Source organism: Gekko japonicus, unplaced genomic scaffold (genome assembly GCF_001447785.1).
Source record: "Gekko japonicus isolate JY-2015 unplaced genomic scaffold, Gekko_japonicus_V1.1 scaffold116, whole genome shotgun sequence".
Classification (NCBI taxonomy): Eukaryota; Metazoa; Chordata; class Lepidosauria; order Squamata; family Gekkonidae; genus Gekko; species Gekko japonicus.
In genome coordinates, this window is record NW_015164669.1 from 1,852,419 (window position 1) to 1,922,380 (window position 69,962).

General features: G+C 42.3%; 1 protein-coding gene across 1 annotated transcript; it reads right to left on the bottom strand.

The window, feature by feature from the left end:
* Positions 1–12,407: 12,407 nt before the first annotated feature.
* Positions 12,408–53,339, bottom strand: SLC35F5 (solute carrier family 35 member F5). The gene is made up of 16 exons (XM_015409156.1): positions 53,269–53,339; positions 46,485–46,568; positions 45,586–45,727; positions 44,038–44,181; positions 42,546–42,608; positions 37,963–38,044; positions 35,934–36,124; positions 33,965–34,046; positions 31,865–31,952; positions 30,708–30,763; positions 30,136–30,240; positions 29,196–29,355; positions 27,721–27,811; positions 14,482–14,636; positions 13,182–13,273; positions 12,408–12,634 (listed from the first exon to the last, which is right to left on the bottom strand). Exons 2-15 carry the CDS (start codon positions 46,538–46,540, stop codon positions 13,189–13,191), a joined length of 1,500 nt encoding a protein of 499 aa, XP_015264642.1. The 5' UTR covers positions 46,541–46,568; positions 53,269–53,339; the 3' UTR covers positions 12,408–12,634; positions 13,182–13,188.
* Positions 53,340–69,962: the final 16,623 nt, after the last annotated feature.

Here is a 69,962-nt window from a genome sequence, read left to right on the forward strand (position 1 = left end):
TTATTAAAACTACATGACATTTTGCAGGGCCAGAAAAAATGCACAACTCATCCATATGACATTCAAAGGGGCTTTGACTGTGATGTCACCAAACAGACGGTCTCAGACCAGCTTTGGGAGAGATCACAGCAAAGTAAGGGTAAAGAAGGAAACAGGACAAATAAATTATATTGTCATATGGATGCCCCCCCCCCCCAAAAAAAACCCCAGTGCTGCAGTAAAAAAGCCAAGGCAGAACAAAATATCCATGTGGAAATAACCCTGGTTGTAATGTGGACATACAAACTGGTTTATTTTATAGAGAGTGTAGTAGAACCTTTATGGTGTGTTAGCTTTCTGTTTGTATGGCATGTCTGTGTATGTATATGTGTATATATATCTGAAGGAACATTCAGAACAAAACATCTCTCACCTGCAGTCAGAAGAGGTGCATTCGTTTCTACCACCTCAACACTACACCATTTCATTCTCCAGCACATATACATCAGGTTTTACAGTAACCACATGAAGAATACCACCGGGAAGGGGGGGTGGGGAGGAACAAGAGACCTACAGTACCTCGTTAAATATTCTCCTTCCTGATGCCACCTCCACAGCGGCATAGCACCTATTGAAAAAACATACATAATTCCAGGTAATTGCCCTTATATATTTCTTTTTTTATTATTTTTTCATAAGACTACATAACTACAACAGAAAATAAAGGGAGGGACTACAACTAGGGATAAAGGAGAAATACCCACACTAAATAAAAACCCAAGAGTAGGAGATCATATCCATGTTAATCTATATGTAAGTTAATATGTGTTAGTATAACAATATATTCGTGAGTTCTTTTTTTTAAAAACTACTGCTTCAATATTAGTAAGTTCGTTATTTTGAGAACACTTCTTGAGCATCTTCTTTACTTCATAGGGCCATTTCAAGAGTCCTTGTGCCCTTACTTCTGCTTTCTCTCTCTAAAATCATACACAGTTTTACTTGCTCCTGCTCCTGCTTCACTCACAGAGTCCTCATCCGTTCCAGAGGTGGCAGAGTCACTTGACTTTGTTTCTTCTTCTTTAAGTTCTTCCCCTGACCCCAGCTGCCGTCTCAGAAATTCCTTCGCTTTAAAGATGGAGTCAATCTTCTCTCTTTTATCGTTGATTTTAAAGATGACACCTTCAGAATTCGCCCACCTGTACTGTATTCCATTTGTCTGAAGGAATGAGATTAATTCCTTGTAGCTCTTTCTCTTCTGACGAATTTCAAAAGGGATATCTTTTAGAGTCTTAACAGTTAAATTCCCACATTTCAGTGGATTTGCCGAAGTTGCCTTTAATATTGCATCTCTGGTTTGTCTTCTTACAAACTTGACCACAATCTCCCCTGGTAGGCTGTTTTTTTAAAATGTAATTGGAGTATGCCCGATAGGCAATCTCCATATCTTTGACTATTTCATCCGCTGGTAAGCCTGTTACTGGGGCGATAATCTCACCCAGAGTCTTCTTCAAATCTTCTTTTCCATTTTCAGGCACTCCCTGAAATCTGAGAATCATGTTGGCTTTATCCATTTGCAGCTGTAACAAACGATTCTCCTGCAGTTTTTGTTTAACTTCCACATCTGTCACTCTTTTCTTCATCTTCTTGTTTGCAGTGTCCATCTCTGTGATTTTTTCAGTTGCATGCTCCACCTTCCTGCCTTTCGGTTTCAGCTTCCCTCGAGAAGCCGCCATGTTCCCACTTTGTTTACAGTTCAAAACCGCTTTGCCAGAGCTCAAAAGACTCGTCGGTTCAGTATCAGTGCTCAAGTAAGTCTCTCAAAACAAATAGCTGTTTCTTTCCCCTCTCCCCCCCTTCGCTTCGTTAATCTGCTCAAGCGCTTAGGAGGCATCCCTCCTTGCCCTCCGTTTTTCCCACGGGGGGGGATCCGTTTTAGAGAAATAGTCCGTTTAATTCAAACTTGTTGGTCATATCTTGACCCCGCTCTCTTCATACACTATTCTGCTCGATCTCCTGTGCTTGTCCCGGTTAGATTGGCTTGTCACCCATCGGCTGGACCATCAGGGCAGAGGGAAGCCTCTATTCTCCTGCATCAAGCCATCGAAGAGGCTAACCCTCAAAAGCCCCCTGGCCTGAAACCCTTCACAAGGGCTCTGTGGGGGTGCCACTTGAGGTGGCACCCCTCCAAGCCGAAGGTGTGCTAGTCACCTCCTCGGGCATCAAGGAGAGTGACAACCATCACCGATTCACCCACCGGAAGCTCCGCTCTTATATATTTCTTATAATGGAGCCACACACAAATAGTACTACTGAAGTGGATGCCTGCATTAGGTAATAAGTAATTATCCCTTGAGGGGGACTGGCCTGAATGCCTGTAAGCTAGATGATGCAATGACCCTGTATGAGATCTGTAGGTCATCCAGTCGAGTCTGTTATCAAGGCAGCTTAACCAGGCCTTCTTCAGGAATGTTGATCTGAAAGAATGTATTTGAAAAGATCTTATCCACTGTTTTTCTGTGTTGAGAAGCAGTTTCATAGGTGTTCTGAAAGGCAGCCCCATTCTTTTATATACTTGGGTTATCTAAGATCTCCATCTTCATTCCGAGGAAGAATTGCCCCCAAGACAATGGCAGGAGTCTGCAACTATGGCAATTTCACCCACTTCCCTCCCTCACATGCACAATTTTTCCAGTTTTTTCTTTTTTCCCTTTCTGGCTCACACACACACACAAAAACCCCTTTATCTATTTTCTTCTTATTTGAATGTTTATGGCTGTCCCACCCTATCACATTAATATATTTTGATGCTGGCTCCAGTATACATTCTTGAGTTTAACTGACTCTTCAGGTTTCAGAAGGCAGGGATACACTACCAAGTACCCAGATTCCTTCTTCAAGCACACCAGGGATCACTCCACTCCTTAGCTCTATCTCCCTTTGAACTGGGCAGGGAATTACTTCTCTAGCCTAGAAGCTTTCTCCCTGTTTCTGGCATGAATGGGGGTCTTCAGCGATCCTTCCACTCCACCTTCCCAGTCCTCAGTCAGAGTTAAACTGAGTTCTCTTCAGCAGTCAGTTCACAACTCTTTTGTCTCAACTGACACTATCCAATGAAATCCATTTGAACAGCCTGTCATTTCACAGTCCATCACATGTTGAGGCAGACTCAGCATGGGTTCTGTAAGGGAAGATCTTGTCTCACTAACCTGTTACTGTTCTTTGAGGGGGTGAACAAACATGTGGACAAGGGGGATCCAATAGATATTGTTTACCTTGACTTCCAGAAAGCTTTTAATAAAGTTCCTCATCAAAGGCTCCTAAGTAAGCTCAAAAATCATGGGATAAAAGGACAAGTCCTTTTATGGATCAAAAACTGGCTAATTAATAGAAAACAGAGAGTGAGTATAAATGGGCAATTCTCTCAGTGGAGGGTGGTAAGCAGTGGGGTACCGCAGGGATCAGTACTCGGTCTACTGCTTTTTAACTTGTTCATTAATGATTTGGAGTTGGGAGTAAGCAGTGAAGTGGCTAAATTTGCGGATGATACAAAGTTGTTCAGGGTGGTGAAAACCAGTGAGGATTGTGAGGCACTCCAAAGGGATCTGTCAAGGATGGGCAAGTGGGCGTCAACATGGCAAATGGGGTTCAATGTGGCCAAGTGCAAGATGATACACATTGGAGCCAAAAATCCTAAATATAAAGACACATTGATGGGGTCTGAACTGGCAGAGACTGATCAAGAGAGAGATCTTGGAGTTGTAGTAGATAACTCACTGAAAATGTCGAGACAGTGTGTGACTGCAATAAAGAAGGCCAATGCTATGCTGGAGATTATTAGGAAGGGTATTGAAAACAGATCAGCCAATATCATAATGCCCCTATATAAATCAATGGTGAGACCTCATTTGGAATACTGTGTGCAGTTCTGGGCACCACACCTTAAAAAGGATATTATAGCTTTGGAAAAAGTGCAGAAAAGGGCAACTCGAATGATAAAAGGGTTGGAACACTTTCCCTATGAGGAAAGGTTAAGGCGCTTAGGGCTCTTTAGCTTGGAGAAAAGACGACTGAGGGGTGACATGATCGAGGTTTATAAGATTATGCATGGGAAAGAGCAGGTAAAGAAAGAGGTACTTTTCTCCCTTTCTCACAATACAAGAACCCGTGGGCACTCCATGAAATTGCTGAGCGGTCAGGTTAGAACGGATAAAAGGAAGTACTTCTTCACCCAAAGAGTGATTAACACATGGAATTCACTGCCACAGGAAGTGGTGGGTGCTACAAGCATGGACGGCTTCAAAAGGGAATTAGATAAGCATATGGAGCAGAGGTCCATCAGTGGCTATTAGCCACAAGGTATAGCTAGGGGCTCTGGGGCAAGTGATGCTCTGTCTTCTTGGTGCTTGGGGGGGGGTCAACAGTGGGAGGGCTTCTAATGTCCTGGCCCCACTGGTGGACCTCCTGATGGCACCTGGTATTTCTGGCCACTGTGTGACACAGAGTGTTGGACTGGATGGGCCTTTGGCCTGATCCAACATTGGCGTCTCTTATGTTCTTATATGTTTATACAGAACGTATGAGCTTTCAAAGCACAGTCTGTCATAGCAACATATCCTAAAGCTCCTCCATTAAGCAAGTTCAGACACTGATGGAGCAGCTGGACCTAAAGGCAATAGACGGATGGTATTTTTTTTAATCCCCACATACCATTTAACAATCTTTCTTTTCAGACAGTTCAGGAAGTGAGAGAGGGCAGGACACAGCTGAGGTTGTGAATAAAGAGCAAGGGTCCAATGTGGGCAATGTATCTGTATTCTTGGAACTTATTTTTGCCACACAGACTGTGGTAGTGGCAGCGGGCTACAAGCACAAAGGCTCAGTGGCTTTTTGCCACATTTATTAAAATATTTTATATCCCACCTTTACTTTCTGGCTCAAGACAGCTTACTATACTGAGATAAAAAGCATACAAAATACACTGCTGCATTAAATCCTCCCCCCAAAATGCTTGCAGCTTAAACCTCATTAAATGCCATCACAAACAAAATGGCCTTACACCTCCTAAAAGCTTCTAAAGATGTTGGTTCCCTCACTTCCTCAAGAAACATGTTCCACAAGGTGGGAATCACTTTAGAAAAGAACAATGTCTAAATTGTTACCCCCCCCCCACCCTTTGCTGGCGTTCCTTTGTGTTCCCTTCCCATTTTCTTGCACAGAGCTTGCAATATCCTCCCCTTCTTGCTTGGATCTGTTGTGACTCTGTGCTTTGAGATAAGTCCTTTAAAGCTTGCAGTTTCCTCTGCTTGCTGATTGACTGACCCATAATTCCTCAGAAAGTTCTATGGCTCAGCATGTTATTTAGGAGTCAAAACAATGATCCACAGGGGAAAACTTGTAAAAACGTGTACAGCAGATCAGTGTGTCATAAGTGGCAGTCAGATCAATGAAAAGTGCTGATGTCTTAAGACACTTCTGATACCCTGCATCAATGAAAGTTGTTAAGCCAAGAGCCTGGTCTGCACAACTATGATGGGGTCTAAATCCTGCTTGTTCTATAGGGACATGTTTGTTAATTCTGTCACTGACTCTGTTCAGGATTAGCCTCTCGAGGAGTTTATAACAGGAGCTCAGAAGGGAAATAGGTCTGTAAATTTCTGCCAGATGTTTTGGTTTTCCAGGTTTCAGAATAGCAACTAACTTTGCTTTCTTGAATTCCCCTGGGAGTCTTCCTGTTCTCATTATATCAGTGAGAAACTTTTCAAGCCACTTCTTAGTGAACGTGCCACTGCTGATCAGGAACTCATTACAGATGCAGTCAAAGCCTGATGCCTTTCCACTCATGATGTCCTTCAATGCCTTGGAAATCTCATCAGCACTGAAATCCTCTGACAGCTCGCAGTCTTCAGGGCAGGTGCATTTCAAACTCTGGAGTTCTTTTTTAATTCTGGATAGCGATACTATTCAGGCATCGACTTGATTTGCTGTTACCTCCAGATTGTCTTAAGAGCACAGGTGGGCTTGCACCTAGTTTTCTCAACAGACTCCAGGCATTCCTACTGGAATGCCTAAAATCCAAATTCATAGGTCTATCCCAGGGCTCGGTCCTTGCTCCATTTCTTTTCAATCTATGCATGTCTGATGTTCCTCAGATGATAGCCAGGAAATTTGCTTATGCCAATGACATCGTGACTGCAGTAAGGCACAAATCGATTGAAAGGACTGAGGAAATACTGACTGGCTGAATACTACCATAAATGGTGGCTTATCCCAAGTCCAGGAAAAACAGAATGCTCTTGTTTCCATCTCAATAATGATCTTGCCAACTGAAAACTGAAAACCTTAATGGCACCCAGCTTACATACAACCATAACCTAAGTACCTTGGCATTACCCTGGACAGGACCTTGAGCTATAAACACCATCTTACCAATGTAGCAGCAAAAATACACACACAAAACAACATTCTTCAAAAATGATGTGGTACTACTTGGAATGCGTCTGCTACAACACTTAGATGCTCAGCTTTGGAGTTGGTGTGTAGTACTGTGGAATATGGTGCTTCAGTGTGGTTCAACTGCCCCCATGTCCACATACTTGATATCCAACTCAACACAACAATGAGAACCATCAGTGGATGTATTAAACCTACTCTAAGCTACTGGCTACCCACATTGTGCCACATTGCTCCCCTGCATCTTCAAAGACAAGATTCTCTTCTTTGTGAATATAGAAAGATCACTGAAAACAGAGAGTTGCCCATCCACAAAGACATGGTTGATGTGGGCCTATCCAGACTAAGATCCCAAAACCCAGCAATAAGATCTGCACAAATCCTGCAAGCATCAAATTTCATTCTAGGGAATGAAGGCATCAAAGGCAAGACTGAGATTTTTTTTTTGGCCTTGCATTTTAAGTTTAATAGAAAGTGCAGCAAAAACCAGGGTATCCTCCTCCACAGAAAGTGCTTCTTAATGTTTTAAAGCTACTTTTTAGATTAACATTTCTCTTGAATGCAACAATGTAGACAAAGAATTATCATCCCACAAAGACAATTTAGTGTAGAAAAGTGTAAAATCACATTTTATTACAGGTTCAATGTCTATTTATAACATATGCTCTGTAATTCATACTGTAATAATGAACATTCTGAAACATGGATGTAATTATTTAAAAAGCTAGAACATGCCAGTGATTTCCTTTTTATATTCCATTCCCAACTGCTAAATAGTGGTAAGAAAAGTAATTTCTAGTTGTTGTTTTGTTTACAGACTGACCAATCTGAGCACATTTAAACAAATTCAGTATAATGAGAGGGTAAAAGTACTGGAACTTTTTACCACTTAGCAGTATTACAGGATATACAAAGGATGTTGAGTAAAATAAAACCTTTCTTTGAATGGTCAACATATCATAATATTGCTATGAATTTTTAAAAAATACTTCTCCATCAGAGTTTTTAAAAACAGATTATGCAGTTTTAGTGTGAGGTAAAACCAAGGATGGGTTTCTTCTTATAATTATAACTGAATACGGTAAATTTTGTCTAATGGATGACTGATTGTAGAATTAGCATTTGTTTTCTCCTTATAAACATTGAAATATTGCTTCTGAGAGCAGAATTGGCCACATGAGGCATATTGTTACAATAATCATTAACATTACTGTTTCAGAGGTGATTTTAATTCAAAAGGCTATCAATAAAAACAGTAAATTTTGATGCAGCAAATAATTGTTCTTGTTTATTTTTCCACTGATGGACTCATTAATAGCGTCTTTTCTTAATTTCAGAGCAATTCAAACTCAGCTCTCTCATAAAGATGAATTTTCTTACTGGAATTTTTTTTTCTCCCGCCAATAGGCAGAAAACAGAAGTGCAAAGATATGTGTACTGTAACAAATCAAGCAAGTAATCAATTGGAAAAGAGGACTCAACCCAAAATATACCTAAAATGCTACAAGGGTCAAGCTACAATTGATAAAATGTAATCAAAATATATATTCATTATGTGGTGTACACAATAGTAAAATTAAAAACACAGGGCCTGAATGTCAGGCTGCATTAAGAGTCAGAGCAAACATTATATAAGCTGTAATATTTTCCAAACAGTCAAATGACCAACACAAGTGCATATGTGTTTTGGTCTCAAGGGTCAATAATATGCACTTTTATACAAAAATGTGAAAAATGGATGTGTGTGTCATCAGCCTATAATTGAAATCAAATGCTGACACACACATCCAGAAATATTGGAAACTTTACACCATATTATAACATAAATGAAGAGTTTTGTGTGAGTGCAGTTACCATGTGAAGGGATCCATAGACTGCTTTATAAACTTACATCATACCACACAATATATGAGACGACAACATCTGGTCAGTAGTAGTTTCTGGATGTGTGGGTATTTTTGTGTAGAAGTGTGTACTATTGATCAGTGAGGAAGGCCCCTGAGGCTGAAATGCGTATGATCTTGTGTTGGTCATTTGACATGTTCATCAACTGTGTCTGGAAAATAATACAGCTTATATAAAGTTTGCTCGGACTCTTAATGCAGCCTGAAATTCAGGCCCTAGGTTTTTAATTTTACTATTGTGGACACCACATAATGAATATTTATTTTGATTATATTTCATCAGTTGTAGCTTGACCCTTGTAGCGTTTTCAGTATATTTTTGGGCTGAGTTTTGTTTCCTCCCCTTTTTTCAGGGTTTATACATATTCATTTTTGGGTTCTAGCCTTGGAAGGCATGTTAACTTCACGTTTTAAAGATTCTTTTACCATTTAGTACTAAATGTAATCTCAAATTCCATAGTAGTGCAACAGAGCAGTGCCAACATTTTACACTAACGGTGTAATCTTATGCTGAGTTACATCAATTCATTTCTATAGATTTCAATGGGTTTAGGCTGGAGTAAGTCTGCATAGAATTGTTCTGTCAGACTTTCCCCTAAGACCCTTGCCTCCTTACTTGATCCATATTCTTTGTATGTAGTAGTATTCACTGTCAACCGTACCTTGAAAACATTCTGCACAGCACGGTATAGAATCAACTGACCTTTAAGAAAAAACACCAATGGTAGCAATACGTTATTTCCATACAGCTATAACCTTGTCTATTACTATGATTTACATCATACAGATGATGTCTATTTCTGATTAAATAACATTCCAAAGTACTCCACAAAAGCTATTCTGGCACATGTAAGGTGCTCATGAAAAGGAGGAAGTTAAGATTTCTCCCCACACCCTTTCAAACAGCGCCCATTGCACTGCAATCTGCTTTAAAAACTTCCTTCTTACAAGATACTCTGAAAATTTAAAGGGCTTTGTTGGGGATGGAAACGGGAAATATGCATCAAAAGCTTTCTTGCACATAAACAACTGTATAGGTGAACCTCTGGGTCACAGAGCCAAAACTACACATCATGGGCAGTTTCATCATTTGGAACATGACTTAAAATAAAAATCAAACGTGCCCATTTCCCCCCATAACAAGTGGGGAAACAGTAGGTACGAAAGTGGATGGTGGGGATTTGGAACAGACAAATTGCAGACAAGAAATGGGTTAAAAGAATCCCCCTCCCTCATGATGGTCTGCCACTTCTGATTTCACCTCCCTGGAGCCAATTTCTTTAAAAGTATAAAGAGTCTGGAGAAACAATCACGGGGCTGCTTGTCATGTGTAACTCGGTTCACAGACCATACATTCCACTGTAGAAGTTTTATTTCCTTCTCCAGCATTGTCACTTGAACCCAAAACATTCTTTACAGTTTTGCGTATGGAATAATTTGGCACATTTTAGAAGGATCAGGGTATCAACTAACTTTGAATTACTCTGAATCTAATGCATGTACCAACTTTGAGGTCAACGTTTTACAATAACAGTTACACTTTATTAGGACCCAGTGCATATTGAAGCTCAAGGCACCAGAACTATTCCAAGGTGACAGAAGGGTATATGTAATGTTGGAAAACAATAATAACTTCCGTAATGAAGACAGATCAAGATGGGTAGCCGTGTTAGTCTATTTGCAGCAGCAGAAAAGAGCGAGAGTCTAGTAGCACCTCAAAGACTAACTACATTTGGGGCAGGGTAGGTGCTTTCATAAGTCACTGCTCACTTCTTCAGATCTTCAGTGAGCAGTGACTCATGAGTTCAACATTTGTATAAATAGGGAATTGGCCAAAAAGACTCACACAACCATTTTTAACTTTAAAAGGGGTAATTTCTCTGATATGAGGGGACATGTGGGGAGGAAACTGAAAGGAAAAGTAGAAAGGGTCAAAACCATTGGGGAAGCTTGAAAACTATTTAAAACTGCGATCCTAGAAGTTAAAAAAAAATATTCCGCAGGTTAGGAAAGGCACAAACAGGTATAGGAAAAAGCCTGCATGGTTAACAAACAAAGTAATGGAAGCTGTAAAAGGCAAAAAGGGAATATGAGGAGCATATAGCAAAAAACGTAAAAACCAACAATAAAACTTTCTTCAAATACATTAGAAGCAGGAAACCAGCCAGGGAGGCAGTGGGGCCCTTGGATGACCAAGGGGTAAAAGGGGTACTGAAGGATGATAGGGAAATGGCTGAGAAGCTAAATGCATTTTTTGCCTCCGTCTTCACTATGGAAGATGAGAAGTGCTTGCCCACTACAGATCCGCTGGTTTCAAGAGGGGAGTTGAAAGACCTGAGTCAGATTGAGGTGACGAGAGAGGAGGTCCTTAAACTGATAGACAACTCAAAAACTGATAAATCACCAGGCCCAGATGGCATACATCCAAGAGTTCTGAAAAAACTCAAATGTGAACTTGTGGATCTCCTGACAAAAATATGTAATCTTTCCTTAAAATCTGCCTCCATTCCTGAGGATTGGAAGTTAGCTAATGTCACTCCCATCTTTAAAAAGGGTTCCAGAGGAGATCCGGGAAATTACAGGCCAGTCAGTCTGACGTCGATACCGGGTAAATTGGTGGAAACCATTATTAAGGAAAGAATTAGTAGGCACATAGATGAACAAAACCTATTGAGGCAGACTCAACATGGGTTCTGTAAGGGAAGATCTTGTCTCACTAACCTATTAGTGTTCTTTGAGGGGGTGAACAAACATGTGGACAAGGGGGATCCAATAGATATTATTTACCTTGACTTCCAGAAAGCTTTTGATAAAGTTCCTCATCAAAGGCTCCTAAGTAAGCTCAAAAATCATGGGATAGAAGGACAAGTCCTTTTATGGATCAAAAACTGGCTAGTTCATAGAAAACAGAGAGTGAGTGTAGGTGGGCAATTTTCTCAGTGGAGGGTGGTAAGCAGTGGGGTACCACAGGGATCAGTACTTGGTCCACTGCTTTTTAACTTGTTCATTAATGATTTGGAGATGGGAGTAAGCAGTGAAGTGGCTAAATTTGCGGATGATACAAAGTTGTTCAAGGTGGTGAAAACCAGTGAGGATTGTGAGGCACTCCAAAGGGATCTGTCAAAGATGGGCGAGTGGGCGTCAACATGAATGATAAAAGGGTTGGAAAACTTTCCCTATGAGGAAAGGTTAAAGCACTTAGGGCACTTTAGCTTGGACAAACGACGACTGAGGGGTGACATGATTAAGGTTTATAAGATTATGCATCGGAAAGAGCAGGTAGAGAAAGAGGTACTTTTCTCCCTTTCTCACAACACAAGAACTCGTGGGCACTCAATGAAATTGCTGAGCGGTCGGGTTAGAACGGATAAAAGGAAGTACTTCTTCACCCAAAGAGTGATTAACACATGGAATTCACTGCCACAGGAAGTGGCGGCGGCTACAAGCATGGACGGCTTCAAAAGGGAATTAGATAAGCATATGGAGCAGAGGTCCATCAGTGGCTATTAGCCACAAGGTATAGATAGGGACTCTGGGGCAAGTGATGCTCTGTCTTCTTGGTGCTTGGGGGGGTCAACAGTGGGAGGGCTTCTAATGTCCTGGCCCCACTGGTGGACCTCCTGATGGCACTGGTATTTCTGGCCACTGTGTGACACAGAGTGTTGGACTGGATGGGCCTTTGGCCTGATCCAACATTGACGTCTCTTACGTTCTTATGAAAGCTCAAAACCTGCCCCAAATGTTGTTAGTCTTTAAGGTGCTACTGGACTCTTGCTCTTTTCTTCTGTAATGAAGGTATTCAGTTAAGTAAAATGATTTCCTTCCTTTTCTATTATTCAAGTAGAGATTATACATCAGAAAATGGTTACTCGTACCTATTATAGTTTTCTGGTGTATTTTAGGTTTTTCCATTTGAAAGCTTATACAAAGTTATGATCCACAGACTTTTTAAAGAATCTGAAAAGTATTTGTAAAAATATTGTCCAGCATTTTAACATATGAAAGCTTAAAAAAAATCACTAGAACAGCATTCACTTTCTTGATTATGTCAAGTAATGCCACCGACTGAGTTCTATAAGGCAGGTTGGTTTCTTAAAAGGACTGGAATTTCCTGTAGTAAAGTCATTCAATAATAAAAATGATTCGAGATTGGAAATTAAGATGGGGTGGGAAGAATTGTATTTTTTAAGTTTCACATGAATTGAAACATTTAAAGATTCAGAAGAGGCACTGAAACATGATTCCATGGGCACTTTCCAGAAGATTGTCTCTTCGCTGAGTTATCATTTCGTCCTACACTATGAAGAAACAAACACACACAGAAAATTAGCAGTAATACCAAACTACAATCTGCAGACTTTTGACTTTATAATGTAAATTTTCTAATCACATTACTGAGGAATAATAAGAAAATTTTTCAGGGCACAAACACATGGTAGCTTGCTTAGAATGTTAGTGTATTAAGGAAGTTCAAAGCAACATGCCTGGAAAAGGTATTTTTTTTCCTGCTCAGGATATTCATGCAGTAATACCTGAGCAAGCCTACCTGGCAGTGTTACCAGGAATCACACTTGGAAGCAGTTATTAGCAAATATTTGCCGTTATAACTCAGATTACCATGAGGATGCTTCTCATAATTAATGATGAAACCTTAAAAATGTTAAAAGTGAACTAAGCTGACTGAAGGTGATTCCTGAAGTGGGTTTTCATAAATACTGGACATCAACATCTGTAAGCTAGATATCAAGTACAGACATGCAGAAGATAGAAATCACTATATTTTGATATCCCAATTTTTTATTTTATGACTTTTTACGGACAAAAATATTTCAATATTATACAAACTTGTGGCCTAAGAACTGTCATTGTCTCCGTCTTCTTGAGAAACACTGTGCATTGCAATGAGACTTTCGCACTGCTCGCTTTCTTCTGGTGTTCTATAAAATGATTAAAAAGTTGTGAAGTTATTTTGTTTAATCTACACAGAAGAGCTACCTCAATGGTCCCCAACCTTTTACAGCACAGGGGCACTTTTGGAATTCTGACACAGTATGGTGGGCACAGTCACATAATGGCTGCTATAAAATGTCTGCTGCAGGAGGCTGAGTCCACCACAAAATGTGTACTAAAGTCACACAGTGAAGATCCTTGTGCTGTGATGGCTGCCGCCGCCAAAGAAACATTTTTTTAAAAAATCTGCTCAGCCAATCAAGTCACCAATGGCCAATCAGAAGCCCTGCTGGTCAAAAGCCACACCTGGCCCCATCCACTTTCTAAAAACACTTGGCAGGCACCAGGAAAAGTGTTGGTGGGCCAGGGCTCTTTTTGTAGAAAAAGCCCAGCAGGAACTCATTAGCATAACAGGCCACACCCAACAGCAGAAACTCATTAGCATATTAGGCCACACCCCTGACATCACAGCTCATTAGCACATTAGGCTGCACCCCCATGTTGCCAGAAGTGTGGTCATCCAGCCACACCCACCTTTCGCTTCTTATTCTGTTTACCTTGTTTGTTGTCAAAACCCAGGGCTTTTTTTGTAGCAGGAACTCCTTTGCATGTTAGGCCACACACCCCTAATGTAACCAATCCTAATGAGTTTCTGCTGTTGGGTGTGGCCTGTTGTGCTAATGAGTTCCTGCTGGGCGTGGCCAACTCGGGAGCCAGACGGGACTCCGTTCCTGTGCGTTCCTGCCCAAAAATAGCCCTGGTGGGCACCATGGCACCCAGAGGCACCACGCTTGGGTCCCCAGAGATACATGAACATACCCTACAGTTCTGTAGGGGCAGAATGGAAACAATCTTGAGTGCTAAAATGTTTAAGAGTTCAAAGCAATTCTGTCCATACCCATTTTCTATTCTAAAGTCTAAGGCAATGATTAAAACTAGCACTATCTAGAATAATCTGAAGGAGACAACATTTACCTACACAGTCGCATTACAGCTCTGTTGAAAAGGTTGAGAAAATAGGAGAGAACCTTTTATTTGAGAGAAACAATCAAAATGCAAGGAATCTTAAGATTTGAAGTTAAACTGTTTCAGACTGTAAGAGATCCTGCCTAAATCTTGAGCTACTTGAGTTGTGAATTAGGATTACTGATTTCAGAAGCGAAGGTTGAGGGAAGCTGCAATGAGGTTATCCTACCTCTGAATACGGTGCTTCCTGCAGAAAAATACAAAGACTCTTCTGATTCCCACCATTACAGGATCCCAGTTGTTGTAGTGACACAAAAGAGTTGCAATGAAAAATGAAAAAAATACAGGGATTGCCCCTGCAAAAAATAACCAAGAAAATGTAACCTGAAATTAGAACAAGAATAATATTTTGGATAAAAGTAGATCACTGCATTGTTTCACCTGCAGAAAAAGCAGGCTAAAGAAGGGATAGACATATGTAGACTGGACAGAAAACTTACTGCACACCATCCATGATAATCATCAATACTTTATTACATCTATATACTAATAGCAAAGTCGGGAAATTTTCAGGTACTTAAATCTGGTGAATGGAGCTGCGAACAGGCAAGACAGATCTTACTACAAGCCTGAAAAGGGCCCCAGGTTTTGCAGGAAAAAGTGAAATCTAAAAACAACAACAATCGGGGGGGAGGGGCTTAAAATGTGAAAGTGATAATAGGAGCGCCTGTAGCTTTAGGCAAGGGCTCTGTGGCTGTTCTTAGGCAAAAATAGTATTCCAGGCTGGGTTTTAGTAAGTAAAAAGCATGGGGAGAGGGCAGGATTCTTGGAGCCAGGGGAGAGGCTCTTCAGTTGGATAGACAAAGGCTCTTTTTGTAGCAGGTACTCATTTGCATATTAAGCAACACACCCCTAATGTAGCCAATCCTCCAAGAGCTTACAGTAGCTCCTGTAAGAAGAGCTCTGTAAGCTCTTGGAGGATTGGCTACATTAGGGGGTGTGTGGCCTAATATGCAAAGGAGTTCCTGCTACAAAAAGAGCCCTCCACCCTCCAAAGCACCCATTTTCTCCAGAGGGACAGATCTCTGTCAAATGGAGTTCAGCTGTAACTGTGGGAGATCTCCAGGTCCCACCTGGAGACTGGCAAGCTTAGGTCTGGCAGCAACCTCTGAGTGATCTGATACCACTCGACTTGCATGACTCAACTAGGCCTGGCTGCTTGCTAATGTTCAACAGCAGCCACACTATGAAAGCCAGTGTGGCTAGAGCTTCAGCATAGGGCTGACAGATCCAGGCTCAAATCCCCATCTTGTTGTAGAAGCTCACTGGGTGATTTTAGATCGGTCACATACTGTCAGCCTAATCTACCTCACAGGGTTGTTGTGCAATTAAAAAGTAGGAGAGGAGAATAATGTATGCTGCTTTGGTCCACACGGTGGAGAAAGGCAGAGTATAAATGAAGGAAGTAAATAAATAATAAATAGAGCTGAAGGTGGGAGGCAGATAAAAGGTACATTGGTGAATGGCTGAGAAAGAGAGAAGGAGGCAAGGGACGGTGGCACCACACAACTGGGCCACAGTTTTCCTAGGTAGAGGCTGCTGTGGGGGGAGAGGAATAGCCTAAGACAGAAGGGCAGATAAAGGTAGGCTGGGTGTTTGGTGGGATGGAGATAGGGTTGCCAACTCCAGCTTATGACATTCTTGGACATTTACGGGCGGGGCCTGGGGACAGTGGGGTTTGTGGAGGGGTGGGACCTCAGAAAGGTATAATGCCAAAGACCTCACCCTCCAAAGCCACTATTTTCTCCAAGGGAACTAGGGTCACTAACCTCCACCCCCCTGCTTTAGCTAATAGAAAAATCCCACCTTTGCTATTCGCTGACGATAGTTTTACTGTCCAGAACCCCAGTGGGCTTGAAAAGAGCACTTAAGGTGTTCAGTTGCTATTGCCATGAGACCCTATTAGAGATTAACTATCAAAAAACTAAAATCGTTGCATTCGGCAAAGGTCAGAAAAGAAGGTCTTGGAACATCCATGGCCATAAGCTGAAACAAGTATCTTATTTCAGATACTTAGGCGTGGTGATTCACTACTCAGGGAGCAGAATTACTCACCATGACTATGCTGCAGCAATTGGTCAAACATCTGCACAGGCCATTCTTAAATTTGCACATTCCAAGGAAGGCATGTATGTACCAGCTGCCCTCTGGTTATTTCAGGCAAAAACATTGCCCCAATTAATGCATGGGACAACACTTGGACCCCCCCCTCTTCCCACTTTGCCCCTTTAGAAAAAATCCAATCAAGATTTCGGAGAGCTTTATTTCAGGTACCAAGCTGCGTGTCCAATGCCAGCTTACGTCTTGAGTCAGGTTTGATTAAGGTATAAGCCAGGGTGAGCCATCCCCAAGTCTTGCCCTCTGAGGCGCCACCCCCGAATCTCGAGGAATCTGCCAACTTGGAGATGGTAAGTCTAAGAGGATCTATTGTAATGCCAGTAGACCTCTAGGCCCCACCTGGAGGTTGGCAACCTTAAAAAGAGAGGCAGAAACAGGGAAAGGGGAGAAAGGCTTTCAGGAAAAGGGAAAGAAGAAATAGTGGTGGAGGAGGAAATTAGATGCCTCCCATAAATCCTTGCAGGTTCCCACTTGCATCTATCCATAAGCATTAAAAGAAACTGGGTTGCAGACACAGGGATCAAACTAGCACAAAGTCTATGCTCTCTTCTTTAGCAGAGATTTGGAAACTCCAGTATAAAATCTAAATTCCAAAGTTAAACACTCAAGAATATTCTCAAGCAATTAAGCAGGAAAAAAGGGGGCATCAATTCAGGCACACAAAGTCAAGTCACTAATACACTTTTATATTACAGGGTCATTTCGTAGAAAAAGAGCTAGGGGGACTCATTAGCATAACTCATTAGCATATGCCACACCCCCTGACATCACCGGAAGTGTGTCCTCCCCACAGCCGGCGGCGACCTCCAGCGGGCACCAGCAGGGAGCTCCAGGCCCCGCCCTCCCGCACCTCACCCGGGGGGATGGCATCCCCCCGCGTCCCCCCCCAAATGACCCCTGCCTACAGCTATTGAAGACTTTTGTGTAGAAATTATATTCCAGATCTTCTGATCAGTGATTGCTGATCAGTGCAGAAATATTATGATTTGTGGTGTCCTGAAATGACTTGTCATTTCTTTCTACTGTTGCCATGCCGCCACGCCAGATGGCATTGTTAAAGACTCTTAAATATGACTTTTGCTGAGCTGTGAAGAGTGCGCCAGAGCAATGGACAAGAGCGGTGTTTCCAAAAGAAGTGCCCTTATACTGGATTATGGAATGTACTATGGCCAAGTGGTGCCTTGAGCCTAAGAAGCATGCCAAGCCAGATGTGGACCCAGGACTACAGAAGCCTCTTGCCCCTGCAACCCCACAGCCATGCCAGCGCCAGGATGCGGACCAGCAATCCTGACCTCCATGCACGCAGAAGCAGCAGCAGATCACAGAAGGAAGCCATGCTCTGTAAAAAGGACAAGATGTTCCTGCACAGAAGCCATAAGAAACTCCCTTCTCCATCACACAGGCATCTCCCCCCCCCCACCTTCATGTGTTAACGTCACCAGGAGAAACACAGATTCCTCTCCAGCCTAAGACAAAAGGATGTGCCCAGCTACAGAAAATAGCCAGCAATCAAACCTTCCTGCCACCCACCAATATAATGCCGCTGTCAAACCTCCAGTCATTAATCTGAAGCACCAGCCCTGCAACATGATTGGTTCTTCTACTTCTCTCCTTTGTCTCACCCCCCTCTTCCCCCAGAGGTGTCACTCTCTGCCAAAAATTAAGTTTATAATTGCCCAAACATTAATCCCCTTTCTGCCCCATTCTTAGTTTAAGTTTTGGTAATATCTGCTGGGGACCAGGTGACCAAATGAGCCCCTGCCTCAGGTCACACGTTCAGGTATATAAGGATAGCCCGCTCTGGGCTCGCTCTCTTGCTCTTGACTCAACTAACCCCACCCTATCTTGCTGGTTCCATTTCTGCACAGTTTGGGACCTTTCCACGTGTGTTGCTGGTCAACTCACGGCCCCTTCCCTTATTTCACCCCATTTTCACTGCAGAGTCAACTCGTCTCGCCGGACAGGTAACGTATCACTTCCTGCTCATGCAAACATCTCTGTATTTTTCTACTCTATATTCTTAGCTCTGGATTGTGTGAGGGAATGCTTGATTTTATGTCTGTATGCTTGAAGAACCCACAGTAAAGAAATCACTGCTTTATCAATCTAGCCTCAGTATCTATTCCTGGGTACTGGGAACTCTAACGGGCATAGAGTGTGTTGGCTTTGTATGGAAAGCCGAGGAGAGTTTGGCTGTCTGGCTGGCATACCGTCCACCCAACGCACCGGTAAGTAGCCTGCCATCCCTGCTGGAGGCCATATCAGGCTGGGCACTGGAGTACCCTAGACTGTTAGTCTTGGGTGACTTCAATGTCCATGCCGATGAAGCGACCTCCACGCAGGCAATGGACCCAGTGTTGTCCATGGTGGCGCTGGGACTCTCACAATATGTCACGGCCCCCACTCACTGAGCAGGGCACATGCTCGATTTGATCTTTGCGGCGGGGGTTACAGTGGACCGGATTATGGCTACAGCTGTACCATGGTCGGTCCACCATTTTCTGAAGGCCCGTGTGAATGTGCCACCCCGACCCCGTTTGGACGGCGAGCATATTTTCGCTCGCCCACGGAACCAAATGGACCCTGAGTGGCTTCAGATGGCTCTGCTGGAACCTATGCCCCCTGGCAGCTCGTTGGATGAGCTAGTCAAGGATTGGCACGGCCAACTCTTGGCAGCCATCAACGAGATCACTCCCTGACGCCCTCTGCATCCTCGCTCTAAGTGGGCTCCTTGGTTTACCTAGGAGCTGCGGCTGATGAAACGAGGGCTCAGATGACTAGAGAGACGGTGGCGGCATACCCATGATGAAGCAACAAGAGCATCTTACAGAATATTTATGAGATCCTATGAGATGGCAGTCAAAGCCGTCTAGAGACAGTTCTACGTGGCCACGGTTGCATCTGAAAGCTCACACCCGGTACAATTGTTTAGAACTATTTGGTCGTTAACAATCTGCCATACAGCAGACCAAATGCTAGGGAATTGAATATCGGCTGTGAGGCTTTTGCGAGCTATTTCGCAGATAAAGTCTTGTTGCTCTGCCGCAATCTCCCCGCCACAGTTGAGACAGTGAGTGAACTCGAGTCCCCATGCACATCTTCTGGTCCCATTCTGGATTATTTCAGTCCACTCAGCCTTGAGGAAGTCACCAGATTGCTATCAATGGTATGCCCAACCACATGCAGCCTTGATCCGTGCCCTTTGTGGCTTATAAAAGCTGGTCATGAGGGGTTTCGAGGTGTCCTCAGGGATATTATTAACAAGTCCCTCTCTGAGGGACTGTTCCCGGGGGCACTCAAGGAAGCGTTGGTCCACCCTCTCCTGAAAAAACCATCCTTGGACCCAGCTGAATTGGCTAATTATTGGCCGGTTTCAAATTTGCCCTATTTGGGCAAATTACTTGAGAGAGCGGTGGCGATTCAGTTGCAGAGCTTTATGGATGACACTTCCATGCTAGACCCTTTCCAGTCCAGCTTCTGTCTGGGCCATGGGATGGAGATGGCTCTGGTCACCCTCACAGACTATCTCCGGAGGCATCTGGATCGGGGCGGCATGGCAGTACTGTTGTTGTTGGATCTGTCGGCGGTGTTCAACACAGTCGACCATCAGTTACTGATTCACTGCCTCGCTGACACTGGGATTCAGGGGCTTGCCTTGCAATGGCCTGTCTCCTTCCTACAAGGTCGGGGATAGAGGGTGGCGCTTGGGGAGCAGACGTCCCAGAGGTACCTGCTGTTGTGCGGGGTTCCCCAAGGGCTGGTGCTATCACCAATGTTGTTTTAACATCTACAACCCTTGCCCAGATTGCCCGGAGGCATAGGTTAGGGTGTCACCAATACACAGATGACACCCAGCTATATCTGTTGGTGGGCGGTCAGTCCAACTCTACCCCAGATGACCTGGACCGGGTGCTTCAGGACGTGGTGGGCTGGCTTAGACTGAGCCGACTGAAATTGAATCCGATGAAGACAGAGGTCCTGTTCCTGAGTCGGAGCGGGTCGGGGGTAGGGATCCCACTACTGGCCTTCGATGAGGCACCGTTGGCGTCAGCGCTGAGGGTCAGGAGTTTGGGAGTGCTCCTGGATGCCGCCTTAACAATAGAGGCCCAGGTAGCAGCCACTGCCAAGGCAGCCTTTTACCATCTACGGCTGATTAGGCAGTTGGTTCCCTTCCTCGAAAGCAATGACATGGCAATGGTGATCCATGCTATGGTCACCTCAAGATTGGACTACTGCGATGCTCTCTACATGGGGCTGCCCTTGTCCCAAATCTGGAAGCTGCAGCTGGTGCAAAATGCAGCAGCCAGGCTGTTGATGGGCCTCTCCATACGAGAGCATATACGGCCTGTGCTGAAGGCATTGCACTGGCTGCCAATAGCATACTGGATTCGCTTCAAGGTGCCGGTTTTGACCTTTAAAGCCCTATATGGTCGGAGACCTGTCTACCTGAGCCTTTCCCCATATATCCCCCAAAGAGCACTGAGGTCAGGGTCGCAAAATAGCCTGACTCTCCCTGGCCCAAAAGATGCCAGACTGGCTGTCATTAGAGCGAGGGCCTTCTCAGTGGCGGCTTCACACTGGTGAAATGAGCTCCTGGAAGACATCAGGGCCCTGCGGGACCAGTTACCATTCCGCAGGGCCTGTAAAATGGAGCTCTTCCAACAGGCCTTTGATTAGGAGCCGCCACTGATGAATGAGCTATTAACGACTATTGTGACCCCCAGGCTACTGGCATTCAAAACAACTTTGGACACCGCCCTAGCTACATTGGACCACCTCAAAGAAATTTGCCATCTGTATTTAACTGCACTTTATGTAATTTGTTTGTAATTTTAAACTGTTGTACGCCGCCTTGATCCTGCCTGTGCAGGCAAGGCGGGATATAAATCAAAATTAATAATAAATAAATAAACTCCTGAATACACAGGTTATGATCCTATAATTAATGCCTTTGCCATTTAATATTCATAATTCCCCATATTTATTAATAAAATAAGGCAATTTGGCTAACACTACATCACAATTCAGCTTCTCCAAATTTCAGATTTAAATTTGTTTCAACTGTAGGGAATGTTACAGTAGGGCAGTTGTTCCCAGCCTTTTCAAGTATGAAGACCTCTTTCCAACATCAAAAAAAAATTGGACACCCCCCCTCGCCACATGATGATGGCTGTACCATTAGTAACCACTGACTGAGAAGATACATAATGACAAAAAGATAAAAAATGTCAATGCTCAGTCTACATGTGGACTCACAGCCCCCTTACAATAACTCCACTGCCACACATTAGGAACCATTGTAGTAGAGTATAAATGCTGGATTTTACAAGGTTTTTTTTACTACCCCTCAACCAGTCTGCACAAAAATAAAATTTAAAAAACTTTACTGGATCTTTTAAAACTTTTAAAAAAGTTGATGTAAGGGGTGGGGGGATCTGGGCTGCAATACCAAGGATTGCTTAGTAAGCCTATGAACAAAATCAGCAGGAGCAGCTGCAAGGCACTGCTGCTGGACATGTCAGAAAGAAAACAGGAGAAGTGACAGGGAGAAAGGTGCGCTGTGGCAGGGAGGGTGGGCAAGCCAGGCAAGTGGTGGCAGTGTCCCTGCAGTATGCAGATATGGCGGTGACCAGAGAAGCAGTAGGGTTGTCAAAAGAAGTTCCACCATTGGGTGAGCCCAAAAGGAAGAGGAAAAGGTAGGAAAAGTCAGAAACTGTGGAGAAAAGGGAGGAAACAGAGCCAGCAGGGGTAGACAGGCAAAAGAGAAGGTAGTGGGGAGAGCAGGAGAAGCAAGATACACAGATGGGTCCCCCCCCCCCCGGGTCTCATGGGTCCCCACTTGTAAGTATATGTTTGCTTATAGTATTTTGGAGAGAAAAAAGTTGGGAAGAATTATGTAACAAAAAAGGAAGATTAACTAATCATTCCATTTTTTAAAAAGGGATGCTGAAGAGTAAGAATCTCAGAAAGGGCCACTATTAATAAAGAAACTGGAACAATAAAAGGCAGAAGGTTTCATGTTAATATATTACACACATTTATAAAGACGAAATCTCTATAAATATGTCAGCTACAAACAACAGCATTGTGGAATGGTGACACAATCTATGTCTTGCTCTGGTCTTGCTCATGCTCTCTATTCAACAATAACCACCAAAAGAATTTGAAACTAATTAGGTTTTACTTCATCGTGGCCAGGTATGCATGACTCTTCCAATGCAACACACTATTACTGCTAGTTATTTTTTGGTTCCTGGATCTCAATGCCGGGGGCAGGGTGGATTGAACGCAAAGGGGGAAAACACCATACTAAGGATCAGAAGTATTTCAGCCATGGATACAGAGGGGAAAGTGTGATTTATTTAATTTTAGGGTCTGAATGGTGTGAGTTCCTTGGACATCAATTTAATGTCATTGTTATTGTCAAGACTGATAGCTGAACTGAATGCTAATCTCACACTATATCTGAAACATCTCACTTCAGAATGGAAGTATCACAATGAGGACAAATTCCACCAGCATTAAAAATGAATATCAAGAAGGATTAACACTTTCACTATGAAAGGTAAGATATATCTTATTTCTGAAGTTGTCCTATAGAGCCCCTGAAACACCTACACAGTAATTTAATTTACAAGACTACTCACACTGTGCTATGATCTCTGCATTTTTATTTAGAATCACAGAATCATAGAATGTTAGAGTTGGAAGGGACCTTGCAGGTCACTGAGTCCAACCCCCTGCACTCTGCAGGAGTATACTGAAAGATAGCTCTACATACCTACAACATACCCGAAAGATGGTTGTCCAGCAAAGGAGCATCCACCACCTCCCGAGGCAGACTGTTCCACTGGCTCAACCACTCTTACAGTTAGGAAGTTTCTCCTGATATTTAGCCGGTATTAACTCCCTTGTAATTTCCACCCATTAGATCTAGTCTTGCAATCCGGAGCGAGAGAGAATAGATCTGCTCCATCTTCTACATGACAGCCCTTCAAATACTTGAACACTGCAATCATGTCCCTCTAAGCCTTCTCTTTCCCAGGCTAAACATACCCAACTCTTTCAGCCTTTCCTCATAAGACTTGGATTCCAACCCTCTCACCATCCTTGTTACCCTCTTCTGGACACGCTTGAGCTTGTTAATATCCTTCCTAAAATGTGGTGCCCAAAACTGGCCACAGTACTCCAGGTGAGGCCGGTAACGACTTCCTTAAAACACAATTAAATACAATAAACTCATACCTGTTATAGAAAGAATTTCAAACCATGTTTGCAAGTAGTTTTGAATTAGGAAATTGGATTTTTTTTCTCAGAAACTGATTAATCGGGTTTTATAGCTGATTTATTTAGAAACTGCTTAATTGGATTTTCATAATTGATTCATTTGGATTTTTGGAGGGGATTCATTGATCAGTTTAAGTGTATTCTTAGTATTTATTAGTAGGGTGGGAGGCTGGTAGGCATGAGGGGGGAGTTGGTTGGGTTGGAAATTATATTGGGAATTTTAGCAGGGTAGATATTTGTGCTCTGTATGCCAGGGTTAAACTTGTCTTCTGTTTACTATCGGATGCTTAGTGGGCCCCATTCTGGGCCAATAACATTGGGCAGGGGAGGCCATGTTCGGGTTGGGGATACCAATAATAGAGGGGCAGGGGAGATATGTCCGTGGGACAAGATGGACAATAGGAAGGAAACAGAGATATCGGACTGCTCGGTCTCCTTCATACCAATGTCCCATCCCAAGGGATGCTGGTTGTGGGACTAAGAAAATATACCCTTCTCCGACACTGGAGTTGTGTAATGCCAGGTCTATTAACAATAAGTCCTCTGTTCTGTGGTATTATCTAGTGGAGCAATGTGTAGACCTAGCGTGTGTGACTGAGACCTGAGTGAGGGATGGCGAGACTGTTGCCTTGGACCAGCTTGCCCCCCAGGTTTTTTGGTCCTTTACCAATCTCTGACTAATGGGTGGGGGTGTGTGGCATTGCTTATCCAGGAGTCTTTCTCTTTCAGGGTGTTCCCCGCACAAAAAATTGCCAGCATTGAATGGGATGGCCTCGTGTGGAAAGCCGAGGAGAATTTGGCTATCTGGCTGGTGTACCGATCGCCTAATGCACCAGCAGATACTTTGCAGGGCCTGCTGGAAGCCGTATTGGGCTCAGCATAGAAGCACCCCAGATTATTAGTTCTGGGGGACTTCAATGTCCATGTCGATGATGAGGCTTCCTCCCAGGCCAGGGACCAAGTGTCGTCCATGGCGGCACTGGGAGTCTCCCAATTTATACTGGTGCCTACACATGAAGTGGGCCACATGCTGGATCTTATTTTTGGTGTGGGGATAAATGTGGATCTGGTAACAGCTGATGCAGTCCCATGGTCAGACCACTTCACCTTGAAGGCCTGGATGTGTATTCTAAACCCTCCCTGTTTAGGTGGCCAGTGAATTTGTGCTCACCAGTGGAGACTGATGGTCCCTAATGGGTTCTGGAATGCTCTGCGGGATCCGATGCCCCCTGGTGGTTCATTAGATGAGCTGGTGGAGGACTTGCATTGCTGACTCTCCAAAGCCATTGAAGAAATTGCTTCATGGCACCCTCTCTGCTCTTGGGCCAAACTAGCTCCGTGGTATACCCCGGAGCTACGAAGGATGAAATGAGACGACTAGAGCAAGGGTGGTGGCGTACTTGAGACGAAGCTGCAAGAACATCTTGTAGGATGTTTATGAAGGCCTATAAGATGGTAGTGGAGGCTAAGAAGAATTTCTATGTGGCTTCCCTTGAGTCTGAGAGCTCTTGCCCAGCCCAATTATTTAGGACAATTTGGTCACTAACTACCTTGCCCCAAAGCAAGCAAAATGATAAGGAATTGGGTATTGGCTGTGAGGCATTTGCGAGTTATTTTGCAAAAAAAGTCTCAGCGCTCTGCCACAACCTCCTGACCACAGTTGATACAGTAAGGGAACTGGAAGCCCCTTGTCCATTTTTGGGTCCGGTTTTGGACCAATTCAGCCAGCTCTTCCAAGAGGAAGTTGACAAGATCTTGGCAGCTGTAAAGTCCACCACTTGACCCCTGGACCTGTGCCCGTCTTGGCTGGTTAAGGCCTGTGGAGACAGTGTCTGGGGCCCCCTTGTCTTCAAGGACATTCCGGGGGGGGGGGGTTTGAAGGAGGCAGTGGTGTGTCCGCTCTCAAAAAAGCCATCATTGGAGTCTATGGTCCTTGCCAACTACTGCCTGGTTTTGAACCTTCCATTTCTGGGTAAGGTTGCTGAGAGAGCAGGGGCTTTCTTGGATTAGGCTTCCATCCTGGATCCGTTCCAGTGTGGTTTCCACCGTGGCTATGGGATGGAGACTGCGCTGGTCGCCCTCACAGATTACCTCCAGAGACACCTGGATTGGGGTGGGTTAGTGCTGCTGTTTTTGGATTTAACAGCAGTGTTCGACACAGCTGACTATGATCTTTTGACCCACCGCCTCACCAATGCAGGAATATGAAGGACTGCTCTACAATGGCTCTCCTTCCTTCCTTCATGGTCGGAGACAGAGGGTGGCACTTGGGGAGAGGATGTCTCCATGGTACCTGCTGGAATGTGGAGTGCCACAGGGGGTGATTCTCCAATGTTGTTCAACATCTATATGTGCCCTTCCGTCCAGTTGGTCCGGGGGTTTGGCTGGGTTGCCATCAGTATGCTGATGACACCCAGCTTTATCTGTTGATGGATGCCCGGCCAGACTCTGCCTCAGATACTCTCAGAGGGCATTAGGGGCCGTGGCTAGATAGTTACAGCAGAGCTGTCTGAGATTAAATCCAATACCTGTACCTGAGTCGTGAAAGTTTGGGATTGGGAATCCGGCTCCCAATGCTTGGCAGGGCATTGTTGACCCCAGCACCAAGGGTGAGGAGCCTGGGGATGATCCTGGACCAGGGAACCATCTCTCCCCAGATGTTCCCCGGAGAGGCTTGTGGTCTTCTGACCAACACCTACCAGTAGTCCCTGGCCCAAAAGACGTCCACCTAATCTTGACCAGGGCAAGGGCTTTGTCCACCCTGACCCCGGCCTGGTGGAATACACTCCGATGTGAGATCAGGGCCCTGTAGAACCTATTTCTGTTCCACAGAGCCTGCAAAATGGAGATGTTCCACCAGGCCTTTGGCTGAGGCAGCAGATGTCCAATCCATCTCGGCCTCCCCCCGCCCACCGAAATACATCTTTGAACTAATTCATCCTACAGCGCCATTAAGGACTACCCTGGATTTTTTGTCTTGCTTTTGCTGCCATCTTGTTTTATTGTTTGATTTTTTTAACTTGGTTTTATTATACCATACTATAATTTATTTAGATCTCAATTAGTGTGAGCTGCCCTGAGCCCATTTTTGGGATAACTCAGTGATAACTTTACCCACAGTACTACTAGTTCTTATTGTAGGCATGTGAAGATTTGAGCAATGAAAGTATGCATGAAACTAGGAACTAGTTTACAAAACAAAAACAGTCCTTGATAGTGGATATGGCAGTTTGTATTCTAAGGCCATGTTCACAGAAATATTTACTTCCATTTAAAAAACTATAGCCTGTTTTATCTCCTATTCTGTTGCCACCTAAAAATAATCATATAAATAAAATCATATAAATAAAAAATAATCTATAAAACTGGAAGCCATTTTGGAGGTCATTTTGGAGACTTTGAAAACAGGATTCTAGGTACTCTCTTCACCACAATTTCTGATATATACCTCAACTGGTTCGACATCTGTCATGTATAATCTTGCTAAATATATGAGATACCTTCTTTGAGAACCTACAGATTTAGCCGGCAGTTACAGAATAGATCTGTGCACATATTCCATATCTTTCTAACATTGTACTCCTTGCCTAAGTAGAGGCAGGTTGGATGAGTAGGGCAGATCTGCACAGATCAACCAGGGATGATACTGCAACTATTTTAATGGGGGGGGGGGGTGCAGCTCTTGAGAGGATAAGTCCACATGCAGGCATTGCAGTGTTGGGAAGGACTATGCACAGGACATACTCTCTTCATTTTTCATGGCCTTCACTAAGTTTTCTGTCATGATCTTTCCCTGTTACATTGTCATAAGGAATATGTGATCTTTCACTGATAAAAGGGGAAAGGCGCGTTCAAGAAGAAACAAAAGCAATTTTCTATAATTAAAAACAACTTGCCCCCTATCCCAACTATAATACTTCTTCCTTGTCTTGTGACACTTCCATAAATTATCTGTCAGTACACTAGTGGTGAACACAATTGTCATCAATAAAGTATACATTACCTTTTGCATGCACATGTCAGCTATTATGGACAGAGGTATTGTAAGGCTCAGGGCGAGTGTGCCTATCAATGATGAGGTAAGAAAGCAGCCCCTAGGAAAATATTAAATATAAATTTTAAAAACTGTAACAGTCAAAGCATTGTTAAGGTGCATAAAGGTATTTTCATGAGTGTAAGCCGTACTGGTGGGCTTGTGGTTTCTAAAGCTATTTCTTAAGTCCAAGGCAATTATGAAACTAAATTATTTTCAATTAAAAATATTCCTAGCATTACTTATGACCAAACTTCACATGATGTTAGGGATCCATAAATGGCTTCACCAACATTCAGTCTCAAAAAGCAGGCATGAGGGAGCCCCATTATAGATTTGACTGTGGCACTGGGGAAGGGGGACATTAGCCAATCCACCTCCTACTGTTTTTCCCTAATAAAAACAGACCTCATGGGCTGCTAGGGAAAGACAGACAGGTACCCATCATACAGCTATCTTCTCCCCTCTACCGGGATTTAAAGCAACCTGTTTTCAATGAGGGGAAGACATGAGGTGAAAAGTTAAACTCTTCCTTTCAGCATTGCACATTGCAATGCTTTTTGAAGTTACATCAAATGTTACATCAAATGTCAGGGAATCCAATCCAATCACTGATATACAATGGCCCTTAACTATGGACATCATTTTAAGCCTGTATCAAGATCAGAAAACTAAAAAAGCAACAATACTAAGCTCAATAAAGATATCATGACTTTCAAATTTATTCTAATTTTTCACATTTGGACTCATCGGTTTCAAACTGCCCACTATGAAATAACAGGGCTCTGACTAGTATTAACAGACATACTCCAGTTCTATAAATACTAGCTCTTCTACTCAGGATAGACTTCCAATTTGATTTCTGGTTTTCAGCACAATACTCCTCTGCTTATGTACTTCTTGTGTAGTGGTTCAGTAATACAAGTTCATCACTCAGTGATCACAGCAATAAGGGATGACCTGTATGTTCATAGGGGCCATCACACATATCACCCTGTTAAACTATATTATCTGATGTGAACATAAGCAACTGCTACTGGAAGACGTTCACATACTTGGCTGAAAGTCATCAAGTGTTCACTATTTAAGTGCTACAGTGAAAGGGGAGATCCAGCATTTCACTCTGAGCTACAAGGGGGTTCTGTAGAAATAACCCCTCAACAACTGCACACTCTAAACAAGCAAGAAGCAAATAATATGCCTGGCCTAATAAACCAACTAATAACTCCTCCCCCTGCAGTGCTAACCTTATTCTCATTAATAATTAAGTATTGATAATAACTGATGAAGATATGCTGAGACATTTTTTGCAATGCCTGGTGCTATATAAAAATAGTTTATTTACTCATCTATTAAAACACAACCTTATTGGTTGATTCTCAGTTCTAATAGCCAACTACCTTTAAGAACCCTAATACGGAAAGCAGTTTGCTAAATGTACATACCATAACCAAAGAAATTCAGACAGAACAGTTCCAATAAGGCCATTGATAACAATGCATGTAAGTACAAGTTTGCTGGGAAATTCAAAGTGCTCAAATCCAGTATAATGAAGTAGGAAGAAACCTGGCCAGAGCAGCAGTAAATTAAATAGACCAACAAAACCTGCAGAAATTCATAACAGAAAGTGTTATCAGAACAAACAAAAGAATTTACTGTGTGTTTTATTTTTATTAAACTACACTACTTGATTTAGTATATTTGCAACTGTTAAAACTAGTTTCAGAAATGGGTCATACAATGCATAGAGCTGGATCTCACTGACGCTTACATTTTCCTCTGCGCCAAAGACCCCCTTCACTGGTATAACATGCTCTTGTGGTAATGCAAGAGTATCTTACATCAGCAGAAGGGTCCTTGCAATGGAACATCCACAGAATGAAAGAGTAATAGCCACTGCAGATTTCTATAACCTGTGATTAGATACTTCATCAAGTTCCGGTAGGAGACTTACTAAAGAAAGGTAATGTCTAATAATTGAAGACTGACCAAAAATGATCATGTTTTTCAATTGCATATTTAAATAGATGCAATAACTTAAAAGAAGACAATGCAAGTGAACACAGATGATCATTAATGCTGTAGCAAAAGCCAGGGAGTCTCTAGTGAAAACAGGCATCTTTTTCTTCCTATACTACCACTGTTAATCTAGTCAACTTGTTAAAACAAGGCTTATGTTGTTTATTTACAGCCAAGCCATGTTTTAGCAGCAAGCCTAAACTGATCCTAACCTTTTAAAGTCTCCTGGCAGAAAGGCTACGATTGTTCTTCATCTATACCTGTATGTGCACTTCATATAAATTAAACCATTTTCTGCAAATCTTCAAGCCTGCGTAGCAACATCTTGTTCCCAAGAGTTTTTCCCCCTTTAAATTTTGCTCTTACCAAAAAACATTGGTATATCAAGTTTGTCTTCTCTGTCTACTTTTCGTTTTATCATAACTATGTAGATTGCGTAGAGCATAGCTCCTATGAGAGACCACAGGGAACCTGGAGAGGGGGAGAAAACCCAAGCATCCCTTGTTCCATTAAAGTATCATTACTGCATTATGAATTAGATTTTTTAAAACTTAAATACTAATAGTCATAACTAGTAAAACTCATAGGGTTTAAAATATTTTTCAGATTAATATTTACACTTGATGATAAAAGTCATTATTATACAAAGGAAGCTATTATACAAAGTCAAGCCATTTGTAGCGGTTTGAAAATACTTCAAACTTCCAAAAATGTTACTGTAGTGTAACTATATTTCAGATACACACTAAAGTTGCAATCTTATGCACACTTATCTGGGAGAAAAACCAACTGGATATTAGTAAGAATTCTAAGTAAACATTGTACACTTTAAATACATATACTAATATAAAATTAAATGGGTTTTGTTAGAATTATTAAAGTCTATACAGCAATATCTACCAAATGTATTCACAGTATTGGATTTTTGTAAAATATACCTATTCCAGCAGATTTATCAGATCCAGAAAGATTCACAAGAACAACACCTCCGATGCTATTTGAGGGACATAAAACAGGATTAGACAGAATTTCCACACAGAAATAACTTGGGAGCAATTGATCATATAAAATTACACACATATTTGGTGTATATGTTAATTTATTTGTTAATGAATTGCCATAAGGAAAACAAAACAGGCACCCTGTTTAAGTGTTTATAATCAAAGGTAAAAACAAGCAATAGTTGAAAACAAACCAGTGTAAACGGAGATGTCCTAAAGAAGCACTTAAATGTAAAACTCAGATGAAAAAAACTGATAATTATGAAACAATCATCAAGATCCTATAGAAAACTCTTCAAATCAAAAGAAGAGAAAAATCTTTCTACATTTTTTAAAATTGCAAAAAAAATTAAGTGCAAATTTACTTTTCTTTGCCACTCAATTTGACACAAAAGAGAAAAAGGAATCAAAACTAGCCACTATTGAGAGTGTGGGGAGGGGAGAGAATCTTATCCATACAGGGCTGTTCATAAGCAATAAGATACACAATGCTTGGCCATGGTACCTTCTTGGTAAATTCATCTGTATTTATGCGTAACTGAGAAACCTGCAAGTTCTTTTTGTAAGGAAGTATATATCTTACACGCTAGTAGTTCAAGTCTTGCACATTTAGCCGTGATGTATTAAAAGTGAAGAATACACAGACAAATGGAGCCTCTGGTCTCCACAGCTTTGATATATGTAGATCACAACAAGCTGCTCAGGTGCCCAGATTAATGTATGTAGGGAGCGGAGTAGCTGACAGTCCATAATTGCTCTGCTGCAAATTTTTCTTACAATTTTAAGATTCAATAAATTCACCTGGCACATTAGCATAAACAAGTTCTTCAGAGTAGGGTTTTGTCACAAATCTAATCCTGGGTTGTTAGACAAGAGCAACAGTGGGCAGTGAAAGGCACAGCAACTGTCAAAACAGCAGTAGCACTTGAACAGACTTCCTACAAATGTTCTTCCCCTACAGTTACACATGATCTGCAGAATCTAAAAATAGTGACAAAGCCTTCACTACTAAACCCAGCTATCTAAAGGAATATAAAACAACTCCTGCCTGTGGTAGAGAAGAAAATTGGAGATTAAGAAGTCTATATTCCTACCTTAAAATGACAGCTAACAATTTTGAAAGGGTAAACCTGTCTCCACTGTTACTTGGAAACACTGCAGCTAGGATTAAGGTAAAAAGTCCTGAGAGAAGAAGAAAAATCTATTTGAAGCAGGAACATATCAGCACATTACAAATGGGGGGAAAGTTATGAGATTATTCTAATCAACTGTAAGAGCTAAAAATTACTTAGTTACTGCTATTAATAAAATATAAAAAATTTAAAATAATTTTAAGAACCCAGTAGTATGGTTTCAGGTAATTTAAACAGGCATTTATGTTATGCATCTCAAACAGAATGTTATCCCAACATATTATTTTTAAAATGAGGAACTCCTTCATTTTAACACAGGGTTCAAACCTCATTTGAGTGGAGGTGTGGCCACTGTTAGTTGATTACCCCTTCACAATGTAGATTCCGCCACTGCACTCAGTGCTGTTCTTGGGGGCAGTATTTTGAGGGACACAATGAGCTGCAGTATGATGGGGAGTTTCACAGTACTTGGGTCCAACCTAGGGTTTCCAAGTGCAACTTTCCTTAGAGCGGGGGAGTCCCAGGCCCCGTCCTGGAGCTTTTCAGCACGTGTACAAAGCGCGCACACCGCAATGACACCACCCAGAAGTGACGTCATCACGTCAGTCACGTTGGGGGCGGGACCACTATGATTCGAGGGAAAACCATAAAGTTTTCCCTTGAATCATAGAGCGTCCCCCCGCAACGTGCCTGGTGTGATAATGTCACCTCTGGATGACATAAGCACGCCAGGCACATGTGCACATTCCCAGCATCTGGGGGGTGGGGTTCCCCCTGGCAGCCTTGATCCGGGCCGGCAGGTAACGGGACCATCGAGCGGGGGTTTCTCCGCCCCCCGGGGGGACTTGGCAAGCCTAGTCCAACCTAATATATTTTAATGTTCAAGATGCTCCCTCTAGTAAATATTTAATTCCTTAATGCCTACAATATAGATATTTGTGCATGCTACACATGATATATTATTGCTGTCCTTTATTCTCATTCTTTGGCTACCATTATTTCACATTGCAAACTGTGCCAACACTGGATCAGCAAAATGTTCTGTTGACAACATGACTGATATTCCATGGTATTTACTATTTTAAACAATAACACTAAGGTGAACTTTTGGAGGTGCAGCAAGTATAGGGTATAACTCAATATAGCCTTGATAAGAGGTGGAGAGGTAACACATGGCAGACACAGGAGAACACAAATTTTGGTTTGGCATTCAATTTTTAATTTTTCTCAAAAGCAGGACTTTATTCTTCCCATACAGTTGTAGATATTGTCAGTACTTGCAATAGTAATAAACTAACTCTTACATCACAGCCAAGCAAGGGTGAAAAAGAGTCTTAAGATGTTATCACTTGCCCACTATCTGAAACCATTCTTCAGGATAATGTATTTAAGAAATCTTTGCTTAACAGTCTTGGGCTGCTTGGACTTCCCCCATTTAATCCTGCTGGACTTCTGAAACATACTAGCTTACAAGTGTTTTATTAAAAACAAGCATTTTTTTAAAAAAAAAAACAATAAGCAATAAGAATAAAATAAGCAATAGAAGAAATCAAAGTGGAGATCACTGGGATATTAGCAATCTGGCATGAACAAATGAACCAATTCAATAAGAACTTTAAACTCAGTAAATTTAAAAACGCATAAACAAGTTATTAATTTAAAGTTCAAGAATATATCTTTAGGACAGAGTTTAATAAGAAATTAAATTCTGAAAATATATGCTTCTTCCAGTTGTTTAATAGAACATCCCCATGCCAAGATTTGGACTAAAAGACAGGGAGTTCTCACTCAGTAGAAGCAAGTCCTGGAATACAATATGTAACTTTGGCTCACCTATGCATTCTGGATTTCTTATCATTTACTGACCGGCAATTGAAAACATATCAACTAGTGTGTTTAAAGCAACATTAGATGATAGACAAGATTCACATATTACTATGCAACTGCTCCTTTTAAGAATTATGCTTCTTAAATATTCATTTAACAAGTAATTTTAGCAATGGCAATAAGAAATTTAATTTTGTCAGTAGTATGAATACATAATACATAATTTATTCTTACCAGAGGTTGAAGATAGAATGTTAACGATAGCCATTTGGGTGTCTGACAGTGCTTCTTGATAAGAGAAATTTGCCAGGAACCACTAGGACATAAAACAATAATTGTTAATGTAATAGCTGGTGTTTATTTTTCATCCTGTAACTTTTAGTTTCTATACTTTCCACACACAAACACGCCATACACCATAAAAGCAAGATGGTTAAAGAAAAGAAAACCCAACTTGGATCATTAACGTACAAACATTTTGCTGTTGCTATAGAAGTTACAAGGATACTTTGGAAATAGTAATTTTTTCTACATCTAGACTGGACAGTCATTTTGTTACTTTCTGAAACACCTTTTTATGATTGCTGCATTCAAACTGGAAGCCACCAAATTATGAACAAGTTGTTATGGTTAAGTTCCACTGAAATGTACTATTTGGGCCCAAAAAAGGCGTGCCATTGATTTTAGTAAGTCTTAAGAATGACTAGTTTTCTCTATATTAAGTGTTCTATAATTTAAGACTATTTTTCTTTAGTTTGAAACATGTGATAGATTACTACACCATATAAACCGAGTAATACACTGGAATTGTTGGAAACTTGAGAATCATAGAAATGGGGGACGACGATGATGACTATGATTTTCATATCATATGCAATCTTATTGGGCATCGCAACCTCGTTATCATGACATAATAAAGACAGTAGGGTTGTTCTATGATTACTCAGCGGATGCTGCTAGATACATTATTTGAATGAAACCTTTATGAGAGTTAAGGGTGTTAGTTAAATATTTCTAACCCTAAGTGGAATTTATATGCATGCAGTGTCCACTTAAGAATACACCTATATAAAAGTCTGATACAAGCACTAGTCAACACTGGATCAAGCCATATATATCTGTGTCTCCCGCGCCTTCCCTCTCTCTATATATGTCTTGGTTCTAGTCACTTAACAGCCTTCCCTATTTCTGTCTCCTTGCTGAAGCCCCTTGTGTCCCATAATGGTACAGAATGTGATAAGGAAGCTCACAGGTATACGGATGAGCAGGACTTCCACTTGCACAAGAAGCCCTTTAGATCCTAGCCATGGCAGTGTAGATACCAAAGGTAGATTTTTGCTACTGTTGTGCTAATAGATACACTGTACTTTTGTGTCTATATCTTATGGAACACATAACATTTTAACAAAGTTTGAGTCCAGTGGCACCTTTAAGACGAACAAAGTTTTATTCAAGGTATAAGCTTATATCTTGAATAAAACTTTGTTGGTCTTAAAGGTACCACTCGACTCAAACTTTGTTCTGCTGCTTCAGACCAACATGGCTACCCACCTGAATCTATAACATTTTAAGTTATTTTATACCACAAAAGATCTTTTGCATCTTACATTCTCACTTTTACTTCTAAACTTACTTCATCTAGCTGACAGTTCACAGTGGCAAGCTTTAAACTGCCTGACTGAAACCGGTCACCATCAGTCATTGTGGATAAATGTTTAATTAATGAGAGTTAAACACATACATTGGTTAAGATTGTTGTGATGCATTACTGTAAGAAGGAAGGTATTAAGGGATTTTTCCTTCAAACAATTATAAAGGGATAAGGAAGGGTACAGAATCACCTCCTCCTGCCTCTTGTATGATTGTATTGAAGTGTAAATTTGCTTACACTTTATTAACTGTCTCAAAAGGCTTAGATTTTGCTAACATGCACATTTATTTAAACGTTAATCAATTAATATGTTGCCAAATAATTCATTAGTGAACATCCCTAGAAGTTACCACTTTCTGAGATGAGTTTAAAAAAAAAATAGTTTGACCCCCTAAAACATTTTCTTCTACTATTTAGACAAACAATTTAAGAATTTTGGGCTAATACACTGAATATTTACAAAGAATATGAACAGGGATAAAACTTCAAAAATTACTGAGCTTTCAGTATTGTTTATTCAAAAGAACATTCAATAAAGAATAGAATGCATACCACAAAGCAAAAGAAAAAGCTGATTTTGGCTACTTGACATGCAGTAAGCTTCCCTACAGCTTTTAATATAGACTCCTGATCCTTAACTGTTGGATAAGACATACGAGAGAGTTTTGCTTCCAATGCATGGCTTGATGGGAGTTGTCGAATCTCCATTATATTACTAAATCTTACACGAGACTTTTTGGTAGCTTGGGGGGAGAAAAAAAGAGAGAGAAGTGATGTGTTATATGTATTAAACTGGAAAAGAAAAAATAATTTCTAAAGTTATGATTTCCCTTGTCCAAATGACATTTCAGAGCATGTACCCATGTTTCACTAGTTTGTACAACTAGTATCCATTGATGCTAGCAAAAGTTCGCTAGTATCAGAAGCATGGATATATGTTTGATGCGTCTTTCATTTTCTCCTCCTCAAACTGCAATTTAAATGTTTCCATAGTGAGTGCATTCACTGTACTCAGGAAACACACCATACATCCTGGCTATAAGAGCAGCTGCTTCACTTTAATAAATCTGGTACTCAAAAGAAAAAAAAAATAGCTCTGTTGTAGCTTTGAGCTAACTTAGGTACGGCTACTACACCATCTTGTGGTTAAGCCAACAAAAGGCTTAGATAAGTCATCAGTCGACAGTTTTCAACAGCAGTTTACAACTTAATTACTTTTAGTTCTAGATGCTTGATTCCTAAAAACAGCAGTTACAGCAATTACAAGTACACTACAATGTTTAACTTTTATTCCTAAAATGCAAATACTCATACATAAAAGGAACTCTACAGAATCTACAAACTTTCAAGAATCTATATTGTAATACATTCAAGAGTTTGTAGCAACAATAAAGCATGTGAGAGCGACTACATGACTTGTGGATGACATGTCATACAGCAGGTGTCCCTAGGGCTGCCAAGTGGGGGCGGGGGGGCGGGTAAACCTCCGCTTCGGAGGCCCAATTTCCGCCACGGCGGAATAGGGCCCTGGGGGGAACTCCGCCCCCCAAAGCGCAGCCACATCAATCACGTTGGGGGCGTGGCCCCGATCGTCGGAGGGAAAACTCTATGGTTTTCCCTCCGATGATTGGGGCCACGCCTTCAACACAATCGATGTCGCGCATCACTTCCAGTGACGTGCTGGCGGCGCGCGAGCACGCATATCGAGGAACAGCTCCCGGAGCCCGGCAAAGCTCCCCCGCCGGTAGGATATTTTTACTTGGCAACCCTAGGTGTCCCCAACATGGTGCCCATGGGCACCATGGCACCCACTGGCACCTTTCCTGGTCTAGTCATGTGAGGCTATTACCCACTGGGGACTTGACTGGCTGTGCAGATTTTTAAAAATGCTGCTTGGGCAGCCGTTGCCACCACAGTACCAGGATCTTCACTGTGTGCCTGAAGGTAAGCTGTGGCAGTCAATTTGTGGCTGGCTCCACTTCCTGTGGCAGTCATTTTATGACAGCCATTTTGTGGCTGTGCCCACCATGCTGTGTTAGAATTCTAAAGGTGCCTGTGGGCTTAAAATGTTGGGGGACCTGGTCATAAAACATTCACGGGGGAAAAAACCTCCTGGGGAACAGAAAGAAATTCTTCAAGGATACAACCAAGAGACAAGGCACCTTTTAGCAACCGCACACCCCAAATGCGTAAAATAATGTATTATATTACTATTTTTATGATAAATTGTATTTCTGTAGTGGAGGAATTCTAAAGATGTAATGTGCTTTATTCCAACAGAAATTCATTGAGCTGATAGAGATCAAACTGGTACAGATCAAAATAATGTGCTCCCTGCTTCAATAGTCCAAAAGCGGATATCATTCAAACCTTTTTATTGATATTTCAATTCTCTGGCTAGGGGCTATTACTTTATTTAAAACTATGAACACCTTACTGTGACATAAGCAGGGTCATATTTGCAGACATAAATGGGAGCATAAGAGTAAGTTATGGGGCACAATAAAAAGCTACCCCCGGTGTGCTCTCTCATTTTCAGTATTAAACAAAATTTGTACATTGAGGTTTTGAAGAAACTTACTTTTTTCAGTGTCATCACTGGTGGTGCTGCTTTTTTCATTTGGCAAGTCATGAAACTTTACAGGAACATACAGTGGTTCACTCTGAAAGGTAACATAAAAAGCTCCGAGTTGACAAAAGGAAAAATTGACTAAATTGACTTATATCCACTAAGAAAAGACTGGCAGTAATAAATCACACAGTAATTAGCAATTGAAGTGATTTATCAGTTTCTTTGTTTTCATAGGAATGTCATCTATTTGAACCATCTATATATCTAATATCCAAGGGTCCCTCTGAGTGAGGATACTTACTTCCGCAGATCTGGGGTAGATGGGGGGGGGGAACAGATCTATCTGCATATCTGGAGCAGTGTCCAGACTTGCAGAAAAATCTAAAATGTTGAAAAAACTATATGGGGGATATTTAAATCCCCCCAAAAGTACAACAGCCCTTGTACTTTTTTGGGGATTTCTGCTCATGCACATAGAAGGGACTTATCAAAGACGAGGAGGCTTCTCTCCCCCTCCATCTCCTTGGAAAGCGACTGTTTTGAACACGTGACTGGCCTTAGCAATGGCTTTCCTAGTGATGAGGCCTTCACAGGCTTTTCCACTCTTGGAAGCCAGGAGCAAATAGGGACGGAAAGCATCGGATGGCTTTGTGTCCGAGCCTGCACTGGCTCAGCCTCCCAGGCACTACTACTGATGTAAGGGGAAAACAAGGAGAGGACAAAGAAGGGGAAGACTGGCTTGAGGAAGAGACAGAAAGGGAAAGATGGGGGTATTTGCTTGGGGGCGAGATAGAAGGGGGACTGGCTTGTGGGGAGAGAGAGAGAGAAAGAAAGAGGGATCGACTTGGTGGAGGGTTGGAAAGAAAAAGAAGGAGGGATTGGCTTGAGAAGAGAAAAAGGGGGAGAGAGGGAAGGAAGGGAATGCCCCCTCTCCGCAAGTTTCTTGCGGGTCCCCCCTTGTATATACTATTTTAAAGCTCATCTGCAAGCATAGAAATATACAGCTGTATTCAACACTATGACTTCATGAAAACGACATAAAGATCAATGATCTTCTTGGCTTTCTGTTCCCCCCAGCAGCTGTTTCCAGCCCCGGGAGAGTTTATTCCTGGGGTCACAGGAACCATGTGAATTTGGGGGGGGGGATAGGGAAGGGGGCAGAATCACATCCTCCCGCCTCTTCTATGAGCAAAGCTGATGAAAAGGAAGGATGAAAAGATTTCATCCCCTTCCCAGAGCCAACTTAACCAGTAGGCACAGTGCCTAGTGCCCATGATGCCCAAAAGGGGAAAAAATGACCTTTTAGGGTTGATGCTTTTAACATCAGGGGGAAAAAAATTGAAATGTTTAGAACCCACAAAAATGTATTAAATTTTGCCAAAAACAGGAAAAAAAATATTGAGGTACTTCTAGTTATATCAAAATAATTTTTAATATTAATATTATTATGGTGGGAGGGGCCCATGAAGGCAAAAGTGCCTAGGGCCCCTTCTTCCTCCTCCCTACTACAGCCTCCTGACTTTTGTGCTGGGACCTAGGTTCCCTTTAAGCTGCGCCAAGCTGCACTGGTACACCGATTTCCCCTGGCCAGCACAGCAATTGTTACCACAGCGCAGGGGCGAGAGGTTCCCTTCCCAATGGCCATGCAGCACGGATCCATTTGCTCAGGGAGCACAGAAACACAGCAGTATGCTTTGTGTTTCCTAATCTGAGCTGGCCCCGCCTCCCCTCAGCTGCGGTTTGCTTACCCTGTGAAAGGGGGCACTGCTACCCTCTCCGGCAGTCCTCTGCCTTGTGCTCCTGGAGATACCCTGGCCCAGAAGGAGAACTGCTCTGTTGCCCAACTTCTGCCCTTCCTGAGGTGAGCTGCCTGGTTGTTTGTTTTTTGTCTTGGGGTGGGGAGCCGGGCTCAGCAGCGTGCTAGAGGCGATCTGGTGGCTTCTGGTGCTTTGTGAAGTGACTCTCTCTGCACTTAAGCCTGCAAAGTTAGTTGGAAAAGGTGGGGGGGGAGCCGGGCTCAGCAGCATGCTAGAGGCGATCTGGTGACTCCTGGTGCTTTCCGAAGTGACTCTCTGTGCCCTTAAGCCTGTAAAGTTAGTTGGGAAAGGTGTGGGGGGGAGCCGGGCTCAGCAGCGTGCTAGAGGCGATCTGGTGGCTTCTGGTGCTATCCAAAGTGACTCTCCGTGCACTTAAGCCAGCAAAGTTAGTTGGAAAAGGGGGGGAGGGAGCCGGGCTCAGCAAATCACCTCTACTTCTCAATTGCCTTGAGAGTTCCCTTTCTGGGGTCACCATTCATTAGTTGCAACTTGATGGCACTTATGTACATGCACAGACTGAAGACATAAATGTGTGGGTGACTGTCTGGGGTAATTGTGTCTACTATGAAGACCATGAAGACAAGCTACAAGCAGATGAGTCTGCTACATTGTTTGCAGTGAACACAAGTTACTAAAGCAGAAGATACTTTTCCAGGTTGCAGATAACACAAAGGGCCATTGTGTGTATGACTACCTCTCCCATCTCTGCCCTTCTACAGTGGTATCTTGGCTACTGTGCTAGGTAGCCTCTGGCCAAAATCCTGAAGACTTCCCTGGATCAGGCCTCACAAAGAGTCCAGAATCAGCTGACCACAACCTGCTCATAACAGGGAAAGGATGTTTCACCAGGCTATCCCAAACAGAAGGTGGTTTTCCCAAGAAAGCTGGTGCCCCACCCATCTAGAAATGGCAGATTCCCTTCTCATTCCTAGAAAGGAGGAAAAAACCAGGAAAGGGCAAGGAAGGGGCAGAATCTCCTTTATCAAATTGATACAAATTGTTATCAGCTGCATCTAAAGCCAGCCTATGTTTGGAGGTGTGAATGAGAGGAATACAATGAGGGCATGTTTGAATTTCCTTGGTGTGAGCTTAATAAACATTACTTCTGTATTCAAGAACTTATTATCTGGCTTTCTTTCTGTCTTCCACCCTCACCTATGGGAAAAAATCCTGCTGGGTCAGAGTGGATTTGTGTGGAGGCCTGATACTCTTTTGGCTCATTTGCATTAGGCCTGGGCTCATTTTCTCCCTGACACAGGAGGGGGGGGGGGATCGTTCCCTCCTTCTTCTTCCATCAGCTTTGCTCACACAAAAGTCAGAAGGCAGCGATTTCGCTCTCTTCTCCTACCCCCTGACAGCCTCCCAACCTGCATAGCCATTGCTTCATGCAGGTTCCTTATCCACAGGGGAAAGATTGGGGAACAGCAGCACCTTCTGCCACCCACATAATCTAGGACTCAAGTTGTTTCCATGGATGCTCTGGGATATTTTGCATTTTACTTTCTCACACTGGGACCTCTCTGTGCATTTATAAATGCCAGTCAAGATGGCTGATCTATTCTCTGATGCTGGGATACACACAGGATTGAGGACTGCCCATGGGGCTGCAAAAAGAAGCCACAATTTCTTCTTTCCCTCCTCCTGGCAGCCCCCAAAACCTCTCCCCTTCCCCTGCTTCCTTCTCTTCTTCCCACCTATGACTCTTCCCTGCAATCTAGTCTGCGGCTTTATTTATTATTTATTTAATTCATTTATACACTGCCTTTTTCTCCAATGGGGAGCCAAGGCTGTTTTTATCATTTCTTTCTCTCTCAGTAACTTACATTTGTATAAAGTTGGACCTGAACATTCAGAGTTTTCTTTCTCTTCTCTGTAAAATAAACGCTTTCCTTTTTAAAAATCTGTTTCCTTCGTGGTAAATGTAGGGCTGTAAAGGTTAAATTAAGGATTTTCTGATGAAGGGCAAAGTGTGTGCCTCTGAAGTTCCAACATATTTTACCTCAGGGTTGACTAGTGGTAAATAGTGCCACACATCAGCAGGCCAGGAAATAAACATTTCTTTGGCCTCTTTCTCAGCAGTGCTTGGTATTGTGATGGGGAAGTATGCTGCAAAATCAAAAATCCCAAAATCAATACATGCTACCACTGCAAGGACAGTGGCAATGGACTTCCTGCCAAAAATATTTTAGTGCCTGGTCCTGCCACTGCAACCTGCCACAGCAGATGATGCTAAGGGTGAGTAACCCACTCAAGGTCACCCATTCATGGCAGTAGGTATTTGAACTTGGGTCTCCTTGATCCTAATCTGATACTCTTATCACTATACCACTCTGGCTTTCATACAGAGGCTGCTGCTAAACAATAATGAGACATCAGGAGGTCATCACTGGGCATGAGTGAGTTGTGGAAATCATGTGATAGTGCTGCCAAGTCTGGCCATGATGTGGCCTTATGCAAGGGCAGGGGGAAAGGCAACAGGGGTGGCCTGCAAGGCCAGAACAGCCCTGAAAAGGGCCCTGCCTTCTGCCCCTCCTTTTACAGACAGAAACCAAGACTGGAAGGCTGGCAATAATGTCACTGGCAATAAAACAGTCACTGAGGTCATTCATTTCTCATAGTTATAGGTGCTGCCTCTTTCATCTTGGTGAATTTTAACCCAACACTTTTTTTAAGCTTTCAGATTTGTATAAAGATCTGTCTTGCCTTCCACTGATGATTCTAAAAGCTTCATTGCCACACAGAACATTGAAACCATGTCAAAGTTAGAGAGCTTACCAAAGGACTATTTACAGCATTGTCAGTTGTACAGGCAGCAAAATAACCTTCAGCATCTGCAAACTAATCAGAGATTTAATATTTGAAACTGAACGATGACAATACTACCTTGCAGGCAGACTAAAAGCTGAAAGCCTATTAATACTAGTGGAGATTTGTGAACAACTAGCAGTGTTCAGGCCATGAGCAGTTTTTCGACTCAAGACTTGTATACCAACCTCTAGGCCAACTAGCTGGCCCCTATGTAAAACATGATACTGTGTAAAACATGATACTGATATAATACTAGTCTGATCCAGCAGGGCTCTTCTTGCATTTCCCTGCCTTCATTTCTGGCCACAGTTACAACACTTAATTCCAAAAAGAGATGGGACAAACAGGGGTCATTTCCTGCGGGAGCGCACAGGAGCGGAGCTCCGGCAGTAAGGAGCCCAGGGGGCGGGCACATGCAACAAGCCTCGCCCCTACTCCCAGCATCCCTCAGTCGGGCCACGAGGAGCAAGAAGCAGCCAGGTAAGTTGCAGAGCCCCCCCCCCAAGTCCCACCTTCAGGTACAAGCTCTTTCTCCTCGGTGAGGGCAGATCTGTGCGTCCCCCCCCCCAATAGCTAGCAATCCAAAACAGTCCAGTGGAGCCTGAGCGGCGGGTGTTGCCTTCTGACACACTTCCGGTGATGTCAGGGGGTGTGGCATATGCAAATAAGTTATGCTAATGAGTTATGCTAATGAGCTCCTGCACCTCTTTTTCTACGAAATGACCCCTGGGGACAAACACTGAGGTACCTCAGCCCATATATTAGAGGGAACTTACAAAAGGTTGCCTGCCACCTCCACCATCCAATTATCCTTCTTTCTGTAATCAGCTGTATACCAGTCTTGAGCAAACAGCAGCCTCATGGACAATCCAAACACAAATATACCTAATTTGTCCAGTAATTTCACTAATAAAAAATAACATGGAAGTGAAACTACTCTGACAGTGCCCATATAGGAAACTCTAGCCAGTTATGAACTACCCCAGTGTCATTTTCTAGTTAAGAGATGGAAAGTACAACACTGGGTTTGAGGAAGAATCCAGCACATTTTAACAATAGATGTTCTTTCAAATGACTGTAGAGTGACTTAAGAAAAACACTCTCAAAGAGACATTTCCCAACACATCTTTTTAATAGGCCAATAAAAATACTTCATAGGAAGAACATAACAAAGAAGATAAACCACATGTCCAAGTACTGGATCTAGGCACAGATTAAATTTTATTATTTATTCCATTTTGATTTCGCTAAGAATCATAAGTACTGCAATTACCATTTTTTAATGCAGTGAATCACTTTGAAATGTTACACTAATGAAAGCATTATTTCACTAGCTGAACATCTGGGGGTTTAGCTTATGTTAGTCTAAGCAAGCTTTCCCCTCCAAACATATGCTTTGATTTTGTGTAATTTGCAGAAGCCACAATGCTGGGGAAATTATTAAACTAAAAACACTTACAAAAGCTGCATGTCTGCCACGAAACCCACGCGTGCACTGTTGCCTCCATGGTTTCCAAACAATAAATCCCAAGAGGTAAAGAACAAACATGGATGTTTTTGCAAATGTACTGAAAAATGGTTTATTGTAGTTTTTAAAAACGTACTGTGAAGAAAGGAGGGGAAAGTAACCATCACTGATAAAATTAAGGTACGTCCTATAACTAGTATGGCTTTACTATTCAGGTCTTCAATACTAACCAGCAGCTAATCATTCATAAACATATAGGACAAAACACACTGCAAAGAAGTGAAAGCTATGGATTTACTGCCTGGGAAAGAGCACATAGGTCTTGCGTGCAATGTCATATTCTTGAATCACTAACTTGCACTCACTCCAAGTCCTTATACACAAAGAGTAGAACAAGAGAGCGGCAAGTGAGTCAGAACACAGTTCAATTATGTTCTAATACAAAACTTATGGCACAACATGGATGTAGTAGCTACTGGCCTGTGCAACTGATCCATTCTCGATTCAAGAAGGGGGGCGGTGGACAGAAGCTGAGAACTTTCTGAGGTGCAACGGAGGCCCAACCCTCTAGCTCCTGGCTGGGGAAGGGCAAGTTGGAACATTTTTCTTCCCTAGCATGAGATTTAACCAATAATGTCCTACAGTGTTGTGTGTTATCAGCCTTGCTATCTGATATTTATACAGGACCACTGAACAAGATTGTCCAGCACTTTGAGTACACTGATGACACCCAGGTATATATATCTTATCACTAAGAACTGAGAAGCATCCACCTCTGTTCAAGGCTACTGACTTTCTGTTGTGGTCAAGAAGCTGAAACCCAAGGTGAAACTTAATCCAGACAAGATGAGGTTATACCAACTAGCAAGGTTGATTGTCTAGTTGATATTATGCTACTCACCCTTGATAAGTCTACCTTTGTCAGAATTAGTGAAGAGCTTTGGTACTGATGAACCTAGCTTTGCACTTTGAAAAATGGGCTGGTGGGGTGGCAAAAAGTGCTTTCATCATATAGTATGGTGGTTACCTTTTAAACTCTCTTTCAAACATTTAACCCAGCAAATCTGTCTAAGTAGAGACATGCTAACTCAAGCCCACCGAGTATTTATATCACATCAGAATCAAACATGCTCTTCAACTCTACATTCTTAGCTTTCTGCATACTTTCACACAGAAATCCTTGGAAGTGAGTTTCTCTAACTTGTCGCCTTCCTCCAAGAAATTCTACAATGTAAGCCAACTAAATCATCAAACTTTACCTATTAGGCTTTGCTATTTAAAAACTGTACTTTATTGCTGACATTATGAAACAGAATTGGAAAGACTAATTGTATTTAATTATAATTCACATCAATGTCAGGAAATGCCCCTGGATGAGTAAGAAATGCAGCTAGTCAAGTACAAACAACTATTTATCCAGTACCAGCCCACTGGGTTCCAGCAAACAAGCTAATGCACAGATATTCATTGAGAGAGCATTATCATACAGTAATGCTATATTATAGTCATGCTACTTCCATATTACAAAATAATACTTACTGCTGTAAGTTCAGAAGAAGCAACCCATATCACATCAACAAGAAGAAGAATGACAATTCCAAGAGCCATTCGTTTACGCTGTGCGGGAGAACTGCTTTGTGAGCTCATCCGGTTCATGATAAAAATCCACACCATTTGTAACCTATTGTACAACATCAGCACAAATTAGTTTTAGAATTACACTGTTTTTACAGGGTGAAGTAGACATTCAAACATCAGAAAGCCGCTAAATTTTAAACTAATAGCTTACCTGCACAACATGAAAAGATCTTGCATTATTCAATAAAGATATTCAAAACTATGCAACAGTGACATAGATATTTCTACAGTATTCAAGTAAACATTTTCATTCATTATGCATATTTATCTGTGGTCAGTAAGCACAGTGGACCTTGATTACAGCTAAGACCATATGTCATGGCAATGGCAGATACAGAGTAGAATGGTCATCTGTATAGTGAAATAATTGTCAGCTATTTAAAACATTTATTAGAACGATTTACAAAAAAGATTATACTAATATGATAAATTAAATGAAAAACACAACTGATGCAATTGAACAATGAAATAACTGAGTTATTTGCTGATATACACTGGTAATTGCTATTCATACATCATGTGTTCCTCACCTTTCCACCTTCTACTGCAGCCCAAACTGCCTCCCCTACTGCTGTTAATGGGGGACAGTTGAACGCCTGCTGTGGGAAGCAGAAAATGGTGGAAATGTGTTCCCTCTTCCATTAGCATTAAATACTCTGTGGATCCAACCACTTTTGAGGGACTGCACTCTTACTCACAATGGCTGAACTAGATACCGAGGCATTTTTTTTTAACACACATATACAAATTTTTAATGTAGTTGCAAACAATCCAAATTATCAGCTAAACTACAGGCATACCTGCTCTGTAACCTTTGTAATGTTAAATGTAAAAACTGGAGTTGGATGAGCTTCATGCCATCACATTAAGGTGAAGGCTGTCCCCTGAAAAATAAAGAAAAAGGGTGATGAAATCGTCATTGTTTATAACCTTGCTGCTAGCTTCAACATACACATTACCCATCTATTATTAAAGCAAATTCTTCACCATTTTCCAGAATTCATACCCCCAGCAAAGTTCGCAGCATCTAGCATGATAACATGCAGATCTAGCATGATAAAGAAAACCATTATTGTGCAACATGTCAAGGCCACAAAGCTGCACAAAGACAGAACACCATAACACCATTACAAATAAAACATCAAGAATTTTCAAAGTATTTTGGAGTGGATACATATTTTGTTGCCATGGTGTGCATGGGGGGGGGGGAGATTAAACAAGGCAAGACTCCACCTTGTCAAAAACATTTTGTTAATGAGTGAAATATTTCTTATATATTGTGTTAAAACATAATGTACTACTGAAACATAACGAAATAGAGTTATGTGACTATAGAAAGCTGTAGACCTGGGAAAAGACGCATGAGAGAATGTAGCAAGAACTGGGTCTTGTCAGCTCCAGACCATCAGCCTGCAGAGCAAAGAAAACCCTCTCTGTAGCAGAGTGCATACAGTCAAAGGTAGTGTGTGGTAGAGGAGGGAAACATCTGCAAAGACATTGGCAGCCATGCTGAGTACAGCTGTTAAGTACTGGAGGAAAAGGGATTTTAATGAACTGATGACAACCTACCGCCTGACTGGTCATCTTTGCTCCTCACCTTCAGTCAAACACAGCTTGTTTTAACTGTTACAACTGCTGACTGAATGTCAGTGGCTGCTAACTTCAGGTTCAGATATCAAATTAATGCTCACTACTGTCATGGACTGCCTACCTGCTACTGATAAAACTTAGAAATTTGCTGCTATCACCTGAGTATGTACTGTTAGTAGATTAATACCAGCTGCTAGTAATAGTTGTAGGTACTATTTACTAGCAGCAGCATTCTGTGCACCTCAGTGTTTAGTCATGCTGGCCACATGACCACAGAAACATCTTTGGACAGCGCTGGCTCTTTGGCTTGGAAACGGAGATGAGCACCGCCCCCTAGAGTCGGATTCAACTGGCTGTTCAATCCACTGTCATCAACAGAACAGCAGCTACTGTTACTTAAATATTTGTTTATTGAATACCTACTACTTTTATACGCTGTTATTAATTTAGTATCTGTTGCTACTAACTATTGTTGCATTGATTAATCAGAACATTTGCTGTGTAAAGACAAAGTCTGATTGATAGCTTTTGATGGCCAGACAGAACATCCTCTTTTTTCTCCTAAATGAATAATTATATTATATGGCACTGTTAAGTGAGGTTTTGGGACTACTAGGTTGTACCTAATCACTACACTCCACTAAATGGCTGATAATGAAGTATTCACATTGAAAAGCATATTACACTTCAAAGAGGTTGGGGGGGGTTAAAGAGTCAAATTCTTCTGGATGGATTTGAAGAAGGTGAAATTATTATAAGGCGATATTGCAATGGTTATATGAGCATATTGAAAGGACCCAGAGGTCATTTCGGGGGGGGGAACGCGGGGGAACGCAGTTCCCCCGGGTGAGGTACAGGGGGGCGGGGCACATGACAAAGCCCCGCCCCCGCTTCCGGCCGCCCCGCTTCTGGCCCTCATTCAGCCAGGAGGAGGCAGGAGAAGAGGGAGGGTAAGTTGCTTCCTCCCTGCCTCTTCCCACCCCTGCCTCCCTGGGGCCAGGGAGGGCCTTCGCGGGGCTTCCTTGCACTCCCGCCGGCCTTGCAGGTCCACCGCCGGGCCCCTCATGGGGCTCGGCAGTGGAGCTGCAAGGCCGCCGGTGGCGGCCGGGACCGTTGGGGGTGGGGTGTGTGGCCTTATGACACATTTCTGGTGATGTCAGGGGGTGTGGCCTTATGACACACTTCTGGTGATGTCAGGGGGTGTGGCATATGCTAATGAGTTATGCTAATGAGTTCCCCTAGCTCTTTTTCTACGAAATGACCCCTGAAAGGACCTATCAAGGTGAGACATATACAAATACAGGTCATATTACAAAGGGATTTTAGAAGAAAACTGTATATATATCCTATCATACAAATGGTCTGATACACAGTCTGGAAAGATTTGGAACATACTCCACAAAAGATTCATTTTTTTCACTTCAGGTAGCATGCTGCTGAAGGTACCATTTTATGTCTGTATTAATGAAAATATTCAGACCACACCATGAAATGTGAATGGAATAATAAATCACCATACTGTTTTGCCAGGAAATTACATCTATTGTTACTCTGAGAAAGAAATATTCGGGGAAAAGACAGAATTTCAACCCTTTCCCTAAACTAACCTCATAGGAAAGAGAGATGGAAACAAAGAAAGAAATTAGTTTGTATAAGAGGTACATTTATAGCAATTTCCAAATCACAACAGAATAAAAGATTTTTATAACAAAAACATTTGACAGCTGAGATAAAGAAATTAGACACACCATTAAAAATTCTACAAAGGAAGTTATGGATGAGTGGGAAGAAACCGAAGATCTAGAAACTGAAAAATTGTTACACAGAAAAACACATGACCCTGGTTAAGCCTTTAGAGAAGGGGGATACACTGGATAAAATGCATGCATCTCTGCTGGTGCACATAAATAAGAGAAAGTTCCTTATTGTAAATCTACAAGATGATAGAAATGCAAAATCAAAGAGCAGTTCCTAAAAGTTTCTAAAAAGAACTGAATGCCAGAGAAGCCCTAGGATGACATATGTAAGCTTTTTAAATGAACGAAACCTCCCACCAGTCACTCTGTTAGGGTTTTTTGTTGTTAAATTCTACATAAATATGTAAGCTTGAAAAGATAAAAGGAGGGGGAATGCCATACTTGGACGGATTCGAGATGTAATTTCATAAAGCAAGAACACATTAAAATAAATACCACACTCACTTGTAAAATGACAGAGACCAAAACCATGCAGTGACGAGGGTTTCTCAAAACATGGTACACTAGTCTGACTAGAGGTCTGGTGATGTCTTTACTAAAAATTCTGATACATTCTACCAGATTTCAGCACTATGAAGAGGCAGAAACTTGGAGTGCCATTTGCCAGCATCTAGGCTCTAGCCTGGTCAATAGTAAATAAGTGAACAATGTGGTCAAAGGGGCCAACATCATTTGCCCCCCAACTCTTAGCACCCCCCCCCCAGGTAATCCAACTGCCCCAGGGAGTGGTACTGCCCAGTTTGGGAACCACAGATTAAGCAATATGCTCTTTATAGGCTCTTCTCACTCATTTAGTCAACTTACATTTATTTTGCTAGAACCTATGCTCCTTCTTATTCATGTTGTTTAAACAAGACCTACTTTTTGAAGGATGCCTTCCTACCTTTTGGCTTACTTGACTACCTGTGGCTCATTATATGTATATGGTCAAGCCTTGCCAGCTGGTAACTTTCCTTGTGGAAGGTGTGAGGTCTGTGAGTTGATGCTACGTACTAATTGCTGTTATGACTTAGAGAAAAAGAGAAAGTACTCTATTAGATCGTTTTTTAATTGTAATTCAAAGGGCCTAATCTACTGCATAACCTGTCAATGTCAAAAGAAATACATCGGGTGCACATCAAGGCCATTACGGACTAGAATAACTGAACACAGAAGCTGCATCAGACGTGGAAGGAAGAATGCGCCCCTTACGGAGCACTGTGTGATGGCAGGGCATAATGATAAAGATTTTTCTTTCTTTGCTCTCGAGTATGTTCGGCATAGTAGCCACCAGCAGATGATCCAACAACTGAAAAAAAGAGAACTGTTTTGGATACATACTCTTAAGACTGCAACTCCATACGGCCTGAATGAACATATTGATTGGTGTGCAATATAATTTTGTTATTATAGCATGTATCTCTATGTAATCTTTGGATGGTTGTATTTATTTTTAATTCTGTACTGTTTCTTTATCCCTTAATGGTATACTCTATGTGAAAGGTGCAATCACATGATTAGCTCAACTAATTATAAAGCTCCAATACTTTTAAGTTTACCCACACTGCTTTTTACTTGTGAATACTGTGGCAACACAATCAAAGAAGGAACTTTTTGGACCACAAGTAACTATTTTATTATTATTGTTATTATTGTTGTTGTTATTATTGTTGTTGTTGTTGTTGTTGTTGTTTTAAATTCTTTGATATATTGATTCTCATTTTTTCCCTTAGGTCTACTTTATAATCACTGGGCTAGTGATAGCACTTTAAAGGCCTTATGTGCATATTGACCCTGTGCCTGGTGATTTTATTTTTGAAGTAAATTTATTGGCTATAGAGATTAGAAATTCAATAACCTGGTGTAAAAATATGTGTGTTTAATTTTCTATTTTTTATCTTTTACAGCAATTTACTTTATGGTCCTTACTGAATTTATACTTTGTATATATTCTTGATTGTGTATATGTGAATATATGTATTAGCCATTTTGCCACATATATATGACCTCTGAGGAAGGCCTATTTGGCCGAAACGCGTAAGGTCAAGCTTTTAAGCCCTTGGTATCATAATGTTTTATATATAATTGTTGTAAATGGGCCCCTGTATATGTTTTAAAATGTTATTAATAAATACATGTATCTTTTTCCACTTTTATTAGATAGGTTTTAATATTGGCCCTCTTCTTCACTAACATTTGTTTGGTTCTGGATTCTATTGTTAGGTTCAGGTTTTTTCCCTTTTTGTTTCTGCTCACTAACTATGCTGGCATTATCTTAGAATTTTTCCTGCAGATTACAAAAGTTAGCACCAAACCTGACCTACCTTTGTCATTAATTTTAGCCATTTTCATATCTCCCAGAGGGATCTGTTGCTCTATACTTTCCCTTTCAGCTACCTTTTGACTAATCCATTTTAGATATATTCCCTCTCTTTAGTCAACTGCGGTTGTATTGGATTTTTTGGACAAACTTCCTTTCATATAAGTGCTGTGAAAATTGCTCAAGATTGATGAAACAGTGCCTGCATCTTGCATCAGGTCCTGAGCAATCATTCAGGAACAAGTTCAGTGTTACATACCCTCTAGTTGGTTAGGCAGCCCAACTGCATAATGCACATTACAAACGAGGGACAGTACCACAACATTGGAAATATTTCCTCAAGATATAGTATACAGCAGCAGTGTGGAAATTAGCATAGTATGCTTGAAGCTAGACCTAATAATGAATGAACTAAACCCACTAAACCCACTAAAAATTGAAAGGGTATATGGGTACCTGGACCTGGGCCTTGGATGACACCTTACTTAACAAGCAAGTTCATGAAGGAGGTGGTCCTTCAGAAACCCTGCTTTCATGTTCCAGGCTTCATAGGTGCTCTGCTGTACTTCAGTAGTTTTCAAATTTTTCAAATTAGAATCCACATCAAAACTTGGTGTACTTTTCAGGACCCATTTGCCAAGTAACTCTATGCTACTTTCCTCTTCCCCAAAATAAAACACAAGTCTCATTTCAAGTAACACTGAACACATTCACAATTTATTTTTCATATTTGCTATATGTAATCAAATTACTGAGCAACAAGCTGTATTTCATGGCCGTACTATGTAGAGGAAAACCCAAACTGCTATCAGGTCTACTTGAGACTTGTCTCCCAGCTCACCCTGTTTCTCTTCTTCTTTCCTGGTCCCATAATCCATCTGTGAGAGCAATGTGAGTACTTTTGAGTACCAGTGCTGGAAGAATTCAGTAGGCTATACATTCCAGAACACAACTAAGTAAGGTGATATTCAGATTATTAGAGCAAATATTTCTTATTAAGACAGTAATGGCTTTTTGTTTTCTAAAAAAACAGGACACAAAACTATTTTTCTTTTCTTTCTGAAGATGACCTTTGATTACCCTGAAAATTCATGTACTAGCTACCACTGCCCTGGGTGCAGTATATTATATGTCTGATGTTGCCACTTACCATGTTGTGCAAACTGCATTAGCTTCATCATGTATTAAGTATATGTGAATACATGGCATTATTTCACAACAGTGACTGTTCAAGAATAAATGAGATTCCATTATTTACTGGCATACAAACTCCTCATTTTCCTTATGCCAGCTGTGTATAGCACACTGGGTAGATAAGATTAAACTAATGAAAAGATTTACTAGTTCAGGATAATTTACTTTAAAAAAAATGAAAACAAAATACCCACCACAAACAACTTACAATTCACTTCAAACAGAACTGTGAGTAAATCTACTGTTCTGCTTTCAAAAAGGAATTCATTCTACAATAAAAATGTTGTGTTTCTTGAATATCCCCCCCCCCCAAGCACAGAAGTACACGTTCTGGATTCATTCCAGAGCAAAATGTATAATACTCTCTAAACATGGGATTTTTCATCTCCTGCCTTTCCATGGCAGTTTCCAGTGCTGCCACCCCACAACACCCCACCCCTGTAAATGTTGGAAGTCATTTGAAACAGCACCCCACAAGATACAAAATGTTGATGCTGGAAGGAAGAGTCAGCCTCCTAATGCATGAACAGATTACTCTGTGTCGTGGCTACACAAACCTAGGAAAGTAGAAGAAATTGCCAGGTGGAGAGAAAGGGACAAACATGCTAATACAGTGTCTTTGGCAACATTATATAAGCCTATTTCAACATTTTAACAGACTATTTTAAATAAATTCTTTAAAAAGTATTGCAAAGTAAATACATATGCTTGAAAAAAGTTATGTCATAATACAGATATCCTTACCTTTGGATTTCATTAGTGTCATAGACTTATCTCATGGAACATTTTTTAAGTCAGTTTTTGGCCATTTTCTGCAAAAATTCAAAAAGAAATTCATCCTTAGCAACTCTGTTGCATAGCAGTGATCTGCTTACTGTTGCAATGCGTTCATTACAACCTTATTCTAGCCAAAATACCGTAATTGAAGCAAATATGTTTATATCATTGCAAGAAGCCACTGCTCACTGGCATACACTGCACACACACAAGGCCCAGGTTCAACGCTAACCATCTCCTGCTAAAAGGTAAAGTGAAAGACATTCATCCAAGACCCTGGAGAAATGCTGACAAACAAGTAGACCTGCCTACTTATATGGACCAACATACAACTCAGTATAAAATACAGTTTCATGTGTTCAGGGACGTGGGAAAGTTTCAGTTATACAAACACAATTTGAACTTAGTCCAAGGCTCCAGTCCAAAGTAGCAACAGGAATGTGTACGAGAAAATTAGGCACACAACTGGGATTTTACTTAACATTCATACTGGTGAAAAGACAGGCTGATATTTTTCTCACAAGTAGGTTGTCTCTTTGGATTATGGCTCAAATGAACAAAGACTTCAACATAATTTCTCATTTTATCATTTCCATGTACACGATGCCACTTACTTTTGTCTGCTTATCAGAGATTATACTGGGTTGGCTCCTATTCCACCATCACTATCCCATGTACCAAAGGCAGATTTTTTTTCTTCCTATGCCCTTTTGCTAGCAGCCCCTTCTACCTCTCCAAAGCAGCTCTGATTTTGGTCAGGGGAAGCATCTGAATGAAATGCCATGTGGCATGGATGTCTGCAAGACAACAATAGTGGGCAAAGGTTGATCCCATATCTCTTGTATTAGTGGAAAGCACAAGCTACATAGCATTTTATTCAGGAAGATATCCTCTTCATCTTGTTCAGTCAGAAAAGATAACCTATTATCTTTTTTCTTCCCCTCACTGCTCCATTGCCCGTTATACATAAGCATCATTATTTAATAAAAATCAAATTTATTAATAAAAGCCCTATTCTCATAACATCCTAAAATATAGCAAAGAGGACTACTTTGTTACTTTGCATTTTTATCATGCCTAAGGAACGGTTTGTTAAGGCTAATGTAACTTTCTTTAAACATTCAGAACAGATATTAGTTCTAGTACAAGTGCAAAACATTTAAAACTCCATTTTACAAACTGACAAAACTGAAACTTTAATACAGTAAAAGGTTTGCTATCCAGCACTCATGGGAAATAAGGGTTGCCAGTTGATCAGATGTGTTCGATACTCAAGCTTATTGCTCTGCTCTGCCCCATACCTAGAGAAATTCACAGTGATCAAACCCCAGCCTATGGGAAATACCATGGTAACAGCCCCCATTCCTGGTAGGACCCTTTCCCCCTGAATCAGAGTCATTATGTGCAGTAGGCAGACAAACAAGCCAGCTGCCCACGACCCCTCTTTGAGTGCTGGCTTTCAACAACTCAAGGCAGGTTGAGAGTAGGGGTGTGGATTCTGTACTGCAGATTCAGATAAATACCCAAATAATGCCTTATTAGCATTATTTGGGTATTCATTCAGCTGAGTAACCAAAACCGCAGGTATTCAGCAGCCGAATAGAGAACTCCAAACAAATGCTGAATATATTCGGCATTTATTCAGGAATAGCAGCCAATGCTGAATAGCAGTGGTGGATGGGTTTAAAGTTTAAAGGGAAGCACTTACCTTCCCTTTCTGGCTCTTTCCTGCTGGCTCTTTCCTGCCTTCTGCTCTGCTCCAGGACAACAGAGGGGAGGGGGAAGAGGGCTTAGGGGGAGCTTGCAGCCAATCAGTGCAATGCATTTGCAAACTGCATTGCATTGGCTTTGCAAGGCTGCTGTTGCTGCTGGCTTAAACCAGCTACGTGAAATTGAGAACCAAAAACTGTGATACTGAATGCAAACAAAGACTGTGAAATAAAGATTATTAAGACTAAATTTGTGTTCTTATTATTATCATCTGTTATATTATTTCAGTATTTTAAAAGTCAATAGATACATTTATTTCCTTCATGTGAATGCATTCATATATAAGAACATTCAGATCAGAACATGAAATATCTTATCAGATTAATTCTAACAGAGCCCATAAAAATGGTTACTCCAAAGAATCTGGGGAAAATCTTATCTGCAAGGTCCAGTCCAGAAAACGTTGTCTGAGATGTCCGTGTGAAGAACCCGATTCAGACTACTATGGGATGTCCATATGAAGAACCCGATTTGGGACGAAATATCCAGATTAATTTCAACTCATTTCAAGTAATTAAACTTTTTTTCAGCCAAAGTATCATTGTGAACATGTTTTCAATATCAGGGTATAAATCCCATATAGTAAATCCTGGCAGGTGGTTACTGTGCAGGGTCTGGGCTTCAGAAGCAGACAAGGACCAGAGCAGACAAGGTCTGGACCCAGGTCTAGCAACCCAGGGCTGTAGCCTTGCAAACTGATTGATCAGCGCTGTAGCCTTGCAAACTGCCAGGACATCTGCCTGCTAAGCTACTGGGCCGCAAAGGATGCGGTCTGGCCAGACCTCTCTGCCATGTCGCAGAGGGTCCTCTTATGCCCTCCAATATGCATGCAGAGTGAGCACCTTTTTTCCCATGCAGGCAACGTTGTCAGCCCACATCGCTCATGCCTGCTCCCCTGGACAGTTGAGCAGTTGGTCTTCCTGAAGGTCAGCTTGCCACTGTCCTGGTCCTGGACTTTGAGGGTGACTGAAGTGAGCAAATATGTGTGCCTGCATCCCCTCTCAGTCTGTGCTGGGAAGTTGGGGCGAAACACTCTTCCCAAAATTAAAACAAGACTAGACGCTGAACTGCAGGCTGTGGAAGGTCGGTAGTTCAGCAGTTCGAGACCCGGGTGCCGCAAGACGGGGGGAGCTCCTGTCTCTAGTTCCAGCTCCTGCCAACCTAGCAGTTCGAAAGCAAGAAATTGCAAGTAGATAAATAGGTACCACTTTGGTGGGAAGGTAACAGTGTTCCGTGCACCTTGGTGTTTAGTCATGCCGGCCACATGACCACGGAAATGTCTTCGGATAGCGCTGGCTCTTCGGCTTTGAAACGGAGATAAGCACCGCAACCCTAGAGTCGGATTCGACTGGCTTTCGAGCAAGGGAACCTTTACCTTTACCTAGAAAGAAGTAGCAGGGACATTAAGCATTTTGATTGGCAAAGAAATACCCCACCGCTCTCCTCACTGCCACTCTGACCCCACCTGCACCAAAATGCCTCTACAGAACCCTGGTACCTATGCAGCACAGGGCTATGTTGAAGATGGTGTTGTGTGTGCTTCACTCTGCAAGTAATAGCCACCCCAAACCAAAACTGCATGCTGAAATTAAAACAGCAGCACAAAACCGGTTCTTCATCTTGATGGGGATGAAAGGGGCAAAGTAGGATAGCGAGATGCCAAAGAAACCAGCAGAACCCACAGGAGCACCACAAATAATGATTCTAACGGAAACATTCTTCTTTGCAGGGGTGAGAGTGGGAAAGGGGGAGCCTGTGATGAAGTGCAGCTGCAGCTCCTAGGCTAAGGCTCCTCCACTGAGGCAGTGATAGCTGGTGCATACTGCAGCTGAGAGAGGAGGATCAAGGTGAACAGACAGACAACCCCCTCCCCTCTCACTTTCTGAGGCCTTCCCTGGGGAAATTGTATATTGCCCTTGGCTTTGGGGGGGGACCCCAAAGTATCACTGGGTTTCTCTGTATTGGGCTGGCCTTGGTTCAGGTGTGGTAGGAAAAGTGCCTGCCCACCCTGCACTTTAGCGTATTCTGCAGGGCTCCTTCTACTGTGCCTTTGCTTCTGCCATTTTTTTTAAACCCTGCTGGGATTCTCTGGTGTGACACTGGTGGTACTGTGTGCATTGTGGGTTTGCTTTGACTGCCGCCACACTGGGTTGTGCTGCTAGGTGCTATTGCACTGGTTCTGCTTTCCTTGTAACCCCCTCCCCCTTGCTCAGATTGTGATTCTGTGACATCACTTCTCTTGTGCTGGCAAGCCTAGCATTTGCCACGATGGCACCAGTAGGTTCTGCTGCCGGGCACTAGTAGGTTGGCACTGGGTTGTGCTGCTGGGCACTATGCACTGGTTCTACTTGTAAAGTACTCAGTTCGATACATCACGGCTTGGACAATGACATAAGGAACACACGTTTACTCAGTACTTCACACTACAAAGACAAACGGCCAAGTGGCCAACTATATACATATCCAAGGGAACTCCCCTGGATCCCATTGGGGGGTTTGAATCTCCCGCCAAGGTTTCTATTTGTTCCCCTATTGGACCTTAGGAGCCTAGCCTCTATTGTTCTTTAGGAATCAAGTCAAGCTCTGCACACCTGGCCACTGCCTAGTGGCGGTTCCCAGGACACAACACTACTGTCCTTGGAACCCTCCCTCCCCCTCACTTGGATTGTGATTCTGTGCTTGACCTCAGTCCTGTTGAGAGCTGGCATTTGCCACAATGGCACTGGGCTCAGCCGCTGTGGGTGGCACTAGTAGGTTGGCACAGTATTGTGTCAGTCACTAGTAGGTTGGCTGAGTTCTGCTGCTGGGCACTAGTACATTCAATGTACTGGTTCTTGTGTCCTTGAAGAAATGCCAACTTCTGGTTGTAATTCAGAGATTCTCAGATTTGACCTCAGTCCTGTGGGCTGGCAGCAGCACTGCCACAGTGGCACTGGTTCTGCTGGGCACATTGCACTGGTTCTGATGCTGGCCTTGAAATCATGCCCCCTCCCCACACTTCACTTTCCACTGCAGAAATTCTCTGGGAGAATCTGACTGCAGTGCTGGGCTTTGTCTACCTTAATAATTTCTCCCCACCACTGGAAACAATGGAGGATGGTGGCACCTTCTTTGGTTGCCCATAGAATTGGACCCCCTGGTCCAATCTTTTTGGAACTTGGCGGTTCTTTGGAGGAGAGGCTCCAGCAAGTACACTGCAAATTTGGTGCCTCTCCCTTGAACCCCCTCTCCCCAGCCCACTGAATGTACCCTATGAGATTTGCCATTGACTACAATGGCCCCATAGGGTACAATGGAGCTGAATATATTTGGAATCCCAAATATATCCTGAATACCAATGCAACACCGATACTGGTATTTGGGAGTATTTGGGTATGCCGAATATAGTTGGGCTCTACAACCTCGAATCCAAATTATACCAAATATTTTTTTCCTCTTGCACACCCCTAGTTGAAAGGAAAGGTGGCATCCGAGAAAGATATCCACTGGCAGTGCAAGCTGTCAGAATGCAACAATCACTTGCTGGAAAGGCAGAAGTGGAGAAAATGAGTGTCTGAAAACACAGGCACATGGTGGCTTAGGGGGATCAGCTTACCCTCTGGGTGATGCCAATTAACTGAGCATTCTGGATAATCAAGCACTGGGTAACAATGCTTTTACTGTTTTACTATTAAGAATATGTAACTTGGTATGAAATATTGATCAATTTGGCTTACAACCTTCAAAATACAAAGGACTCTACTAAGTGTCCATGTTATAGAGCACTGACGTGGGGGAGGACAGGGGGATACAATCAAGGCACCACCATGGCAACTGGTTTAACAATGTTGCAGTAAACAAAGCTCTTAAAGGTACACTTGTTACTGGACACTGGCAGATAAGTCACTATAGACTGCTTCATAGGGATTTCTTTTTTCATCCTATAGTAAACCAAAATTTTATACCAAGAATGAATAACGTTTATCAACTCCTTCATTAAAAGAAAATCAAGCAGTTCACTCCATACAAAGATGGAAAAACATTTTCAAAGTACTAGGTGCTATCCCACTGATTAGCCAGCAAGGATTTTTCCAGTTTAATTTTATAGGTGTAATCTGAAAAGCAGAAGTTTTTCTATTGACAAAGTAATCCTAATCTGTAACATCTGATCATCAGTTTTCTAAAGAAAGAAAATCCAGGTGCCAACTACTTGTGGACCAAAACTGGAAGACATACAATATGAAACATCACTCAGCATTTATGCAATTGGCTAAAGCACAAGGCCAGACTCAAGGAGGCCTCATAAACATTCTTTTGCCTTGTGTAATCTATTCTTGATCGTTAAACTCCTTTCTTGGTCTTATATCAACTTGTATATTGTTTTCGTATATTGTTTTACTATTGTATCATGAGCCTTAATGTACAGACATTGTTTGACCATTGAAGAAGTCCGATTTGGGCTGAAACGTGTCAGGTTGCAATAGTTCCCTTTTGTACACATTGCATTTTCCTGCTGTAATGAGGCTACAGGAGGGCCCATAAATGTTTTTAACCATCTGAAAAATATACACATGTATTTTGATGATATTTAGGCTATACATATAGTTTTTAGTAATTGGCCCTATATTGGTTTATAACTAACCTTTTTGGTTCTTGATTCTACCTTTTATAGTCACCAGGTGACTGATCTCATTGGCTGGCCACCCAAGGAAAACATCGGATACCAGATACGACTATGCTCATGCTTTCTTCCTTTTATGGGCAGGATGCACAAATGTATTAAGTCTATGCCCATCATATGATGAAGTGATAGAGAAGTCTTTTTTTCAGGGTTCCCAACTAAGGGGATAGACTTCTAAGTATATATGTGCATGGAACATCTATGAACTTCTATAGGATAGTACAGCATTTGCCACTGGAACATACTCCACCCCATACACACATTTTACTGTCTGTGTGCAAAGAGCATCTGAGAAGAGCTATAGATGTACCTGGTTTTCTTTGAACAAGAAAGAGCACCCCATGAATTTTGAACTACAGAAAAATTAAAGTTTTGCATGTAACTTCATTACAAATATCTACCATCCTATAGAATTTATAATTATATTTTGTCCAAAAGGTTCACCAAATAGCTCAGGAGATAGTTATCAATAATTGTTATGTATTGAGCCTGAACAGCCCTTGCAAAAGGACTGAGCTTCGGATGCATAACAATAGAGTGCTAGGATCCTAGAATGGACCAGTAGGGAGACAAGGATCCTAGAGTAAACCAATTGGGAAACAATAGAGTGTAAATAGCCTATCATTGGGAGTGGGGTGTTTTTGGGTGTAACCCTTTTCAGACATAAATACCTGGCTTCGGCCAGGGATTGCAGTCTTCTTTCTCTTGCTGAATCACTAATAAACTATGAGCTGATCACTTCTACGTGTCTGAACCCAGTATATTTCAATAATGAAAATAGATACTAAGAGCCAAATAGGCTTTGTTTCTATAGTTATCATTAGTAACATTAGGCAGTACAGAGAAGATGGTACTTGCCATAAAATAGATTGTTGCAGGCCAGTGTTGATTGTGGACAATTGGCTGAGCTCTTAAGGTCCAAGAACCTGCAAGAATTGGGGGAAAAACCAAACCAAACCTGAAGACATCAGTTTCCATTCAGTGACATATTCTGTATTAGACCAAGTTCTGGTTGCTTTAATCAATTAAATTGATTGCTGCCTAAGAAAATTTTAAAGTTGCACAAAAACCTACCTTGTTAGTTGTCAGAAGCTGATTCACACATGGAATGAGATTCACACATGGATCCATGAGAAACACTTAAAGAGTCAACCAGGCCCCTAACTCCACCCCCTCAAATGTGAGGCATGCCCCACAACAACTGCTGTCTCCCCCCCCCCATCCTGTGACATTAAAAGGGCCCTCCAGCGGATTGGCAGGAGCACGTGGCTGCTTGGAGTTCAGGAAAGGTGTGTGGCTGCCCCTATTTCTCCCCCCTCCATCATCCCCTGCTGCCCCACAAAATTTCCGCATGCCCCACCAACCCAACATTTCTGGCTACAGGGCTGGAGTCAACAAAGTCTAATATATCCTTGTCAGGGCTATTTTTGGGCAGGAACGCACAGGAACGGAGTTCCGGCTGGCTCCTGAGTTGGCCACGCCCAGCAGGAACTCATTAGCATAATAGGCCACACCCAAGAGCAGAAACGCATTAGGATTGGCTACATTAGGAGTGTGTGGCCGAACATGCAAAGGAGTTCCTGCTACAAAAAAGCCCTGGGTTTTGACAACAAACAAAGTAAACAGAATAAGAAGCAAAAGGTGGGTGTGGCTGGATGACCACACTTCTGGTAACATGGGTGTGTGGCCTAATATGCTAATAAGCTGTGCTATCAGGGGTGTGGCCTAATATGCTAATGAGTTTCTGCTGTTGGGTATGGCCTATTATGCTAATGAGTTCCTGCTGGGCTTTTTCTACAAAAAAAGCCCTGATTCCTTGTGACAGGTACAGCAATGAATCCAGCAACATAGGAATCAGTGGTACTCTGAACCTAACAATACCAGATGAGTGCAGGAAGTTTAGAAGGGTCGGTTTTAATAGGAGAGTGGGTTAAGGACAGCATAGGGATCAGATTATCCATTTAATCCCCTTATTCTGTTCTGGAGCTGACAGAGTTATGCAGTTACTTCCAAGATGCAAATTTTTATCAGTCTGATTAAGAATGTAACAAAGTAAAAGCCTGCCAGTAAAAAGGTCCCTCCCCCACCATTACATGTATTATTTAAAATCTTAAATTCTGTATCTCCGGCCGAGTTCAGACTGGCAGTTTGAAGTGGGAAGGAGTCGTGGCAAAAAAGAGCCGGAACAAACTGTTCCGGGTTTTCCATTCACACTGCAGCCACTGATGCGGGAGCATACCGGGAGGAGGCGCAAGGGAGCGTTCACACTGTTGGCCCGGAGACACAGCTGTTAAGTCGCGGCTTTCTTTTTGGCAATCTGGAGATATGCGCTTTGTTGGTGCGGGATGGACACAAGATAATTGTGTTTTCCAGGGTTTGCTACCACTTCCACCAGGTATCTTTTAAACTTGGGAGCAAAGCGTTACAAGACGGGTTGAGTAGGGGTGGGGAACGCCTGACAGATGTGCCTGTGTGAACAGCCCCTTTAATCCAGTTGTGGAACGTTTCTGAAACATGCCTATATCGGGGCAAACTGCCAGTCTGAACTCAGCCTCCATGTTTACATATGTATCTCACTTTGTTCCTTTTTCAAAAAGAAAGAACATTTGGCCAGTTTTTACCTCACACCACAAGCTTGGGGCCTTTATATCCAAGTCAAAGTTTGATATCTTTGAACAATTATTTCTGCTGGGACCATGGTGCAGTGGGGAAGGTGGGGAAGTGACAGGAATCCTGTGGTGGAATATAGTAAAATGAAGTTTTAAAATGGGACTTATCCCAGGAAAAGGTCACAGTCTTATATACAGAACAGCATAAGCCATCATTATGAAGACACTCCAAGAAGAAAGTATTCTACTTGACTGTTGTATTCCTACTATTGAGACTTTACAGCTGCTTCTGTTAGATCAGAATGCAAGCCACCAAGTTCTAAAATTCTAGTTCCAGCAGCCACTTCCAGATGGTTCTACAAGCTTACAAGCGACACAAGGAGGAGATAAACTTTGGGTTTGGCTTTCAGAAGTATATCACTTAAAAGGTTTCATTCAAATATTGTGGCTAGCAACCCTTTAGAGCTCTATCCTCAGAGGCTGGGTGATCTGTGCATGTGCATTCTTGGCTCTGTGCTTGCATATGTTTCGACAGATTCAGATACAGAGAGAAAGGGTCCCCCTGCTCACCTTCCCCTGCTATTACCTGCCCAGCAGGGGCCACTCACAGGGTAGCTGCCACCACCATTCTACCTTTTGACAGTTATACACCTCACACACACACACACACCAGTCTTGAATTACTGGCTGGGATTTTCACTGAGAAATCAGAGGCATTCATCAACTTGTGGCTTTAGGAGAATAACTTTATTTGAAATAAGAGAGAGAAAATGCAAACAGAATGCTTAGAGAATCCAAAGATGAAAGGGGCAGGATAGAGAGAGAAAAATTCAAACAGATGGTGTTTGCAAACAATTCCAAAATAAACAATTCTAACACAATCCTAGCTATACTTTTCCTAGCTTTGACACATTAGTTCAAGTCTCGAAAGTTCATTTGACCAGAGCTTCCTCGCACTGATCCCTTTCCAAGCTCCACAGGATATCCTGTTAGACATTCAGTAATTTAAAAGCCTTAAGCACCTCTCCCCCTCTGGAAATTGGGCTGCTTCTCTGATGGGCAGTTTTTGATTCCTGCTTCTAGGAAGAATGGTCAATGGAAAGGAATTAGGGATGGAGTGGAAGGGTTTCTTTTTTTTTTACACCTTGACTCACACAAACGAATTCCAACTCTGTTAGCAAGAGGTATGGTCCTGAGAGGGAGGATACTGGCAAAGTGAGCTAAGCATCTCTGAAGATTTTACCCTTGCAAGGAAAAACCACATCACTCAGAGGAAATATGTAAACAATAGGAAAAGGTACTGGTAACATGATGACCATCATGCCACATCTAGTCTAACTCCACTGTGTACCTCCTAATCCTGAATGATGGGGACAGCAGAAGGAACCTACACAATCTATAGAAGTATCGTAGGGCTAGCTACACTAATGTTTATTAAGAGAATTAGACCACTGACACAAATAAGAAAATGTTATGGCTTTAGATCTTCAAGTATCCTTATGTCTCACTAAAGGAACAAACAATCAAGATGCCAGAAGTCCAAAAATACATATCCAAATTCAAATATTTCACAAGTAGCTCCAAGACACTTTGTTGATTAGCATTTCTAATACGAAAGACATATTCTTTATTTGCAGCACTGTGCAAGCTACCTTTCTACCACGATAATATTTAGAATACTGCTGGCCAGAGTAAGAGGTAAAGGTAAAGGTTCCCTTGCTCGAAAGTCAGTCGAGTCCGACTCTAGGGTTGCGGTGCTCATCTCCGTTTCAAAGCCGAAGATCCAGCGCTGTCCGAAGATGTTTCCGTGGTCATGTGGCCGGCGTGACTAAACACCAAGGCGCACGGAATGCTGTTACCTTCCCACCGAAGTGGTACCTATTTATCTACTTGCAATTTCTTGCTTTCAAACGGCTAGGTTGGCAGGAGCTGGAACTAGAGACGGGAGTTCACTCCGTCATGCGGCAACTCGGGTCTTGAACTGCTGAACTACTGACCTTCCACAGCCTGCAGTTCAGCGTCTTAACCACTTGAGCCACCGCATACAAAATAAAGTAAAACAGAACAACAGTGCCTGTTGTGACATAATCACTGTGAAGAACATGCCCAATTAGAAAACCTAATCCTGAACATAATTTAAATACCCAGAATCTGATTACAATGTCGACATTTGTACCAGGAACGATGCCCTTTTTCATTCCTAACCAAAAAATGAAACAACTCTAGAGTACAAGCAGAAGATGCCCATTCCTGTTACATTCCAGGAATTACCTGTACTTTCCCAATAATCCTTGGAACGATAAAGCAAACAGTTTCATTATTTTAAAAATGTAGAAGATCATCAACATATATAGAAGATGATGAAAAGGATAGATAGGCAGATGTTTTGCTTTTTTACAAATCACCTTGAGAACCATAGTGACTGACAGATAATCTATAAAGTTTTTAGGAAATATGTACATATGATCTATAAAGTTTTAAGGAAATATGTACATTTTCCAGATATTTCAAAGCCACCAGGGGGGAGGATGTATTCTCTTTTCCTCAGATGTTTTGCAAGGGAGGGGATTAAATTTTTGAGAACAATATTTACTTCTATCAAATTTAAACTTATTTTACTGCTTTAAGAACAAAAATTATACCTCAGCATATAAAACTGGACTACTCACCATATTTATTTATAAAATTTAAAAGCTTAAATTTCTTACTCAGTATTAGACAGAGAGCATACACTGTGAACTACCACACCTAATGCTACCTAAGCATATATATCCTAACTTCAGATGGCAAAAACGTTCTCCTCTGAGGCTTTGCTTACTGACATTGACAACAGGCCTTCTGCAGCTTCTGCCCCCACCTCCTTCTAACTTTACCTTCCACCATGACAGGGCAAGAAACTGCTTTCTCAGGGCAAGAAACTAGGCTTCTGTATGAGGACAAAAGTGAAAAGACTGACCACAGAGAGGAGATTCAAGATACTTCTGGCTCCTAATAATTCCAAACTAGATCAGAGCTACTAAAGGTAGGCAGCAATCCACAAGCAAAGGCTGCCATGAAGATGGTAATACCCTCTAAGTGCAAAAAAATGTATCTTAGATTTGAATGTAGTATTCATGTATTGTAAATACAAGATCAAGGTGGGCAGCCATGTTGGTCCGAAGCAATACAACAAAGTTAGAGCCCAATGGCACCTTTAAGACTAACAATTTTTTTTAAATAAATTTTAAAAATAAAAATCTTGAATAAAAAATAGTTGGCCTTAAAGGTGCCACTGGACTCTAACTTTGTAGTAAATACAAGATTTATCATTATCTAATACAGCAGAAAGTCCTACATAAAAGATCTACATAGAAGGTCTACTACACAGGAAGCGTTCAGAATTAGCAAATCCTTCTCTTAAAAAGATTTTCACATGCTAAAAGAGAAAATACTTTATATGAAGGTTTCCCAGAATTTTCACTTTCCCATGGGGGAAAAACAGTGTGTGAGAGAATTGGAGGTGGGGAATGGAGTGCTTAGTCCAAGTCAACTCATTATAGTTAATTCCCAGGTGTGTACATGACTGCAGCTGCAGTCTTTTGATTCCAAGACATGCTCCATCATGGTACTTCAGCATCAGCAGACCACCTGTACCTTGGCCTCTATCTTCCTCTTAATCTATGAGCAGCATGTTCCCCTCACCCATCAACTTGTTGTGTGTGTCCAGGTCAGCACAAGGTAGCCCCTTCAACATGATATGAACTATAACATTAGATAAATGTTATGATATTTAATATAAAATCATAAAATGTGAGAATAAAATGCAGGAAATGGAGAATGCAATGGGTGACACTCTGGATCCCCATTAGGGAGAAAGGTGGGGCATAAACAAATAAATAAAAACACTTTCTCAGAATACAATATGGCAGCACTGGGGGTGAAGAGGCAGACAACAACAGAAGTATGTGCTACAGCTGGACTTCATGCTAAGCAAAAGAACATGAGGAAGTGTAGCACATGTAGCCTCCTGAACCTCATTTCATAACATGGCACAAACACAAGGTACTACTGTATTATTTCTTTATCTAAAAAGGCACTGTCTTGGAGACAAATATGGCATGCAAAACTAGCATATGGACAGAAAACTGTAAGTATACAGCCTGATCCAACCTATCAAATATATATCTTCCCTTTTTACTGCTCCAGCCACAACATCTCTCCATAGCCTAACCCATCTCACAGGGTTGCTGGGAGAATAAAATGGATCCAGAGAGAGAACCATATGTACTGCTCTGAGCTCCTTAGGAAAGCCAGCAGGGTAATTGTTATTATTGTATTTCTGAGATTGTACTGTTTTATTGGATTTTATGTGCGGGCTTCTGCCCCTGTAAGCCGCCCTGAGCCCGCTCGTGGGGAGGGCGGGGTAAAAATGCCTAAATAAATAAATAAATAAAATAAATAACTATGTGATTAAAAGGCACCAGTGTGTAGAAGAAACAAACTGTGTGAAAACTAAATCCTCCTCATGGCTGTTGCGGTGAAAAGCTACGGAAAGAAGAGAGAGATTGCTTTACTCCTTTGTAAACCACGTTCGGAGGAGATCTGAGGGTGGGACTGAAGAAAAACCAGGATCTTGAAAATAACTCATGCGCGGGGTGGGAGTGAAGAAGTGTGGGCGTCCATAGGGTGCATAAAAATAATGAACACAGAGACACACACACGGGGGGGGGGGAGGAGAGAAAGGAGAATCACGTTCTTAGTATGCCTCACACGCCGAAAGGGAACGTGGCTTCCTTCTCCTCCCACTCACTCCGCTGCAAGGAAGTAAAGGAGGACTTAGAAGAAAACTCTTGCAGGATCACCAAAGTCTACCTGTCAGGATGTGCCACGCACACGAATGCGGGGGGGGGGGGGACGACAGACGTGCCCCAGTTCATAATAAGGTGTCTGTGAAGCGGAATATAAGTTTATTTACACACGTTACTGGCCCAGATGGCGGCAAGAAGAGATCATCACTCACCTTTCCCATACATAGCCGCCGTTTCCCACAGTCCTGGTCCCTGTCTTCCCTGCTGCCTCCCTCCTTCACCACCCTCAGGTGACAGGAGCGTCGGCGGGGCGACTACCTGGCACAGCAGAGGGAAGGGAGACGGCTTGCGCGGCAGGCGCTTGACAGGGAACTGCCGGGACAGCCCAGGCACCTACCGAGCGCGCCCGCAGCCCATCAGAAAGCCCGAGTTTTCAAACCAGCAAGGCAAGTACCTGGGTCGCGTCTCGTCCCGGCTCAGTCCCCCCGCGCCTGCGTCAAAAATGGTGGCAGCGCCGAGCCCGTTCCGCTCCGCTGCCACCCTCGCAGCTGACTCGGCTCGCTCGCCCGCTCGCCTGGGCCGGGGTGAATCGATCGCTGAGCAATCTACCCTACCCGGTGGTCCTCGACTCGCTCGACGCTCCATCCGCCGCCCTCGTTGTGCCGCTCGCGGAACTCCTACTTCTTTCTCTCACGCACGCGCGGTTGTTTCGTGTCAGTGTGAAAAATCGTATGAATTCACGGGGATCCGTTTAGGTCCGACTTTTGCCCAGACCCGCGGCCTGTGTTTGATCTGATCATCTGGGAACCCAATTCCTGCTAACTTCCATAATGAAGGAAAGGTGGGCAACATATAAAACGCATACTTTAAATATTCAGAAACGGCCCACCGTATTCAGTGAAGATTATTCCCAACACACAACAGCAGACGTAAGCGTATTTATACGCCTTTTCCCGACCCGACTATTCTAGCAAAAATTAAAACGAGGAATTTAAGATTTCTACCAAATGCAGTATTCTCATCCCCCGTTACTTCTCCTTCCTCCTTCCACTGACTTATGAGAAACTACCAACTCGTGACTCCTCTCCCACCTACGCCTTTCCCCCTTCATCAACCTTTCTTAATACGTCTTAACCCAAAACCGCGCGTGCGTGAGAAAAAGAAGTAGTTTAGTGCGCAGAGGGGAGCCAAGCACCAAGAAACACGTGAGAGGTCATTCTGGCTCCCCCAGGTCTTGTTAAAGGTAAAGGTTCCCTTGCTCGAAAGCCAGTCGAGTCCGACTCTAGGGTTGCGGTGCTCATCTCCGTTTCAAAGCCGAAGATCCAGCGCTGTCCGAAGATGTTTCCGTGGTCATGTGGCCAGCATGACTAAACACCAAGGCACACAGAACGCTGTTACCTTCCCACCGAAGTGGTACCTATTTATCTACTTGCAATGTCTTGCTTTCGAACTGCTAGGTTGGCAGGAGCTGGAACTAGAGATGGGAGCTCACTCCGTCATGCGGCACACTCGGGTCTCGAACAGCTGAACTACTGACCTTCCACCGCCTGCAGTTCAGCATCTTAACCACTTGAGCCACCGCAGCTCCTAAGGTCTTGTTAGGGGCTCTTTAAAAAGTTATGGCTGCCGGTGGCAGCAGCAGCACTAATGGCAGCGGCAAGGGGGGGGAGGGTGCGAAATGTTCCCCGCCTCTCTTGGGGGGGGGGGGGGGCCTTGGAGTCCTAGGGGCAAATTCCACATCTAGTGGCCGCAGCAGGCGAGAGGTTATTCTGGCTCCCCCAGGTCTTGTTAGGGGCTCTTTAAAAAGTTATGGCTGCTGGCGGCGGCAGCAGCGCTAATGGTGGCGGCAACAACTGGGGGGGGGGTGCGCGAAATGTTCCCAGCCTCTCTGAGCCCCGGGGTGGTGGCCTTGGAGTCCTAGGGACAAATTCCACCTCTCTCATGTGACGGCCGAGCGGCGTTGCCACTCGGCCATCACGCAAGAGGTCACCCCAAACACACCATCAAATCAAATAACATGTCCATGCCAGCTGCTCGAACTGCAAAAATCATGGATCCACAGCTTTTTGGCAACACCATTCTGCAAAAACATGGTTCTGGAGCATGGATTCTCATGGACCCTCAAGGTTTTCCAGTTGGGTCACCCCAAAATCACCATCAAATAACATATCATGTCCATGGCCACTACTTGCACCAGAGAATTCATGGATCCACGGCTTGGTGACAACACTATGCTGCAAAAACATGGTTCAGAAGCACAGAGAATATATAGTTGACCAGAGAGAAGTACTACTGGACATGTGATTGCACTGGAGGTTTCATTTGTATTTTTGCCCAGTGGTTAAACTTTGGAACAATTGTTTTCTGGTCTTTATATCATATTTTGTATATGTTTGATTGTATATATTTTTACATGTTAGCCAGTATGTTCTATTTGCATTAGACCTCTGAGGAAGGCCTGTGAAGGCCGAAACGCGTTAGGTCTATTTCATCAGCCTTTGTATTTTCATATTTGTATATGAGATGAATGGGCCCTTATTTGTTATTTTAATTTGTGTTTAATAAATACATGTATATGTTTCTATGTTTTATAACTAGATTTTTAGAGTTGGCCCTTTTCTATTCTTGACTAACCTTTTTAGGTTCTGAATGATGTCAGTCGTGACATCCATAATTTTATTTGGAAGGATATCCGAGCATAGGTGTTTGTGTGTGTTTCTGAATGGACATGATTATGATTGAACGATAACTTGGAGTTGTCACATCGTTAGGGCCATTGTGTGTCCTTTTGTTTCTGAGGCAGGTTTCTGATTGACAGTGCCATCCTAAGCAGAG

Coding starts and splice junctions, on each gene's coding strand:
- SLC35F5 (XM_015409156.1), bottom strand. CDS start 46,540: ATGAAGCTCATCCAACTCCAGTTTTTACATTTAACATTACAAAGGTTA. Junction 30,764..31,864: donor TTGTTAGCTGTCATTTTAAG/GTAGGAATATAG, acceptor TCCCTCAAATAG/CATCGGAGGTGTTGTTCTTG. Junction 27,812..29,195: donor TCTGAATTTCTTTGGTTATG/GTATGTACATTT, acceptor ATATTTTCCTAG/GGGCTGCTTTCTTACCTCAT.